General features: G+C 37.8%; 1 protein-coding gene and 1 long non-coding RNA gene across 2 annotated transcripts; both read right to left on the bottom strand.

Moving 5' to 3' along the window:
* Positions 1 to 21,432: 21,432 nt before the first annotated feature.
* Positions 21,433 to 31,429, bottom strand: LOC127562432 (zinc finger protein 850-like). Its single transcript, XM_051998147.1, has one exon. It carries the CDS (start codon positions 31,338 to 31,340, stop codon positions 29,214 to 29,216), a length of 2,127 nt encoding a protein of 708 aa, XP_051854107.1. The 5' UTR covers positions 31,341 to 31,429; the 3' UTR covers positions 21,433 to 29,213.
* Positions 31,430 to 36,176: 4,747 nt separating this feature from the next.
* LOC127562434 (uncharacterized) lies at positions 36,177 to 46,243 on the bottom strand. Its single transcript, XR_007953676.1, has 3 exons — positions 43,807 to 46,243; positions 42,306 to 42,357; positions 36,177 to 42,053 (listed from the first exon to the last, which is right to left on the bottom strand). It is a non-coding gene; the product is annotated as an uncharacterized LOC127562434 (long non-coding RNA).
* Positions 46,244 to 72,089: the final 25,846 nt, after the last annotated feature.

Below are 72,089 nucleotides of genomic sequence, written 5' to 3'. Positions count from 1 at the left end.
TATCTAGGATATACTGTAACCTATTCAACATGTAAAGGACTGCTTGCCATCTGGGGGAGGGGGTGGAGGGAGGGAGGGGAAAAATTGGAACAGAAGTGAGTGCAAGGGAAAAGGCTATAAAAAATTACCCTGGCAAGGATTCTGTCAATAAAAAGTTATTTTTTTTAAAAAAAGAAAGTAATCAGGAAAGGGATATCATAAGGGACTTAATAAGATTTATCTGTTTACATTCCTATATGGGGATGATGATGCTTTCTCATTAATATGGCAGTTAGTATTGAATAGAGAAATGCAAATTAAGCCAACTCTGAGGTAGTACCTCACACCTCTCAGATCAGCTAAGATTACTGGAAAAGATAATAATAAATATTGTAGAAGATGTGAGAAAATTGGGACACTAATACATTGTTGATGGAGTTGTGAACTGATTCAACCATTCTGGAGAACAATTTAGAACTGTGCCCAAAGGACTATGAAAATGTGCACAATCTTTTTACCTAGTAGTGCCATTACTGAGTCTGTATCCCAAGGAAATCATAAAGGAGGAAAAAGGATCCACATGTGCAAAAAATGTTTGTAGCAGCTGTTTTTGTGGTAGCAAAGAAGTGGAAAATGAGTAGATATCTATCGATTGGGGAATGGCTGAACAAGTTGTGGTACATGAAGGTAATGGAATATTACTGTTCTATAGAAAATGATAAACAAGATGATTTTAAAAAGAACTGAAAGATTTACAGGAACTGATACTGAACAAAACAAAGTCAGGAATACAGCGAATACAAGAAGAGCAAGAATGTGTGATGATCAACTATGAATGACTCAAAGTTTTAAAAACAATTATAAAAACATTGTACAAGTAACTGGGGGAAATATATATATATATATATATATATAATAAAGAAGACAGGGTAGCTATAAAGTGGCAATGTAATACTTTAGAGCAGTGTTCTTTTTGACACCTGCTGTGATACACAGAATCCTGAAAATTAGGCACAGTGAAAAAGAGGAATCTGTGGAGCTGGTATAATAGCAATGGCAGAAAGAACCTACAGGGCAACAATTAGAATGGATATCTTAGAGACTTTGATTACATACAGGGAAAAGAGAAAGACTAGATGAATAGAGAGGCTAAGTATCAGAGAATGAGAATCTAGGTAAAACATTATTGGAAAATGAGGAGGAGGAGAGAAATCCTTAGTGGGAAGGGGAAGAAATAAAAAAAACAAACAAACTAATGAATAGGACTAGTTGAAGGGCAAAAGAGGAAGACGAATTTATAAGAGAACTAAAAGGAAAAAGGGAGATATGGAAGGTAAAATGCAGAATGAGATGAAAGCAAGAGATGAGTAAATATATAGAGAAATGGAGATAAAACATTTATGGCATCTTCTAAATGGAACAGAGGAATAAACATATTTTCTTTGCAACACATGGAACTTGTACAAAAATTAATCAGTGGGGTATAGAAATGTTACACACAAATATAAAAAAGGCAGAAATAATCAATAAATCCTTTATTCCCTAATGAAATAAGAATAAAAATTGCTTCAGGGACCATTCAAAATAGATACAAACTAAATGGAGATTTAAGAGTGACATATTAAATTATTACTGACTCAGAGAACAAATCTCAGAAATGATAACTTTGTAAAAAAAAAAAAAAAAGAGAGAGAGAGAGAGAGAGAGAGATAATGATTAAGCAATATTCCAAAATTTCTGGGGTTCAACTAAAGAAGTCCTCAGGGGAAAACAGAGATTTACATCATATATTAAGAATATAGAAAAAGAGAAGATTAATAAACTAACTGAATATACAGTCTAAAAATTAGAAAAATAAATGAGGTAAATCCTAAAATAAGTAAAAATGACAAAATATTAAAATTAGAAGGAAACCAGATTAATTGGAAACAAAAAATAAAAATGACAAATAAAATTCAAACTGATTTCTTTGAAAGGATTAATAAAGTTGAGAAAACCCTTAAATTTTCCTGATTAAAAGGAAGGGGGGGAAAATCTAGTCAATAAAATAGAAAATGATAAAGGTAAAATCACAACAAAACTAGAAAAATAAAAAGGATAGTTGGATCATATTATATACAGTTTTATGTTTAAAAAACTGAGAAAAGTAAGCTAAGAGAGGAATACTTCCAAAAGTATGAAATATTAAAATTATCAGGAGACAGGAAAATTCTATGAAATTCATAAAGAATAGTTAGTTAGCATTCATACTTCACTCCTAATTCTCCCAAATAAGAAAGTATCCCACTAGAATCTTTTTAGAAAACAAACATAGACTTATGAAACCAAGGGAAGTCCAAACACAGAAAGTAAACTACAAGCCAATGAATGAACATTGTCCCCTCCCTGAAATTTATACAAAGTCTTATCAAAATGACTATAGGGAATTATCCAATAATCATTCATTCTGATCAAATGGGATTTGTACCAGAGATGCAAGGACAGTCCAATGTTAGGACAACAATGAACATAACTAATCACATTCTAAACTAAAACATCCAAGACCACATAGTCATTTCAACAGATAAAGAATGTGCATTGGATAAAGTGCACCATTCTTTTATGGCAAAAATTTAATTAGTAGTATAGGCCTAATGGGACCACTTTCAAGAGTATAAAAGCATCTATCTAAAATCAAAAGTATCACACAAAAATGGGATTTCATTAGAAGTTTTTCCAATAAATGCAGGAGGGAAGCAAGGATGGTTACTCTCCCTAGTCTTGTAGAAATGCCGGCAATTAATCTGGAATTATGCCCAAAAAGTTATCAAACTGTGCATACCCTTTGATCCAGCAGTGCTACTACTGGGCTTATACCCCAAAGAGATACTAAAGAAGGGAAAGGGACCTGTATGTGCCAAAATGTCTGTGGCAGCCCTGTTTGTAGTGGCTAGAAGCTGGAAAATGAATGGATGCCCATCAATTGGAGAATGGCTGGGTAAATTGTGGTATATGAATATTATAGAATATTATGGGGATGAATACAGAGAGGCTTTAAAAAAGGGAAAAAAAAGTTTAAAACAAATCAAATGGAAAAGGAACAAGGTAAAACTTAAGTATCACCAGACTATCAGAGTGCCATTAAAACAGCAGCCTAGACACAGAACTTCAAGAAATCTTTAAACTCCCCATATTACTTATAAAGAGAGGATAAAACAGAAATAAAGCACAGAAGTTTTGATAGGACAGACCAGGAATTTTGCCTCAGAAATGTGCTTCCAGATGTTCTTATTGTAACCTTCTACAGTGAAGAGAGTTCCTTTCCCAGATGAAGTCCATAGAGACACTATCTAAGAGGTCATAAAAGACCACATCCTTGATGCCTCTCCTGTTCCAGGAGCCTTGGAAAAGTGCCAGAATGTCCCAATATGGGCACCTCCCTTGGTCTCACACCCTGCTAGCTTCTCCCAGGAGGAGCCCGAATGCTTTTATGTGAATAGAGCTCCTGATGGCCAAGAGAAAAATCTCTCTCAATTCTTTATCTACCTAGAACCACACATCACTTCCTGAAAAAGGTCTCTGTAATGAAGACTCCCAAGAACTTCATAGCCAAAATAAAATGCAGACCTTCCAGCTCTGTGAGAGGAATACTGCAAGTAGCCAAAAAGACATCCCAGTCCAGTTCAAGCACCAAGGACCCCCACTAGGATGCCACACAATTTGGCAGCAACCATCACTAAAGAGCAGAGAGCTTGGAATGGGACAATGCCAGAAGGCAAAGAACACAGTCTCACAGCCAACAGTAATTTATGAAGCAAAACTGAGTATAATGCTTTAAGGGGAAAAGCATTTCTGATGAAAGGACCATAAGTGGAGGAAACTTTCAAGTGAAGACAAACTAACTGTGTGTCCCCTCTGATTCCTACTGGGGCTCACAGAGGGAATCAAAGGAGAGGAAAGGTGGGAGTTGTTCTGTTATGATCTTAAGGTGAGACTGGAATGGGAAAAGGAACATATTAAGGTGAGTGAATATGAAGTAGGGCTAGGAAACATTATCTCATTATTGAAGAGGGTCTAGAAATAGACATTTCTACAAACAAAGAGGGAGTGGGGGTGAGTACCTCTGATACCTGAACCTCAGTCATCTACTCAGAGGAAGGAAGACTACACACAATGCAGAGCTGGTTGGAGAAATGCATTTTACTCACCAGGGAAAAGGCGGGAAAGGAGAGAAGGGAGAGGGGAGTTAGAGAATAGAGAGATTAAACGAGGGATTAATCCTAAACAAAACAAACTCAAAGAATGTACAAGAATATATAGAGTTCTTTTTTGAGTTGGCAAAGGGAATCTGAGGAATTACTTACAAATGGGGAATGGGCAAATAAGTAACACAACAAAAGTTGGGATGAGAATGGTATTTATGCAAAAATGGAGTCAGATATCCGACACATTTTCCTACCTCTGTTATTTCTGCTTGGGAAAAGAAAAGGTAACAAAACTAAAGTTTGTGAAAGTTTGATCAAGGGAGAGAAATCCCTATGCAGTGATCTGAATCTCCAGTTAATTGGTAAGAAACAAAAGGTAAATAGGTTCCAAGGGCAGACTCACAGCCTAGTATGCTGAAGGAAAAAGTTAGTCCTATTTTACACCGTTTATAACCCAAACAAGGTTAAGGACTACATCTAATTCTTATGTTTGCAGAGAAACAATCCATATGGGATTGACAGCTTCATACGCCATCCTCCATATCTATGGAAATAGTTTCAATTGTTGATGTTGGTCAGGTCTGTGGATGTATTGCACTCACCTGAAGAGGAAGTCTGAGGCTCCCAGGGCCCATTCCTTCTGGCTCCGAGATTCCTGTGTAGGTAGCAAAATAACCAAAGTGACTTCATTTTGTCAAGTTCCTGCATCTGGTCCCTGCTCTTTATCTCAGAGTGCTACAGCCCCTACCCTTTATAATCTCATAAATGTAGCAAAAGCCAAAGCTCTTGCTATCAGAGATCATACCTAACCATAGAAAAAATTAATTCTATGCCTTTCTCATTTATTTTTAACTTTGTTTTTTTAAATTTATTTTTTAATACACATTGCTTTATAAATCATGTCGGGAGAAAAAAATAGCAAAAGGGAAAAACCATGGGGGAGGGGGAACAGCAAAATCAAGTGAACATAGCATGTGTTGGTTTACATTCAGTCTCCTTAGTTCTTTTTCTGATTGCAGATGGCATTTTCTGTCCAAAGTCTATTGGGATTGCTTTAGATCATTGAAATACAGAGAACCGAGTTACAAATGTATTCCTGGTTCTGCTTGTTTTGCTCAGCATCAGTTCATGTAAATCTTTCCAGTTTTTCTAAAATCAGCTTGTTCAGCAATTTTTATAGAACAAAAATATTCCATTACTTTCCTATACCAAAACTTATTCAGCCATTCCCCAATCGATGGGCATCTACTCATTTTCCAATTCTTTGCTACCACAAATGTTTTTGCACATGTGGGTCCTTTTCCCTCCTTTATGATTTCCTTGGGATACACACCCAGTGATGACACTGCTGGGTCAAAAGATATGTAGTTTGATAGCCTTTTGGGCTTAGAGATTATACAAAACCATATCCTTGCTCTGTCGCCTATTATTATGCTCAGGATACCTGTTGTATCAGAAGCCTTGGGAAAGGGCCAAAAGTTTTCATGCCCCTTTTGCCCTCTCACTGCACTAGACTTTCCCATGACTAGTATGCTTTTACATGAATAAAGCTCCTGCTGGCTAACAGAAAAATTTTCTGAATACATTCGGTGGACTCTGAGCCACATTACTCCCACTGCAATTGTGATAGTTGACCCTCTACAAGCAGACCAGACCTTAAGGTAAAATACGCTTAAAAATAGATATTAAGGCCATATGATAAAGAGCTGTAACAATAAGAATTTTAAAAGATTGGATCAGAATTACTCTACATTATAGACTTGTAGGATATGTTCAGGGAAGACTATTACTTCTACCTGTCTTTCATCTGTGACTTAAAAAGTAGTTGCAGGTGCAGTGGTCACACTGGTAAAAACCCTTTGGCCAACAGTAAGGATGACCAAAGGGACTCAAACCCATCAGTGAGTTAGGAGAAAATCAGAGATGTGTGAATACTCATGGACAGCACAAAATCCAGCAAACCTGAAAGATGAACAGGTCTCTTGCTGCAAGAGAATTCTGCAGTTCTCTGATCCAAAGAGCATCCCCGAGTGAAAGCGAGTCTGGCAAATGGAGCCACAGCTGGATAATGACTTTCCTGGAGTGGCCATGTTGTAAAGCTGGCTTAGGTTTGGCAATGAAAACCAGCCTCGTCAGCAAGCTTCTGTGCCTGCCAAAAGGACTGACCAACAGGCTCCTGACTCTGTGACACTTTGCCAGCAATATCAGGGCTTACACTCTCACAAGCACAAACCCTGATGACATTTGGGAAGATCTAGAGACCCTCACTTTCAATTTGCCAAGAGAGGACAAGCTTATACATTCTGGGTGACTTTAATGCTAAATGAGGCTCAGACTAATAGCAGGGAGTCCTTAGGAGGGAACAATGACTCCTACTACTGGCCTTGGGCATCTCATGTCCTCAGCACCAATGCTGACTTCTGTTTCCTTAAATCCAATAAAGCTTCATAACATGCAACCCCACAGACTTTGTGATTATAAGGGGAAGAGACAGACAGCATGGGAGTGAGTAAAGCGAAGGCAATGTGGGTGCAGAGTGCTGGACTGAACCCAGACTTAGCCTCTCCAAGCTCAATGTTCTTATCCAACCAAAGCAGCAATCATAAGGCAAGATGACCTGGTTGTTTGGTTTAATGGCCAGCCTGTTTGTAGTGGCTAGAAACTGGAAAATGAATGGATGCCCATCAATTGGAGAATGGCTGGGTAAATTGTGGTATATGAATGTTATGGAATATTATTGTTCTGTAAGAAATGACCAGCAGGATGAATACAGAGAGGACTGGCGAGACTTACATGAACTGATGCTAAGTGAAATGAGCAGAACCAGGAGATCATTATACACTTCGACAACGATATTGTATGAGGACATATTTTGATGGAAGTGGATTTCTTTGACAAAGAGACCTGAGTTTCAATTGATAAATGACGGACAAAAGCAGCTACACCCAAAGAAAGAACACTGGGAAACGAATGTAAACTATCTGCATTTTTGTTTTTCTTCCCGGATTATTTATACCTTCTGAATCCAATTCTCCCTACGCAACAAGAGAACTGTTCGGTTCTGCAAACATATATTGTATCTAGGATATACTGCAACATATCCAACATATAAAGGACTGCTTGCCATCTAGGGGAGGGGGTGGAGGGAGGGAGGGGGAAAAAAATCGGAACAGAAACGAGTGTCAATATAATGTAATTATTAAATAAAAAATTAAAAAAAAAAATAAAAGGTTTAATGGCCAGAATGAGCTTGGAGAGAGCTAACAGCTCGGACACAAACAGTTTCTCGACCACTAGGAGCAGTGTCTCTTAACTTTGTGTATCTTGTGTTTCTTCTGAGCTAATTCAATCCTGCTTTGCTCATGGAGCACAGCCCCTTCTCTGATGATGCTGGGCAGTCCTGTGCCAGGGTCTCTTGTGTCAAACAATCAATTCTAAAGTTCTTAATAGAGACCCTGAGAGTGTCTTTGTATTGCTTTTTCTGACCACCTTGGGAGCTCTTACCTTGTGTGAGTTCTTCACAAAATAATCTTTTTGGTAACATATATTTGCTATTCAAACACTGTGGCCAGCCCATCGGAGTTGTGCTCTTTGCAGTTGGAATGCATGGCTATTTAATTTTAAAAAGGAGCCCAATGTCTGGCATCTTATCCTATCAGATAATTTTCAGAATCTTCCTATGACAATTTAGCAGGAATGTCTTCCAATGTTATTAAAAAGCACTTCTCTGAGCAAGAACAGTTTGTTGCTGATTTGGAGGAAAAGTTGAGTCAACACATAATTACCACGAGTGGAACAGAAAACAAGTGGGTACTTTCCAAGATTTGGTGTACAGCACTGCATTTATTCTTCTGGGCCAAAAGTTCTTGCAAACATCAAGACTTTTTTGATGCAAATGATGAAAAATTCAGAAGCTGCTTAAAAAAAAAAAAAAAAAAAGCAAACTCCAAAGGTTTACCAGAATGATAGTTCATCTATCTCTAAGGTAGCAGCATTTAGCCCCATCAAAAGTAAGGCACAAGCAAAATTGGGAGAGATGCAGGAGTCTTGGCTCAGTATGAAAATAGATGCAATTCAGTTAGGTGCAATCCAAAGCACTCTTATGATGCCCTGAAAGTAAGTTATAGGCCAAAGACATATGGTATGCTGATAGAGCCACTACCCTGATTACTGATGAGAACAGGCTAAACACTTACTATTTTCAACAGACCATCACCAATCAGAGATACTGGTCTTTCCTGAAAACATTTTAAGTATGTCTACAGGGTGAATGAATCTCAGGTTAAAAAAAAAAAAAAAGAATGAAAAGATGGCCCATGAAAAGAGAGAGAGTTCGGTTCTGCGCTCATATATTGTATCTGGGATATACTGTAACCTATTCAACATGTAAAGGATTGCTTGCCATCTGGGGGAGGGGGTGGAGGGAGGGAGGGGAAAAATCGGAAGAGAAGTGAATGCAAGGGATAATGTTGTAAAAAAATTACCCTGGCATGGGTTCTATCAATAAAAAGTTATTAAAAAAAAAAAAAGAAAAGAGAGAGAGAAATAAAGGGTGAAATTCTAAAATAAATGAACAGGACTAGTTGGAGGGGAGGACAGGAAGGCAAATCTGTATGAGTAACTGAGAGGATAAAGGAGAGGGAAGTATGAGATGAAAGCAGGTGAGATAAGCAAATTTCTGGAGAAACTAGAGTTAAAGAAAGGCATCTTCTTAATGGGACAACAAAGTAATATGTATATTTGTTTGCAACACATGGAACTTATACCAAAAATCACTAGGGCAAAGAGGTACTTCAAATAAATGTACAAAAGAAGAAATAATCAATACTTTTTTGTTTCATAGTAAAGTAAGAATGGAAATTGGTTCAGGGACCACAAACAAATGGAAATGTAACAACAACATACTAAAAGACAATTGAGTCAAAGAAAAAATCACAGAATAGTTGATATTGTGAAAGAAAATGATAATCATGAAACAACAGCCCAAATTCCCGGACTTCACCTACAGCCTCAGGGAGATATTTCCTTCCAGTCTCAGCTGATGTCTTGCTTTCTGGAACAAAAGCACTCGAATTTTTGTCTGTCCTTGAACCTGAGAGAGCCTCCCTCTGAGATGACCCCCCAACTCGGGACAGGCCCGGCTTTGAGCTCCCTTTGCACCCAGGGAAGTTTTGGACAGAGCAGAGCGTTGCAGAGAAGCGAAAGAAGACTTGAGGCCCTGAGGCTGATGGACACAGAAGCATCGGGAGGGCAAAGGCCAAGGCCTGGGGAGGCCTTCTGCTCCCTCCAGGGGGAAGGGTCTTCTTGGGCAGTGGGGTCACTCACGACATTACTCAATTTCCTGCCCATTTTTGTAAATTAATGGTCCATGACTATGGCACCGTCACTTCACAGCCGATCCTCCACGCCGGTGGAAATGGCCTCACTGCCTGATATCACCCGCGCTCCCCGGGGGTACCGGCTATTCCCTTTGGCTCCTGGCCCAGGCCAGACCAGGTTCCTCAGAAGACTCAGCTGCGGGGTGAGAAGGACCTCAGAGCGGGAGAGGTCTTTCCCGTCTCTTCCCCGGCGGGAGGCTGGCCAAGCTACGTACAGAGATGGGGCCCACGGAACTGCAAAGGCCCCAGCTCAGTTCTCCGGGGAGAGTCAGCAGGGACCATCAGGCGAGGAGACGGCCGCAGTCAGAACCAGACGATTCCCGCCTTATTCCTCCTCCTCTGCCTGAATCTAACCGAGAGGTGGGGCCAGGGAGACAGGACCCCCTGATAGGAGCGCTGGAAGCAGGACTCCTGGATTCCTATTGGCCAAGTGTGAAGTCTGGGATAGTGTGACCCAATGGTAACTGGGGAGGGAGAGCCCGGCGGCGTGGGTAGTGTTTGGAAGTCTAGAAAAGGTTTGGGGTGGGGAGTTCATTTGTGGGCAGATCGACAGGACACGAACCTTGGAGCCAGCCTAAGGGCAAGGGCGGCCGGCAGGAGCCAGGAAATGTGCGGGGCTCTGTCTGAGACCTACCTGAGCACGCACAGTTCTGGCTTCCAGAAGGCGGAGAGATCTCAGCCTCAGGGAAGGCAGAACGATCTCGGCTCCAAACCTTCCAGCTTCCGGTCTCGGTTCAGAGACTTCCTGCTTCCGGACCGCTGGGAGGGGGTGGATGTCTCCCTGTCCAACCGCTGAAGCCCCTAGGTTGCTTGAGCCCTTTCCTTCAGTCACCCAGGCAGGGACTTAAGGACTGTCACAGCTTCTTCTCCCTAAAGTCTGCCCCCTCCACACAATGGTCTCTTCCGACCTAAACTCCGCCCATTCCTCTAAACTCCGCCCCGTGCTCGCGCTCCACCTGGGCCACCCCCCCCCGGGCTGGTCATCGCTCCTCCCCCAGCGCCTCCAGCCCCTCCTTTCCTGCAAGACTCAGCCCTTTCTCCTTCCGAGCAGAAAGAGCATCGTGATAAAACTGCGGCGCCAGAGTAACGGAAAGTGGGGAATCCTGTTCTCTGAGGAACTGGCTCTCGGAAAATTGCGGTGCCGTCTCCTGTTCGGAGCTTCGACCCTCTACAAGCAGGCCAGACCTTAAGGCCAAATGCTCTCAACATTGGGCATCAGCGCCGCGTGATAAGGAACTCTAACAGAGATTGAAGGAGATTGGATCAGAATTGTTGGGGATTTGGGGCTGTCCACCTGTCTCTCATCTGTGACTCCGCGAGGCCGGAGCAGACAGTGGCCACAGCCCAGTAAGCCCTTGTGGGGGACAGGCTAAATCAGGTTCAGGGTAAGCCAAGGATCTCAAACTCGTTGGTGAGTTAGGAGACGTCTCCCCCAAGAAGTGAAGACTTACTCCGGTGGGATGGGTGGATGAGGACAGTCTGCTCCAGGAGCCATAAATGCGCTGCAGCCGGTGCTGTGGAGTGCTTAGAACTTGGTTAGCTATCAAAGATGTCAAGCCATGGCCAGGTGTCCTAATTGTGTCCTGCCATTGGACTGACAGCTATGGAAGAGGTGGGGAGGGGACAACTTTGTGCAACCTGGCCCATAGAAATCCAGCTTGTGCCTGGGTCAGAAGAATCACCCAGACCATGTGACCATTTCTCAAAGTCCTGTGGCAGCAGATAAGTGATGATGCAGTAAGTGTAGATGGAATCGGAACCGGAAACACCACTTTATACATGCGCAGCCCAGGCGAGCAGCCATGGGATTCAGCTCGCTGAGTCTGTAGAGTTGCCTTTTGTTCCTTGAATTTTTTTTAATTTTTAAAGCTTTTAATTTTCAAAACATATACACAGATAGTTTTCAACATTCACTTTTGCAAAACCTTGTGTTCCAATTTTTTTTCCTCCCTCCGGACTCCCACCCCCCCCCCCCCTTTAGAAGGCAAGTAATCCAATATGTTAAACATGTGCAATTCTTCTATACATATTTCCACAATTATCATGCTGCACAAGAAAAGTCAGACCAAAAGAGAAAAAAATGAGAAAAAAAAACAAGCAAACAATGATAACAAAGAAGTGAAAATTCTCTGTTGTGATCCACATTCAGTCCCCATATCCCTCTCTCTGGATGTGGATGGCATTTTCTATCACAAATCTATTGGAATTGCCTTGAATCGCTACATTGTTGAAAAGAGCCAAGTCCATCACAGTTGATGTATGATTGCAAATTGATCTTGTTGCTAACACAGTAAAACTTCATGGATGCATCCTCACAGCAAACATTAGCACTGAATAGACTTTGTGGTTGTAAAGGGAAGAGACAGGCAGCATGAGACAATGGATGCAGAATACTGTTCAGATCATAAACTAATCCTCTCCAATTCATTATTTGCCTTCAACAAAAGCAGCAGCACCAAAGCAAGATGAGTATCAGAAGACTTAATACCTTGATAATTTTTAAAATTTAATTTAATTTTATAATAACTTTTTATTGACAGAACCCATTCCAGGGTAATTTTTTTTTTTTTACAACATTATCCCTTGCATTTGCTTCTGTTCCGATTTTTCCTCTCCCTCCCTCCACCCCCTCCCCTAGATAGCAAGCAGTCTTATATATGTTAAATATGTTGCAGTATATCCTAGATACAATATGTGTTTGCAGAACCAAACAGTTCTCTTGTTGCACAGGGAGAATTATCTTGATAATTTTCAATGTTACTAAAAAGCGTTTCTCTGAGTAAGAACAAGTTTGTTGCTGACTTGGAGGGAAAGTTGAGCCAACACATGGATGGCAGCAGTTGAGCCAAAAAGGAGTGGGCAGCTTTCCAAGATTTGGTATACAGCACTGCATTTATTCATCTGGGCCAGCACAATTGCAAACATAAAGACTTTTTAAATAAAAATGATGGGAAAGTCAAAAACTGCTAACTGAGAAAAAAAAACAAATTCTAAGGGTTTAACAACAGGATAGTTCATTTCTAAGAAGGCAGCATTTAACTATCAAAATCAAGGCACAAGCAAAGGTTAGAAAGATGCAGGATCCTTGGTTCAGTGTAAAGGTAGATGTGATTCAGTTTTATCTTGATAGTAATAATCCATGATGATCACCTACTGAAGACTTGGTTCCTCTTAGTGACTCAGTGATCCAAGGCAATTTCAATAAACTTTGGATGGAAAAATGCCATCTGCATCCAGAGAAAGGATTATGGAGACTGAATGTAAATCAACACATGCTATGTTCCCTTATCCCCCCCCCCTTTTTCCCATTTTTTTTCCCTCTCATGCTTTTTCCATTTTATTCTGTTTTTTTTTCTCTCCCAACATGATTCATAAAGAAATAGACAGTAATAATCCAAAGTGCTTTTATGATGCCCAAAATAATACTTATGGGCCAAAGATGTGTGGTATGCTAATTGAACTACCTTGATTACTGATGAGAACAGGATTTTGGAGAGATGGGCTGAACAGTTCTAGAGAATTCTCAACAGACTATCACCAATCAGAGGAACTAGTCTTTCCTGAACACACTTTATGCCTGTAGTGTGTATGAATCTCAGAATGAGAATCTAGGTGAAACAGAAAGAGAAGCTGGACCATGAAGAGAGGGAGAGAGATCCTTGTTGGAAAGGGGAGGAAAAATGGATGAATTTTTTTTTAAAGTAATGATCAGGTCTAGTTGAATGGCAAGAGGGAAAGGAAAATCTATATAAGTAACTGAGAAGACAAAGGAGAAGGAAATGTCAAATGAAAAATGAAATAAGTATCAGATGAAAAGTGAGGTAAGCACAATTCTGTAGAAGTGACTCAAAAGACATGGTATCTTCTAAATAATATGTATATTTGTTTGCAACACATGGAGCTTGTACAAAAGGTAATCATGAGGGCACGGAGATTCTACAAATTAATGTAAAAAGGTAGAAATGATCAATACATCCTCTTGTTTCATAATAAAATAAGAATGGAAATTGGTTCAGGGACTACAAATAAATGAAGACAACAATGGTATACTAAAAGATAACTAAATAAAAAAAAACAAATCATAGAAATGAGAACTTTGTAAAAGAAAATGATTATTAAATAACATACCAAAATTTCTGGGGTCCTCAGGGAGACAACAAATCCTTGCAATCATACATTCAGAATATAGAAAAAGACAAGATAAATAAATTGGATATGTACTTTAAAAAATTAGAAAAGTAATATAGCTAAAATAAGCACAAAAGAAAAGATATAGACAACTAAAAATTAGATGAATTGGAAACAAAAAATCAAACCCAAAATGAGTTCTTTGAAATGACTATTAAAGTTGATAAAATGCTTAGCTAATCTAATTAAAGGAGAGCAGAAAATCAAATCTATAAAATAGCCAAGGAGAAAGGTAAAAACAGTAAAAACAGAAGAAATAAAAATATTAATCATAATGTGAAAATTATGTGTTAAAGAAAGTGGGAACACATAAGAAAAACAGGAAATATTCTATCAGAAGGCCAAATAGAGATCCTGAATAGCTTAATCTCAGAAAAGGAAACTAATTTAGATATATAAGAATCAAAGGGGAAAAAAAAAACTCTCCAGTTTCTAATAGATTTATAAGATAATTTTATCAAATTTGGAAAGAACTGTTAGCATCCATTCTTATCAAATGATTCCTGAAGATAGGAAAATAGCCTGCCAAGACAGATAGAGACCTAATTCCTAAGCTAGGGAAAGTCAAAATAAATGTGAGAACTAATTAATTTGGACAAGTACTTTATTCCATTCAGTATTAATTTGATAGAATCATATCAAAGTTTTATATAAATACATATATATATTGCCCCAGAGCTGTGAGCTACAGATTCTAAGTTAAGCTGCTAAGCTAAGCTGCAGTTTTAAATTCCCTGGTTTAATTATAGGAAATTAACTAAAGACTCTTCACCCTTATTTTTTTTTGTCTCATGATGGTGACCAAGCCCGGCATGGAAGAGAGCACAACTACATGGAAATCCCACAAAACATTTTTGTACATCTGGACCAATCCTAGTCCAAAAGGAGCAGGTCACAATCTTATGACCATTTAGGTCATTGATAATAGCTTGTATCATTTTCTTCTGCCCAAATTAGGGAGAAATCTGTCATCTTGTGTGGAGATATTTACTTCGCCCAACTTGTGACCTTGTTGACTTATTATTTTACTTATTCTAGTTTATACATTACATGTCAATCAATGGAATTATTCTGTATTTGGAATGATTGGATACTTAACCCTATAAAACTCCATAAAAGTAGGGTCCTGGAAGGAAGAGGCATCTCAGATTGTGAGGAAGATCTGAAGTATACTTCATTGGAAGGGACCATAGATTCTTTACTAAAGTGCCATTGGCTCAGAACTCTGCCCAATTTCTTTTAATGTAGGTAGGATAATTTTAATCTACACACAAAAAAAGTAAACTCCAAGCTAGAATCATGAATGTATTTTGCTCCAAATCCTTTCAAAATGATTATATGTGCAACATCTATAGAACAGATGGTCACTGGTATCCATCCTCTATTCCTGGTCTATGTGGTACTTAAAGTATTTGAGTACTTAAAGGACAATGTACCTGACTGGCTATAAACTGTGCTGCCATATTTAGGCTGCTGCTAGCAAGAACCTGGACAATTCTTTGAGTGGATTAAACCAGAAAAAATTTATAAGGAAAAGTGATCCACATGAAGTACATATAACCAGTGCCAATCTGCTTTCCAGTCTTTCTACATCTCATTCCTTTCCTCCTTTTCCCTCTGACCCCAGGATACTGGTCTCCTTGACCAAGACCCTCCATTTCCTGATTCTGCTTTTCCCACCTCATCTCAGCTTACTGGTTTCTGTTAAGTCTCAGCTGATGTCTCACCTTTTGGAATTAAAACACCTGGGCTTTTGGGGAAGAGAGGGGAAAAAAGAAATAATAATTCATGATTATTTTGTTGTCAATTTGGAAAAATAGCAAGCTGTGTATAGATTCATAGTTTCTTGTACAGTCATCTTTCTATTGTAATTAGAAAAATACTTGCTTTATTCCATAAAGTAAAAATAAAATAGAAAAAAAATTGTAAAAATGAAGTGAAACTAAATATGAAAAAAAAAAACAAAAATAAAAACAAAAACAACAAACTTAAGATCTTGGCAACTGATCCCATCATTTCTTGGCAAACGAAGGAAGAAATGGAAACGATGTCAGATTTCATGTCCTTGGGCCAAAAGATCATTACATATGGTAAGTGCCACCATGAAACGAAAAAGATGCTTGCTCCTTTGAAGCTATGCCAACTCTGGATAGCAGACCAAAAATCAGAGACATCACCTGATAGTTCAGATAATTAAGACTTTGGCTTTTCCAGTCATATGCCTATGAAAGTTCCAGAACAAAGAAAGCTGTCATAGAATCAGCATTTAAATTGTGGTGCTGAAAAAGACTTCTGAGAGTCCTTTGGACAGCAAAAAGATGAAATCAGTCAATACCTAAAGAAATTAATTCAGGCTTTTCTCTGAAGGGTCAGATGCTGAAGCTGAAATACTTTAGCCATGTAATGAAAAGAGAGAATTCATTAGAAAAGGCCTTGATACTGAGAAAGATAGAAGGAAAAAAGAGAAGGGGGAAGCAAAAGATGAGCTATATAGTGCCATGTACAAGCAACATCAACTTGGACAGGTTTTGAGAGTTAGTGGAGGGTAAAAGAGCCTGGCATGCTATTGCCCATGGGGGACTGAGTGACTCAACAACAACAAATGTTCTATAAGCTTACAGCCTTCTTTAAGGAGAGACTGAGGGTAGCTAGGTGGTGCCACAGTGCATAAAGCACTGGAATTGTTATCAGCTGCATGTGTTCAAATCCCATCTCAGACATTTACTAGATATGGGAACCTGGCCAAGTCACTTCATCCTGTTTGCCTCAGTTTTCTCATCTGTAAAATGAGCTAGAAAAAGAAATGACAAACCCACTCCAGTATCTTTGCCAAAAAACCCTTTCTCCCCCATCCCCATCAATGGAGTCACAGATACTGGTGAATAATTGAACAACAGATCAGGTGAGACTTGATTGGCATCAAGACAATCACACTTAATTTGATGACAATGATTTCTATGCATAGGTTATTTTATTTTAAAGCGTTTATCTTACCAAACATATGGAAAAATAGTTTTCAACATTCACTTTTACAAAAGCTTGTTCCAACTTTTTCTCCTTTCCTCCATTCCCACTTCCATAGACAACAAGCAATCCAATATAGATTAAACATGTTATGCATTGATTCTATAAGATAAGCATGAATTTATTAATAAAAAGAGCCACTGGCTTTCTCACTGAATTCAGAGTTGGAGGATGAAAGGCAGTCCCTTCTCCTCTCCTCCAGTCCCATTTTAAAGGATAGAACAAAGAACAGGAGTTGATAGGTGGGGAAACAAATGTTCAAAGTCTGAAATGTGATTTGATAACCCTTCTTTTCCTTTTGGATATGTTGATGTTTTCTACCTGAATGTTATGTTAACTGTTAACAGTTAATGTTAACAAATTTCCTCTAATTGCCCAAAGCACCTAGAGACAATATTTCCAATAGGTGTCATTCTGAAATAACATCAAATGTCCTAGATTTGAATCAGGATAATTAAAAGTATAGAAGGTAATAAGTTTCCTTGACATGAAGTGATTTGCAGGTAGTGCTGAAATAGCATTTCCTTTTGATTTAAAGCATTTTATGAGAGTACTGCACTTTTGAGTTTAGTCCAGAGTTTTTCTTCAATGGAAAATGATTGAGAGGAACACTGAACTTTTGCATTTAATTAAAAGAGCAACACTGTGGGAGCAGGTAGGTGGTACAATAGATGGAGGACTTGAGTTCAAATCTGGCCTCAGACTCTCAACACTTCCTAGCTGTGTGAACTTGGGCAAGTCACTTAACCCCAATTGTATCAGAAAAAATTATATATATATAAAGAGCAATGCTGAACTTTTAAACTCATTAGCTTCTTCACCCAGAGATTGTTTTTGTTGTAGATCCTTTGTTCTTGAAGATGGATACTATGGGTGGTGATGGTGATGCATTAATTTACAAGTGAGTTGAATTTGTGAAGCAAAATTGTGCAGTTCTTAGTTTCACTTTTCCAGTCATCTGAGCCCAGTGGCAAGATATAGGTCAAATAACTGGGGATATTCCCCCACCAAACCCCTGCCATTTCTACCTGATGTGTAAACCTATCAACAACTGTGACACATTTTAGGGTCCCAAAGTAGTGGTTTTTCCATTATCAACAAAAAAAGAACAAAATTTTAAGATGTTACAAACTAATTTGCAGTCCATTTTGATGTCTATAATTGCCAAGAAATTCAGATATTTGTTGATCAATGCACTTTCTGATCTCTCTTGGTCCCCTCTGTTTGGATAATTTACTTACACTTCTCATAAAAGAATTGTAGGACAAAAAGAGAAGTTGAGCTGGTCTCATGGTAAGGAAGAGGGCTGATAGGTGCATAGACAAAGCACTCCACTAGTGCCCTTGAGATGTTAGAAGGAAATAAGAAAGAACTTCTTCATACCAGATGGATCCCATGTGGTACACTTATGTGAGGACATAATAGACAAACATTGATGGTGTGAGATCTATATTGTTGGAAGGAGCTTCCTAACTGAAGAGATAATAGAACAGGTCACCTGAATAGTGAGCCTATGTATTTATTGATTTTCTTGGTTTTGCTTGCTTCATTCTTTCTCCATTCATTTATATATTCCCCACATGCTTCTCTGAATTCTTCATATCCAATGTTTCTTATGGCACAATAATATTTCATACATTAATACTCCACAATGTATTTAGACATTCTCCAATTGATGAACATCAATTTTGCTTCTCTTTTGATTTTACTTCATTTCTTGCTACCCCCCCCCCAAAAAAAGCATTGCAATAAACACTTTAGTGTGGATAGAATCTTTCTTGATCTGACTTTCTCAGAGTTTATACCTTGTAAAGGAGTCTCTGTGTCACAAGGTATGCGTATTTGATCACCTTTTAATAAATCACAATTTTAAATGACTTTTCAAAACAGTTGGACCAATTCATGGCTGTATGCATTATATTGCTGTGCCTCTTATTCAACAAGCCCCTAACACTTTATCCATCTTTTGTCATCTCTGTTAACTTAATGTGTGTAAGGTTAAAGAATCTTAATAAGAGTTATTTTCTACCTGAATAAATATGGCAAGAAACTACTCTACTGGTTAAATAGAAAGAGCTGCTCATTTAGAAATGACTTCCAAGTTGATTAACTTAACAGAGATCTTGTTTTTAAATTTTAAATGGAATTTCTCTCTCTTGTTGATGGATTTTGTCAGTAATATATAAAATGCTGATGATTTGTGTGGGTTTATTTAATATTCTGCAACTTTGCTAAAGCTGTGAATTGTTTCCAGTAAATTTTTGAATGATTTTCTAGGATTCTCTAAGTATATAATCATATCATTTGCAATGATAGTTTTATTTCCTCATTGCCTAGTCTAATTCCTTTAATTTTTTTTCTTTTCTTATTGCTAATGCCAACATTTCTACTACTATGTTGGATTATAGTGGTGAATGGACATCCTTGTTTTACCCCTGATCTTATTGGGAATAAGTCCAACTTTTCTCCATTAGAAATAGTGTTTTCTGTAGGTTTTATATGCATACTGCTTATTATGTCAAGGAAAGCTTTCTTCATCCCTATGCTGTCTAGTGTTTTTGATAGGAATGGGTGCTGTACTTTGTCAAAAGCTTTTTCTGCATCTATTGAGATTATTGTATGATTTCTATTGGTTTTGTTATTGATATGGTCAATTATAGTAATAGTTTTCCCAATATTGACACAGCCCTGCATTCGTGATATAAATCCTACTTGGTCATAGTGTATTATCCTGCTGATAAGTTGCTAATATTTCATTTAAAATTTTTGTCTCAATGTTCATTAGGGAGATTGGTCTATAATTTTCTTTCTTCGTTTTGGTCCTTCCTGGTTTAGGTATCAGTGCCATATTTGTTTCATAGAAGGAATTTGGCAGTACTCCTTTACCTATTTTTCCAAATTTACATAGTATTGGAATTAATTGTTCTTTAAATATTTGGCAGAATTCACTTGTGAATCCGTCTGGCCTTGGCGATTTTTCCTTAGGAAATTCATTGATGACTTGTTCAATTTCATTTTCTAAAATGGGACTATTTCTCCTGTTAACCTGAGCAGTTTATATTTTTGTAAATATCCGTCCATTTCAGTTTAATTGTCAGGCTTGCTACCATAGAGTTGGGCAAAATAGCTCCTAATTATTTTTGTAATTTCTTTTTCATTGGTGATAAGTTCCCCATTTCATTTTTGATGCTGGTGATTTATTGTTGTTGTTGTTCTTTTTTCTTTCTTTTTTTCTGATCAAATTAACTAAAGATTTGTTTATCTTGTTAGTTTTTTTTCATAAAATCAATTCTTAATTTTATTTATTTCAATAAGTTTTCTTAGTTTTTATTTTATTAATCTTTTCTTTGAGTTTCAAGATTTCTAATTTGGTATTTAATTGAGAGTTTTAAATTTGTTCTTTTTCTAACTTTTTAGTTGCATACCTAATTCATCGATCTCTTTCTCTATTTTATTTATGTAGTTATTTAATGATATAAAATTTCCTCTAAGTGCTGTTTTGGTTGCATCCCGTAAGTTTTGGTATGTTGTCTCATTATTGTTATTTTCTTGGATGAAATTATGGATTGTTTCTGTGATTTGTTGTTTGACCCACTCATTCTTTAGAATGATTATTTACTTTTCAATTGGTGTATAGTCCCTGGACCTTTATTGAATATAATTTTTATTGCACTGTGGTCTGAAAAGGAAGCATTTACTATTTCTGCCGTTTTGCATTTGATTGTGAGGTTTTTATGCCCTAATACATGGTCAGTTTTTGTGAAGAGGACAAGTACTGCTGAGAAAAAGGTGTATTCCTTTCTATCCCTATTCAATTTTCTCCAGGGGTCTATCATATCTAGTTTCCTAGGATCCTATTAACCTCCCTAGTTTCTTTCTTATTTATTTTGTGGTTAGATTTGTCTGATTTTGAGAGGGGAAGATTGAGGTACCCCACTAGAATAGTTTTGCTGTCTACTTCTTCTTGTAACTAGCTTAAAATCTTCTCAAGGAATTTGCCTGCTCTACCACTTGGTGCATACACTTCATTATTTATGATACCCTTTATCAAGATGTACTTTCCTTCCTTATCTCTTTTAATATGATCTATTTTTACTTTTGCTTTATCTGAGACCAGAATTGCCACCCCCCCCTTTTTTTTTTTACTCCAGCTAAAGAATAATAAATTGTTCTAGCCTTTTAACCTTTACTCTGTATGTGTCTCTCTGTGTCAAGTGTAAACATATTGTAGGATTCTGTTTTTTAATCCACTCTATTTGCTTTCTTTTTATGGGAGAGTTCATTCCATTCCCATTCACAATTATGATTAGCAGATCTTTATTTCCTATATTTTTCCCCCCTGTATACACTTTTGTTCTTTATACCCTATTCTTAATTGTTCCTAATTGTATTTTTTTTACCCACCCTACCCATTACCTTATCTCCTATCACCCCTTTCCCCTTCTCTTACTAATTTCTTTTAACCAACTCCTCTCACTACCTTTTTTTCCTATCAAGCTTTCCTTCCTTCTTTTACCCTTTTCCTTAGTGTTTCTGCCCTCCCTTCTCTTTTCCTCTTTCTTCTCCTACGTCTTTCTAGAGTTTAGATAAATTTCCATATTCAACTGAATGATTTAAGTTATTTCCTTTTAAAGTCAAAACTGATGAGATCAAGCTTGAGACAATGCTTATCCCTTTCACTTCTTTCCCTCAATTATATCATGTGAACTAATTGTCCCATTATTCCTCCCCTTTCTTCTTTTTTCCAGTACCCCTTAAGGTCTTTTTTTTTTTTTTTTTTATGTTATCACATCAGAGTCCATTCACAATCACACCCTCAGACTATATGATGTTTCTCTTTGACTGCCCCAGTGTCAGATACAGTTAGTAAGAGTTACAGATATTGTTTTCTTATCTAAGGATGTAAACAGTTTAATCTTTAAATATTTATATTTTCTCCTGTTTAGCTTTTTATGATTCTCTTGAATCCTGTGTTTATAGATTAAATTTCCTGCTTAGTTCTGTTTCTTTTTCCCAATAGAAATGATTGAAAGTCTTACTTCATTGAAGATCCATCTTCTTTCTTGAAAGATGATGCTGAGTCTCACTAGGTAGTTAATTCTTAATTGTAAGCCCAGGTCCTTTGCCTTCTGGAATACGGTATTCCAGACCCTTGGATTCTTTATTGTAGAAACTGCCAGATCCTGGGTAATCCTTACCTGCTGCTCATTGATATTTGAATTATTTTTGTCCGGCACCTTGCAGTATTTTTTCTTTAAGATTATAGTTTTAGAGTTTCCCAACAATGTTCCTTGGAGTTTTCCTTGTGGGATTTCTTTGCAGAGGTGATCAATGGATTCTTTTAATGAGTATTTCCTCCTCTGTTTGTAGAATTATCAGGGCAGTTTTCCTTAATGACTTCTTGTAGAATGCTATCCAGGCTCTCTTTTTTGATCATGGCTTCAGGTAGCCAGTAATTTTAAAATTGTCTCTTTTGAATCTATTTTCCAAGTTGGCTATTTTCCCGTTGAGGTATTTCACATTTTCTTCCATTTTTTCATTTGATTGATTTTTGTTGTCTCACAAAGTCAATAGCTTCCATTTGCCCTGTTCTAGTTTTTACTGTGTGATTTTCTCAGTTCTTTTGTATCTCTTTTTTCCATCTGGTTTATTCTACTTTTTAAGGAGTTTTCTTCAGACAACTTTTTTCCCCTTCCTTTTCCAAACTGTTCATTCTCTCATGCACACCTCTCATTTCTTTTTTTTCCTTCTACTTCTCTCATTTGCCTTTTGAAGGTTTTATGAGCATTTCCAAGAAGCCTCTTCAGGTTTTAGACCAATGTCTGAGACCAGATTTGAACTCGGGTCCTCCTGACTTCAGGGTTTATGCTCTATCCGCTGCACCACCCAGTTGCCCCTGCTCGTGTTTTTAAGAGGAATGGGTGCTGTAATTTTTTTCAAAAACTTTTTCTGTATCTATTTAGACAATGATTTGAGTTAGTTTTTTTTTTTTTTTTAATTTATATGGCCATTTATGCTGATAGTTTTTCTGATATTGAACCAACCCTGAATTCCTAGTATAAATCTCACCTGGCTATAGTGAATTATCCTGGTTATAAACTACTTAATCTCTTTGCAAATTAAAATTTTTGCATCAACATTCATTAGTGGAATTGGTTTATATTTTTCTTACTATTTTAAGAGTAAGCACTATGTCTGTGTCACAAAAGGAACTTGGTAAGATTCCCTTTTCTATTTTTCCAATATAATACTTGAACTAATTGCTCTTTATATGTTTGGTAGAATTCTCCCATAAATCAATATGGTCATGGAGGTTTTTTATTAGCAATTTCATTGATGGCTTATTCGATTTCTTTTTCCAAAACAGGGTTAAGTATTTTATTTCCTCTTCTGTTAACCTAGGCAATTCATATTTTTGTAAATATTCATCCATTTCTATTAGATTGTCAGATTTATTGGCATACAGTTGGGCAAAACAGTTCCTAATTGTTGCTTTACTTTTTTCTTTATTGAAGCGAAGTACACTTTTTTCATTTTTGATTCTGGTAATTCAGTTTTCTTCTTTCCTTTTTTCCTAATCAAATTAACCAAAGGATTATTTCATGTTTTTTTATTTTGTTTTTCATAAAATCAACTCTTGGTTTTATTAGTTTTCTAACTTTTAAGTTTTATTAATCTTCTTTGATGTTCAGAATCTCTAATTTGGTATTTAATTTGTATTTTTTTGCTGAGGCAATTGGGGGTAAGTGACTTGCCCAGGATCACACAGCTAGGCAGTAGTGTCTTGAGACCAGATTTGAACTCAGACCCTTCTGACTTTAGGGCTGGTGCTCTATCCACTGAGCCATCTAGCTGCCCCTAATTTGGTTTTTAAGTTTATTTTTTTCCCCTAGCTTTTTTTGTTGTATGCCCAATTCATTGATCTTTCATTTCTCTATTTTTATTCATGTAAGCATCTAATGATATAAAATTTCCTCTAAGAACTGCTTTAGTTGCATCCCATAAACTTTGGTATTGTTTCATTGTCATTCTCTTTGATGAAATTATTGTTTCTCTTTGTTGTTTGATCTACTTATTCTCTAGGATTATTTAGTTTCCAATTTTTTGCCTATTTTTCCATTGCTCTTTTTTACATATAATTTTTATTACATCATGATATGAAAAAGATACATTTATATTTCTGCCTTTTTAATTTCATCTTGAGGTTTTTATATCCTAATATATGATCATTTTCTGTGTAGATGCCATGTATCACTAAGAAAAAAGATAATGTTCCTTTCTATTCCTATTCAAGTTTCTCCAAAGGTTGATTATAACTAACTTTACTAAAATTTTATTCATTGTTTAATTTTTTTCTTGTATATTTGGTGCTTAGATTTATCTATTTCTAAGAGAGTAGATTGGAATCCCTTACTAATATGTTTTTGCTATCTATTTCTTCCTATAACTTCCTCTAAAAATCTAAAAGTGCTATACACTTGGCACATGTTTAGTACTGATATTACTTTATCATCTATGGTATCTTTCAGCAAGATGTAGTTTCCTTCTTTATCTCTTTTATTTAGATATTTTGTTTTGTCTGAGATAAGGTTTTCTACCCCTGCTTTTTTTTTTTTTTTTTAACTTCATCTGAAGCACAGCATATCTTGCTCCAGCCTCTCTCCCTTTTATTCTGTGCTCACCTCTGCTTCAAATCTGTTTCTTATAAAAAATAAATTATAGGATTTTGGTTTTTAATCCAGTCTGCTATGCCCTTCTATCTTATGAATTTATCTCTTTTACATTCACATTTATATAAACAGTTACCTATTTCCCTCCAACCTACTTTTCCTCATTTCTTTCTCCTTTCACCCTTTCCTTGCTCACCACCTTCCTCAATCTGTCTTCCTATCAGACTATTTTTCTGCCCTTCTTTCTAGCAACCTTCCCTTTTCCCCTTTCCCTCTTTTTCTATAGTGAACTAAGCATGTGTGTTATTCCCTCTTTGAGCCAAATTCAATGAAATTGTTTCAAGCAATTTTCAATCCTCTCCATTTTCCCCCTCTACAATCTCTTCATATGAGGAAATTTACATTTTACCTTCCCTTTTCTTTCCTCCCAGTACAATTCTCTTTCCACCCCTTTTTTCTTATTTCTTTTTATAATAATGACATTTTCTTATTTCTTATTATAACATCACATTAAAGTAAACTAATACTCACACCATCTATGTATGTATAACTTGTCTAATTGCCCGACTAAAGATATAATTGTCAAAATTACAAGTATCATCTTCTCATGTATAGATGTAAAGTTTAAACCATAAATAACATTTTCCCCCTGCTTAATTTTTTATCCTTCTCATGAGTCTTGTATTTGAAGACTGAATTTTCTGTTTAGTTCTGGTCCTTTCATCTGAAATAATTTTCAATTATTTTTCAATCTGAAAAAAATAAGTTCCTTTTCATTTCCCTCCTCCCCCCTTGGAAAATAATGCTAAATTTTTGCTGGACAGTTGACTCTATAGTCTCAGTTCTTTTGTCTTCTATAATATATACCATGTCCTCTGATCCCTTAATATAGAAACTGCTAAGTCCTGGGTAATTCTGAACGTGGCTCCTGAATATCCAAATTGTTCCTTTCTGGCTTCTTGCAGGATTTTCTACTTGATCTGATAATACTGGAATTTAACTACGGTATTCTTTGGAGTTTTCACTTTGAGATCTTGTTCAGGAGGTGATTGGAGACTTCTTTCAATGACTATTTTATCTTCTGGTTCTAGAATATCAGGGCACTTTTCCTTGATAATATCTTGAAAGATGTTGTCTAGACTCTTATTTTAATTGGGGCTTTCAGGAAATCCAGTAATTCTTAAATGAACTCTCTTGGATTTATTTTCCAAGTTGCTTGTTCTTCCAATGAGGTATTTTACATTTTTTTCTAGTTTTTCATTATAAGTTTTTGACTGATTTTTTATGTCTCATTGTATCATTACCTTCCATTTGTCTAATTCTAGTTTTTAATGAATTTTTTTCTGTCATTTTAAAAAAATCTCCTTTTCCATTTGACCAATTTGACTTTTAAAGGAGTTATTTTCTTAAGTATATGTTTTTTCCCACTTTAAGGATTTTTCTTTTTCTTTTTTTTTTATTATAGCTTTTTTATTTAGAAGTTATATACATGGGTAATTTTATAGCATTGATAATTGCCAAACCTTTTGTTCCACCTTTTCCCCTCCTTTCCCCCACCCCTTCCCCCAGATGGCAGGTTGACCAATACATGTTAAATATCTTAAAGTATAAATTAAATACAAAATAAGTAAACATGTCGAAAAGAATCGGACTCTGAAATAGTGTACAATTAGCCTGTGAAGGAAATCAGAACTGCAGGTGGACAAAAATAGAGGAATGGGAATTCTATGTAATGGTTCTTAGTCATCTCCAGAGTTCTTTCGCTGGGTGTAGCTGGTTCAATTCATTCCTTCTCCATTGGAACTAATTTAGTTCATCTCATTGCTGAAAATGGCCAGGTCCATCAGAATTGATCATCATATAGTATTGTTGTTGAAGTATATAATAATCTCCTGGTCCTGCTCATTTCACTCAGCATCAGTTCCTGTTAGTCTCTTCAGGCCTTTCTGAAATCAAAGGATTTTTCTTTAGCTAATTTTTGTGCTTCCTTTTCCAAGCTGTTGACAATTCTTCCCCCTCACCTCAATTCTTCATGAATCATTTCTTTCCCTTTTTTTTTTTTTTTAAATACCTCTCTTACTTGATTTCTAAAATCCTTTTTGATCTCTTTCAAGTGAACTTTTGAGCTTCAGACAATTCATATTCCCTTTTGAGGCTTCAAATGTAGACATTTTGCCACTGTTGTCATCTTCTAAGTTTGTGTTCTGATCTTTCCTGTCATCATAATTATTTATGGTCATGGCTTTTTAGGTTTTTTGCTCATGTTTTTTAAAGAGTTGAGCTTTGCTCAGAGGTCATAGGGGACACTGTCTCAAACTTCTTTTGCAGGGAGATAGGATCTATTCACTCTCTTTCCAGAGGAGCTGTGCTCCTGTGCTGGGTTGGCCTGGCCTACTTTAGTATGTTGTGCCAGGGTTTGGACATTTGCAATTTGCCTTTGGCAAGACTGGAGACCTCAAAGCTGGTCTGCTTAGCCACTGGCCCATTGAGTCAGGACTGAAGGGCATCCATTGCTGATCTGTGTGGTTGCCAAGAGCCTCCTGTTAAATTCCCTGGAGCACACCTGCACTGAGCTGTGTTCCCCTTTTACCCAAGTGAGTTAGACCTAGACTACTAGTCTACCATCTTCATTATTCTCCTAAGGCCATAGTAGTATAGAATCCCAATCCCAATCCATGTCTTCTCTCTCCAAATCTAGTGCTCTTTCTATTCCATCATATTACCTTTCAAGGAGATCAGGTAAAAAAGAAGGAATCAATATACGCAAGAAGCCATCTGCTATCCCATGTAATTTTTAATTTCTTCCTCCCCCTCCCCAATGGGTTATATAGCTAGATAAAACAAACTAAATATGTAAGGCATCAGTACCATTTCATCTTCACCCAATGTTCTCTACCTAATTAATTTTCCTTTTTAAAAAATGTCTTTATATTCAATGAAGAAAGCAATAAACAATTATATTTTTATTCTGCAAAAAATTGATAATAGTAGGTAAATATAGGCCTAATGTATGTCATCCCACTTTCCCCTTCTCCAAAGACATTTATAAATTTTACTCTGCCCTCATATACAATAGTCACTGTGTAGACAAGTCAAATTGGGAAGGAAAAGGTCTGAAAACCACTTTTTGTAGGTAGAGGTGATAATCCTGTTGTATCTTGCTTGACTTAGTCAGACCACAGTTTATGAGAGTCAGTCAACAAGAATTTGTTAAGTACCTATTTATAATCCAGGCACTGAACTGAGCCTCTGACCTAGGGACACAAAAAATGGCAGAAGACATTCCCTGCTTGGAAGGAACTCACAGACTAAAGGAAGTGATGACACAGAAATAAACATGACAAAGAACATACATGTTTCCACCTATCTGTGATGAAGAGGAGGTAATCAACAGAGGTATTGATAAGCCTGAATACATCCAGAGAAGGCCTATGAATATGATGGAGACTTTGCCAAATGAGGATCAGTTGAAAGAACTGAGGCTGCTTAACCTGAAGAAAAGAAAATTTGGGCAACACGAAATACTCTTTAAATACCTGAAAGGCTTTCATGTCTAGGATGAATCACTCTTGTTCTGCTTGGCTCCAGAGAGATTCCCTAGGACTGATGAGTGTAGATTGCAAGAGACAGATTTCAGCTGGACATGATCGTAAATGTCTTAATAATGGGCTCCCTATCAGGTCTTTAAGCAGAAATGTTTCCATAAATTTGGACTAGAGGGCCCTTGAAGCCCCTTCCAGTGACTAAGAAACAAGAGCATCGTCATTAGCATCCAAATGAATTTGGTTAGAAATCTTTCTTCCTAGAAGTGTTTGTTCTTCCTGGCAAAGGAAGATTTTTCTGACTTACAGTGAAAAAATAGAGATTTCCCATTGTGCCTTTTGAATTGCTCCTTTAGGTCCAACATGTTTATCTCTGAATGGGAAACCATTACTCTGATGAGGGTGCTGTCACTAAGTATCTAAGGCCTTCATTGATTTGTAGAGTACATGTGGCAAGCAGAGCAGGAACAACCATGGGAAGCTTTTCAGACAGAAATTACAAGACCTCTTGCTGCTCAATAGTGGCTTTTTTTTTTTTTTTTTTTAATATTGGTTTTGTTCTGTCTCAGATTCCTCAACAGAATCCGTTCCTTATCTCCAGGATTGTTGAGTCTCAAAAATTAGGAGGAAAAAACTACCTCAAGTTAATGAGAAACTTCTTGATTATCACATGCAGTGACCTGGATGTAAGCTAAATATGGATGTAGGTGGCCTGCAGAAGACTACAAAATTCCCTCATTTGTATACCCTTGATCAAAGAAATCATATTTTTTCCCTTGATCTGACTAACTTAATGACACATTTTCCTTATTCTGATGGCATTTTATTTTTGAGTTCTTCCATGTATAATTTGTCACTCAGTTCTGCAATTTATGTCTCCTCTTTTTCACAACCTGGAAGGGTCGCATGAATTATTTTCCTTATCTTACCACTCTGTTATAGTCATATACAAAATTTAACCTTTACCAGTGACCTCCATATTCTAAAGAAAAGCATGGGTTCATTCTTAAGATTTCTTTTCATTATAAATTCTCTGATGAAAGGATAGGTGATGATTTCTAGCTGAAAGCTTCCCCACATTGCACTCAAAGATAGTTTGTACCCAGAGTGAATTTTCTGCTAAGAATCTCTAGTACTCCACTTCTATATCTTTCCTCATTCAGGTCAGCTATAAAATTCCCATACCTTTAATGAATTCTCTGATGGTAAACAAGGACTGACATTAGCTTGAAAGGAATGATTTCATTCTTAAAGTTTCTCTCCAGTGTGGATTTTCTTATGTGTAGCAAGTTTGGAACTGGATCTGAAAGCCTTTCCACATTGATTACAATCATAAGGTTTCTCTCCAGTATGGATTCTCTGATGTGCAATGAAACCATCCTTCCATGTAAAAGTCTTTCCACATTGATTACATTCATAAGGTTTCTCTCCAGTGTGGTATCTCTGATGTTCAATAAAACTAACCCTCCATGTAAAAGCCTTTCCACATTGATTACATTCATAAGGTTTCTCTCCAGTGTGGATTCTCTGATGTACAGTAAGAGCTCCCTTAACTCTAAAAGCCTTTCCACATTGGTTACAATCATAAGGTTTCTCTCCAGTGTGCCTTCTCTGATGTAAAGTAAGAGCTCCCCTTTCTGTGAAAGCCTTTCCACACTGGTTACATTCATAAGGTTTCTCTCCAGTGTGGATTCTCTGATGTAGAGTAAGAGTTCCCCTTTGCCTAAAAGTCTTTCCACATTGGTTACATTCATAAGGCTTCTCTCCAGTGTGGATTCTCTGATGCTGAACAAGATTATTCTTTTGTGTAAAAGTCTTTCCACATTGATCACATTCATAAGGTTTCTCTCCAGTGTGGATCCTTTGATGCAGAGTAAGAGCTCCCTTTTCTGTAAAAGCCTTTCCACACTGGTTACATGCATAAGGTTTTTCTCCAGTGTGGATTCTCTGATGTTGAACAAGATTTTTCTTCTGTGTAAAAATCTTTCCACATTGATCACATTCATAAGGCTTCTCTCCAGTATGTGTTTGTCTATTTTTAGCCATTTTGGAGATGGATCTGAAATGATTACAGTGACAAGATTTCTCTCCAGTGTGGATTCTCTGATGTTCAATGAAACCATCCTTTAATCTAAAAGTATTTCCACATTGATTACATTCATAAGATTTCTCTCCAGTGTGGATTCTTTGATGTTGAATGAGATTTTTTTTCCGTGTAAAAGTCTTTCCACATTGATAACATTCATAAGGTTTCTCCCCAGTGTGGGTTCTCTGATGTACAGTGAGAGCTCCCCGTCCTGTAAAAGCCTTTCCACATTGGTTACACTCATATGGTTTTTCACCAGTATGGATTCTCTGATGTGCAATAAAACCATCTCTCCGTCTAAAAGTCTTTCCACATTGATTACATTCATATGGTTTTTCATCAGTGTGGATTCTCTGATGTAGAATAAGAACTCCCCTTTTTGTAAAAGCCTTTCCACATTGGTTACATGCATAAGGTTTCTCTCCAGTGTGGATTCTCTGATGTTCAATGAAACCATCCCTCAATCTAAAAGTCTTTCCACATTGTTTACATTCATAAGGTTTCTCTCCTGTGTGAATTCTCTGATGCTGAACAAGTTTATTCTTCCATGTAAAAGTCTTTCCACATTGATTACATTCATAAGGTTTCTCTCCAGTGTGGATTCTCTGATGTACAGTAAGAGCTGCCCTTCCTCTAAAAGCCTTTCCACATTGATTACATTTAAAAGGTTTCTCTCCTGTGTGCATTCTCTGATGTGCATTAAAACCATCTCTCCGTGTAAAAGTCTTTCCACAATGATTACATTCATAAGGTTTCTCTCCAGTGTGAATTCTCTGATGTACAGTAAGTGCTTCCTTTTTCCTAAAAGCCTTTCCACATTGGTTGCATTCATAAGGTTTCTCTCCAGTGTGGATTCTTTGATGTGCAATTAAACCATCCCTTCGTCTAAAAGTCTTTCCACATTGATTACATTCATAAGGTTTCTCTCCTGTGTGGATTCTTTGATGTAGAGTAAGAACTCCCCTTTGTGTAAAAGACTTTCCACACTGATTACATTCATAAGGTTTCTCTCCAGTGTGGATTCTCTGATGTAGAATAAGAGCTCTCTTTTGTATAAAAGCCTTTTCACATTGGTTACATTCATAAGGTTTCTTTCCAGTGTGTATTCTCTCATGTGTAGCACAGATTTCTCTCCAAGTAAAATCACAGGGACTATCATTCATGAATCTTTGCTTGTGAGTGTCTACCAGAGAAAGGCTTAACTCTGCAATAGTTTCCTTCATTTTAAGTCTGATCTTTCCTTCTGAAAAAAAAACAAATAATAAATCAAATACAAACACTATAGACATATGTATATTTATATCTCCTTCCCTCTATCAGCAGAATAGAAACTCAATTACTTTCTATTTCCCCAGGCAGCAAAAAATCTTAAATGGACAGAAGCAATAATTTTAAAATTTCATTAGCTCACATCCCAAGGACAGTTACATTTCTAATGAGCTTCATACAAAATTTCATTGGATGCACATGATGAACCTTTGACAACAGAGGAAGTGCCTTCATTCTCATCTTAGACCATTAGCTCAGAATGATTTAGTGACTTGATCCAAATCTTAGCAGCTGAGACTAGAACTCAAATACTGTGAATGGGCATGCTGTGTCCATAGTACTGGACAAATTATCTTTACTTTCAATCTTTCCCTTTCATTGTTTGTACTTTCAATCCTTTCATTATAGATATAGTACCATTTGGTTCACACAAAATAAACATTCCAATATTTTATGATCTCTCTTACCTGTAAGCATGATAAATTTTCCTTGTGAACACAATGTTTTTCTTTGACATTATCTGAGGTCACAATTGAATACCAACATTTTTAAAAAAAATTTACTGGATACATAAGTGATTCTGTTTTAATGCATTATTTTTTTAAAATAGCCATTATTATTTTTTCCTAAAAAATTATCTTTAGATACCTCTGCTTACTAAAACAAAATTAGAGTCCTTCTAAGAAGCACAATTTTAAAAAATGCACTAAATTTCCCATGTCTGAAAATGTGTGTCTCACATAGGAATTTTTTTACCATCCTTTTGTGTGGAAGTCAACCACATGCTTCATTACTGGTCCTCTTATATACCTTCCTCTTTTGAGATTCACAAACTCTTAATTGAGATAATGGGCCAAGGGATTTCACCTAAACATTTATCAGTGGCACCTTAAGTGATAAATAATAGTCTAATTTGGTTATAAAGATATTTATCTGGGACAACGAGTATGTGCAACTTTCAACTTTAACAGCTACCTTTCTGTAATGATTCTAAAGTATCACAATTAGGAAATCATTGCTTTGGGGGAATCCTGTCATGATTACAACAAACTCTGACTCCTTTTAGGGGAAACATATTCTATCAGTTTCTCAACTTGACATCAAATTATTTCTAAAAGTCTAGGAAGATTGGACATTCATGTGCAAATGACCACAACTATGCAAAGATGCTCAATGGCTATCTCTTCACCAGTGTAGTTCTCTCATTTCTAGGTTACCTAGTAACCACATCTCATCCACCTGGTAATCACCAGATCAAGATCTGACCTGGTTTGCATTCTTGCAGCAATGGTGGCAGGCTACTTGAAAATAATAGTCACTAGAAATCCACAGTAGAGGCCTTCATGAAATCATGGACCACCACCACCTTTCTACAAAAAACAGACCTAGAAGTTACTCTTACTGAAATGTTAAGGTTGTTTTCTAATTTGAACTTATCCTTTCTTTATCTTATTTTTTTATCTGGCAGTTTCTCAGAAGAATTGGTTGGCAACATGGGTTGGTCATTCAGAAGAATTTCAGTGACAATGTAGCCACTTTACCAGTGGTAGTAAAAACAAAGTTATATCTGAAGAAATTCTATTCTTTCAAAGGTTGTTTATATATAAATATTATTTTTAAAAAACCCACCAAGCAATATTTGGAATGGACCTTCAAGTACATTTGCCATTTAATGCAACACTTGTCATAAACCAATAGAAAGATAAATCTTTTTAATAGTAACAAGCAATTCATTTTGACTGGTTAGAGTTTAATAAAATGAATTTCTATCTCTCAGCAGGAGCTTGTCCTTCTGTTTTCCATCTCATACACATGTGAGCATTTTTATTATATTCTGTTTCAAAATCAGAATACATCTGGTGGTACAGTAGACCTTGAGTCAGGAAGTCCAGAGTTTTTATCCCAGCTGAGAAACTTGCTAGTCAAGTCACAGGATCTCTGTTTGCCTCAGTTTCTCTATCTGTAAAATGGGTTTAATAAGAGTACTTAATTTCTAGGGGTTCCCTTGAGGATAAATTAAAACAATATTTATATAGTGCAGGACATATAACAGGTACTATATAAAAGTTGACTGTTACTTTTATTTAATTTTTACTATTTCCTCTCCAATTCTGCTCTCCTTCTTAATTAATGAGGGTAGTAAATGCTCTCCTTCTTAGAACATTTACTATCCTTATAGATTAGTGATTTGGTGAGGCACTACATTTACTGCAATTTTATCCTCCAAAGTAGATTTCTATATAGCTGTGGGTATGTTGTCTGCCCTACCAATCTAATCTGTGAGCTCTAGGAGAGCAAGAAATATCTCTTCTATGTCCTGGTGCTTATCAGAGGTCCTAGCTTATAGTACACACTTGAAATGTTTGTTGACTTGAATACGTTTTAAGGAAGAACTCATTTTGGATAATTTAATACCTTTTGGCACTTTCAAGAGAATTTCCTGGTCCCAAATCCCAAACAATGAGTTTATAGATGATCACTGCAAGGGAGTTAAAGGACCATGGAGTCCAATCCCCTTATATTACAATTGGGGAAATTGAGATTGAGTGAATTGAGATTGAGCGACTAGCCCAGGAAGCCACTACTAAAAAATATCTGAAAAAGAATTCTAAGGCAGGTCTTTCTTTCCTAGCTCTAGTACTTACCTCATGACAACACCAAGAAACCTCTTGTAACCACAGCTTTCATCTCACTCACCTGCAAGGCAACTCCTTAGGCCTGCTTGGTCCAGCATCCACATTGCTTCCCTTTGCTCAAAATAAGAGATCACCTCTTCTCTGGGAACTGGAAGGCCTGAGCAGAGATTTCAATTAGAAATGAAGATGGAGAGAGATTTGTAATTTCGTTCTTTTTATGAAAAGGGTAAGGATCCAGAACTGCTCCATTTTGAGATTCAAACATTATGCTCAAACATAGGAATCTATGGTAACCCATTAGTGCTTGTAAAGTAAATAATTCCAAAAAGAATGTGCCACATCATCCTGCTATACAAAATGTTCTGAGAAAGAGATAAATCTTTTGCCACAATCCCCACCTCCCATCCTTTTACGTTCCATTCTAGAAGAAGCTTCCAACCCTACAACTGGATAAAAAAAGTGTTATTGGGTCAGAGCTGTCTGCAGCCTAGTTAATAGGGATCTTGGTTTCAGCACACCTTCTCAGTGTCTCAGAATGTCACTGGTTGTATGCCTCTTAAGTAATTAAAGTCTTACATGAACTGATACTAAGTGAAGTGAGTAGAATCAAGAGAACATTGTACAAAACAACAAGAAGACTATTCAATGATCAATTCTGATGGACATGACATTTTTCAATAGTGAGGTGATTCAGGCCAATTCCGATGGTCTTGTGATGGAGAGAGCCATCTGCACCCACAAGGAGGATCATGGGGACTGAGTGTAGATCATAACATAGTTATTTTCACTTATTTTGGTGTTGTTTGCTTGCATTTTATTTTCTTTCTCATTTTATTCCTTTTTGATTTGATTTTTCTTGTGTAGCATGATAAATGTGGAAATATGTATAGAAGAATTGTATATGTTTAACATATATTGAATTACTTGCTATCTAGGTGGAAGGGTGGGAGGAAGGAAGGAGAAAAAAATTTGGAACACAAGATTTTGCAAGGGTGAATATTGAAAACTATACATATGTTTTGAAAATAAGTTTTTTTAAAAAGTACTTGAAGTCTGTTTGCCTAAATTTCTTCAACTCTCAAATGGGGAGCATAGTATCACCTAACTTGGAAGGTTATTGAGATATCAACTGACATAATATTTATTTTATTTTTAATTTATGGACTAAAACAGCCGTTTCATACAGTACAATAAAAAAGCTGATTGTATATGAAACTATAAATCCACAATGCACAACTTAGAATATTTAACTATTCCTTTCAAATAGATAACAAAATTATCAAATCTATTTTTTCCTTCACTTTGCTTGTCCCCACCCGAGATGGATACCATTACACAGAAACAGGTATACTACTCTATTTATTATTCTCAACATATTTATATACATTATTAGTTCTTTCTCTTGTTGCAGATAGTTCATTTGTCCCATGTAATTACTTTGGATATTTATATTAGTCAGAATAACTTATTTGTTCAAAGTCATTCTTAAAACAATGTTGCTATTTATATAATGCAAAGAAAGCACTTGACACAGCACCCAGAAAATAAAACATAAAAGCTTATTCCCTTCCATTCTTTCCCTATCACCTGTGCTGAAATTTGGGGACAAGAGAAAGGAAAATTAAGGACAAGTTTCCTATATTAGGGACAATAAGGTGGTTTGAGCTACATAAGAATATTTCAAATCTAGGCTCATCCCAAAGAGGAAAGGGTGGCAAGGAAAAGCTGCCCAAGCAATTTTCAGAGATTTGGCAGAGAAAATTCATGTTCAGGTAGAGGTTCGATTAAATAATCTCTGAGATTAGTTCCATGTCTGAGATGCTTCCTCACTGATTTGATTTTTCACTTGAAGCTACCTAGAATTGGTAAAAGACAGCTTCAGGAACCACAAAGGACACCTTCAATTTCCTATCATACAATGCAAAGCCATCTTATAGAAATATCAGCTTGGAAGAGGACCCTGTCTCTTGGACACAGGAGACTAACCCTTTTCCCTTTCTGATAATTGATCAAACCTTCAATCCACGCACATTAGGGAGTAAAGATATGCTCTTTGATTGCAGATTCAGTGTCCTTACCCAGGGAGAGCAGGTTCTGGGCATTCTCCAACATGACCTCCTTGTACAACTCCTTCTGAAGAGGGTCCAGGAGTCCCCACTCCTCTTGGGTGAAGTCCACAGCCACATCCTTGAACATCAGCAACTCCTAAACCATTAAAAGTCAGAAGATGTGGAGCTGAAAGACCCTTCAGAAGTAAAGAGTCCATTAACCCTTATCAACTTACAGAAGGAAACGGAAACACAGAAAAGGCATGTACTCAAAGTTCATCCCTTTTATGAGAATCAGAAACTCTTGAAACCATAGTTATTAAGAATCTTATTGAATTTTGAGAAAAACATTTTATATGATTCGGGTGGAATAAAACTGAGAAGACTTCTCTGTGCAGAAGCAGGAAGAAAGTTTGTGATTTATGTGTGAGGTGGATGGAGCTGTGGAAGAGAAAGAAAGGGTGCTGGGAAATCTCTTCCTCAGCAAGACTGATATAAAACATATGTACTCAAGAAAATGCTCCAATGAGTCTGTAAGAAGCAGGCAAGTATAACATATTCTGAGTGGGAATTATTTCACATAATCACTTAAAAGAGAAAAAAAATTAATGATATATTTTATTTCTTGAGAAGCTGGAGTAAAGTTGTATCTCATGAAAACATGAAAAATCATCATTGCACTGAATGGTGGGAGACTGTTTCCAACCAAGAAAAGCAGAGTTGAATCAGCTCACCTCGTATATCTCTTCATTTCTCACTTGGATCTACGTCTTTGGGGATTTTCTGACTGACTTCTCCAGTCCCTGAATGCCTTCTTCCTACCCAGAACCCTTTTTAATCTGTTTTTTCCTTTGTGTATTCTTTTTTTTTTTGATCAACTTCCAGGCTAAGGGAATAGAAAACCTACAATCTGCCACGGCAAGTCTCCCCAAAGAAAACAAAAGACAAAATATACAAGGAATTCAAATATACAAAAGTGGAAGAGAACCTAGAAGAAGGGAAGGAAAGAACAAGAACATTCAAATAAAATCTGCCCCTTGCTGAAGGGAAGTGTACAGAACTCAAAGTTAGCATGCACACAGACAATCTAAGGATCAGTTCTCCCAGAAGGACACAATTCGAGGAAAATATGGACACAATCATGAAGGAAATAATCAAAGAGAACTGGCCATAATTTCTAAATAGAGAAAATGCAATTCTAATGGAAAGAATTCATAGATTACCAACAGAGTAAAAAAGCAAAAACCCATGGCTGCAACTTATAACACTAGTAATAGTCCCCTTTAATAATTCAATCTAGAACCAACAAGTTCTACAAGTCATGAAGAGAAAGATCTTTGAATACAAGGGAAATGACTGACTTTGTGGAAACACAAGACTAATTAATTCAAAGCAAGTAGATAAGGGGAAGGAGTGACAGAATGGGTTCCAGAGAGCATTGGAGCTGAGAATGTAGCCCAGGGTGACCTATCTTGCAGATGTGGGCTTAAGAATAAGGGACAAAAAAGTGAATATTCCATAGTAAAGAGGAGTCCGGGAATGAAGACAGAGAAAAAGTGGTCACATAAGAGGAAAGCCAGGAGAAAGTCATGTCCTAAAACTTTGAGAAGAGAGTATCATAGAGAAGTCATCAATAGTGTCAAAGGTGAAAGGTCAAGGAAAATGAGGATTGAAATGACCTCCATGGTCTCAGAGAGAGAAGAGCATACAGGGGAGTAGGTGAAGAGAGGGAAAAAAGACTGAAAAAATGGAGAAAGTAAGGAATCCTGACTTTGGAGGTAAGAGGGGGTTTCACTGATGAATATTTTTATAGAAGATAAGGGACCTCACCCTGAGCCTTGGGGATTTAATGCCTGAAAAATCTACTTGTCTTGGAGTTGGGGCAGTTGTTACTTGGCAGGGAGTGGGGATGGAGGGATACCAGCACTTGGAGGAGTAGGAGAACATGGAGACAGGGGTGGGATTTCTAGAAGAATGTGGAAGAAAAATAAAAGGATAACAAGAGAGGATAAATATCAGTGATGTAATATGATTTTGTTGTCCCCTAATTTTAGGGTGGCTTCTGTTCTAACTATGTCAGGAAATCCTAAATCTTTTGGTTTTGGAGTCTGCATCAGGAAACTCTCATGCCCAATCTGTCTGATTCTGAATAGACTATTTCTCAGTTCTTTGCTGACATATTGTGAAGGGAAGCTCCAAAGCCACTTCTCAGTCCATTGCTGATTGATGATCTGGTCAGAGATAATCAAATTTCGGGAGACTACCCTTCTACTAATTCAGAGAATACTCCCTAGCCCTACTCTTGGGTCACAGAATTTACACACTAATGATAGAGGCTGGATAAAACTGTTCTCTGTCCCTTAGCTCTCTGCTATTTCAATCTGAAATCTAGCCTGCTGTTCTCAGTATCAATAAACCCTTTGCCACTTAACTTGGAGGCTGGGTCTGCAAATTCCTTTATCTTACCTGCAACACCAACCTGGGGACCCCCAAACGTTGTCAGGGTGTCTTATCCTTCAACATCAGGAGGTGATTTTCTCTATTATGGAGCACTGTTCTCTGTGATATACAGTATTCTGAAAATAAGGAACAATGAAAAAGAGGAATCTGGGGGGGTTGGCTTCCAAGCAATGGCAGAAAGCACCTATAGAACAGAGCTTAGAATGGATACCTTGGAGGCTTTGACTATATGAAATGTACAGGGAAAAGAGAAAGACTAGATGAATAGTGGGGATATGAATCAGAAAATGAGAATCTAGGCAAAAATGAAAAGGAAAAAATGGAAAATGAGAAGAGAGAGAAAAATCCTAATGCATGAAATTAAAAAAAAAAAAAAACTAATGAACAGGACCAGTTGAAGGGCAAGAGAGGAAGGGGAATCTACAAGAGAACCAAAAAGAAAAAGACGGATGAAGAAATGTTGAATGCGATGAAAGCAGGACAGATGAACAAACAACTAGAGAAACTGAAGGTAAAAGACTTATGGCATTATCTAAATGGGACAACAGAGAAATATATATATTTCTTTGTAAAACGTGGAACTTCTACAAAAATCAACCATTGGGATAGAGAGATATGGGACACAAATGTGAAAAAGGCAGAAAAAAATCAATAAATCCTTTCATGTCTTAATGAAATAAGAATAGAAATTGGTTCAGGGATCACCAACAAAAGATACAAACCCAAATGGAGATTTAATAGTGACATAATAAATAATGACTGAATCAGAGGACAAATCTCAGAAATGATAACTTTGCAAAAGAAAATGAGAATGATTAAATGATATCCCAAAATTTCTGTGACTCAGCTAAAGCAGTCCTCAGGGGAAAATATAACTTCACAATCATATTATAGAAAGGGGCAGCTAAATGGCACAGTGGATTAAGCACCAGATCTGAAATCATGAGGACCTCAGTTCAAATCTGATCTCAGACGCTTAACACTTTCTAGTTATGTAACCCTAGGCAAGTAACCCCCATTGCCTCAAGAAAAAAAAAATATAGGAAAAGAGAACATTAAATATGCATTCTAAAAAATAGAAAAAAAATAAACGACCAAACCTAAATTAAGTTCAAATGACAAATTATTAAAATCAGAAGGGAAATAGATTAATTGGGAATAAAAAATAAAAAGGAGAAATAAAATTAAAACTGGCTTTTTTGAAATGACTAATAAAGTTGAGAAAACCTTTGGCTAATCTGATTAAAAGAGAGGAGAAAATCCAGGCAATAAAATACCAAATGACAAAGGTAAAAAACAATAAAACTAGAAAAAATAAAAAAGGATAAACAAATGAGAAAAGTAAGCTCAAAGAGGACTACCTCTAAAAACATGAAATATTTCAGAAGACAGGGAAATTCTTTCAAATTCATATCATATTTTATCACTAATTCCCCCCAAATAAGAAAATATCCTATCAAAATCCTTTTATAAGAAAAACATAGACCTAATGCTGAATCCAAGGAAAGTCTGAACAGAGAAAGTAAACTGTACAAGCCAATGAATGAACATTGTCCCCTCCCTCCAGTTTTAAATAAAGTCCTATCAAAATGGCTACAGTTAATTGTTCAAGAAATCATCCATTATGATCAAGTGGAATTTTTACCAGGGATGCAAGAGTAATTGAACATTTGGAAAACAATAAACATAATCACTTTCTAAACCAAAACATCAAAACCACAGTCACAGTCATTTCAATAAAGAGAATGTTTTGGTTACAGAACATCTGAAACCAAAAGTATCACATGAACTGGGGTTACATTAGAATCTTTCCCAATAAATGCAGGAGTGAAGCAAGGATTATTATTCTTTCACTCTTGTGGAAATGCTACCAATAGTAAAAAGACAAGAGAAAGGAATTAAAAAAATAACCACAGCTAAAGAGCTCAAACCATCCTTGTTTATTCATAATATGAGGAGGGAATGGGTGAGCACATTTGATGTCTGAACCTCTGTTATCTAGTAAAGGAAGGAAGAATACACACAACACAGAGCTGGTTGGAAAAATGCATTTTACTTACCAGTGAAAAGGAAGGAAAGGGGAGGGGAAATTGGTGAGAGGATAAATTAAGGGAGGGATCAGTCCTAAGCAAAACAAATTCAAAGGATATATATAAATATATATATAGATAGATAGATAGATAGATACACATATCACATGTATATATTTCTTTTCAAGGTGACAAAGATAATCTGAGGGATTACTTATAAATGGGGAATTGATGAATAAGTTAATTCTATAAAGGTAATGAATACTACTGCATTGAACTCATTTAGCATAATGACCAACTAGGACTTAGTAGGTTCTTCATAATAAATGGTAGTTTTCTTCCTTCAGCCAGTCTTCAACTCAAGTTGACTAATGATTGTCAAAGGTTGCACCCTTCCCGTTGAGCTTCTCAGCCTTGGTGAAAGTGCACCATCTCCTAGAGTTCTGTCCTTCTGCCACATGGTGAGGTCAGTTTTTTTTTTTTTTTATCTGATAGATAACAAAGCTGCCCCAGTACCAGACTTCCATAATGGGCAAAGGCTCCATGTGCCTCCCTTCAAGCAGTATTCTGAGGACCTCTGGACAAATTAAAGTGGTTTCCCGGAAACCTTAGGGGCTAAAGATCCACCCATGTGAAATCAGGGTCCTTCAGATATGACAGATTTCCAAAGATGGCACATTGCTACACCCTGCTCTGTTGACCAATTGAGCTCCTACATGGAACCAAGAGAAGCCTTGTTGACTCAAGCTAAAGGACTCTAGTATCTTTAGTGAATGCCCTTTTTATTTTAAGTAAAGTTCCTTTTACTTGTGGAATGACCTAGGAGTGTCTGCTTTTTGCTGAACATTTAAAGGGAGCATTGGCTTGAGTCAGTTCCAGCCATTATATCCTTCTGGGTCAACCCTGCTGCAGCCTGTGGCAGAGTCATACTTTCTAAGAAACTGTTTGAAGTATCATGACACTCTAATGTGACTCTTTCAACCCTTCTTTTTCTCCCTATTACCATTAGGAAGCCAGTTTGTATAGTAACTTGGGGGTCAGGAACAACAAAAGCAAGGATGCGAATCCTGGGGGCTCTTTTAGACAATAGAGATCAGTGCCTGTGCCAGGGTAGATCTTAGAAGCACCAGAACAGCAGAATGGTCCAGAGCTTTCCGTACTACAACTCTGGGGCTTGTACCTAGGGCCTTTCTCAATGCTTATTGGCTGGGCCCAAAGAATGGTTAAGGGGAGGGATTCAGGGAGGCTGAGAAGGCTTGGGTGACCCTAGGCAGAAGGACCTGAGCAGCCCCATGAGGACAGTTTCTGCTCTAATGACCACACTGCACAGGACTAGAGCTGGGAAAGCCTTCAAGGCTCTGCTCCTGCCCTGTCCAGACAAAACTGTGTGTGAAGGGTTGTCCAGGAGCTTCAGGGAAGCTTGACCACAGGAGACCAAGAGGAGAGACTTTGTGGGGAGAGGGATGCTAGGCAGGCCCAAAGAGAGCAGACCTGGTCCCCATGGAATAGAGATTCATGATGAAGTGGTGGACCTCATTGGTCAGTGGTGATGAGGAGGTCTGTAAAACAAATAGGGTGGGTATATGGTGTGAGTCTCCATGCTCAAACTACCAAGGGCCCAATGAATCATTGAAAATGCAGAAAAGGGCGGGGCAGGGCAGGGTTGTTACTACTGTGTTACCCATAATGCCTGTTTTTGTACAGAAATGACCCATATATGAGGCCCTGCCAGCTCCACAGTCCATCCTGCATGTCTAGGGAAATGGCAATAACTCCAATGTTGGTCGGGTCTAAGGAAGGACTGCACTCACCTGAGGAGTAGGTCTGAGGCTCCCAGGGCCCATTCCTCTGGCTCCAGGCTCCCTGTGGAGGTAGTAAAGCAACCATTTTGTCAAGTTCCTCCATCTGGTCCCTAGTCTTTGTCTCAGGATCCTGCTGCCTCCACCTTTTATAGCTCCATAAATGTAACAGCCAAAGCTCTTACTAACAGAGGTCAAAGCTCACCAAGGCAGGTTTTAATTCTCAGCTTCTGGAAAAACCAAGAGATAGCCTGGAGCCCCCAGGAGAAACACTCCCCTCTTTACCTCTGGATAGAAAAGCTCAACTTCCTCTCCCCATAATCTTAGTCCCAGGCTGACTTCCTTTGTGCTCATACTCTGGGGAATCACAATAAAACCATTCTAATTTTTCTCCCACTTGGGTATCCAGATTTCACCAATACCTGCTTGGGTCAGATCTTGATCCTCAGAAGACCAAAGTGGAGAGGGAGGGACAAGGATTCCAGAGGGGCAGAGGGCTTTCTGCTCTTTCCCTGGGCAGGAGGTTGGATGTCTGGAATTTACAGAGGGTGAGGTCTCCCAGGAGTTACAAAGCCATGGCCCTGCTCTCAGGGCTCTACAGAGCTGGAAGGGTCTGGCTGGGAAATGAGGAAAAAATTAGGAGACAAGCCAGAGCCTCAATAGCTCCTGAGCCAGAGCTCTCCCTCCCCCTGGTCCTCTGTCCTCCCTGTTTCTCTGTCCTCACACTGCTTCATGTAGGAGGGAGGGAAGCTAGGGTAGCCTGAGGATGGGAAGGGCTCTGGAATGGAGACCCGAGGGAATGACCAGGGGAAGCAGGAGCCTGGAAGACAAAATCCAGCCTGGGATTCAACTCTGAGGATTCTGGAAGAAGGAGAGGGGAAGCAGGCCAAGTTCTGGGAAGCAAGACAGGCCAGTATAAGCCATGGCAGGGAGGTCAGGGACAGTGGACAGCTGAATCTGGGAAAACAGGGAGCCTATGTCTTGAGATGTAACTAGGAACTCTCTGGTAGAGCTTAGGCTTGGAGTTCCTAAAGGGAAAGTGAAGACAGAGCCACATGTCTGGGACCTGATAGGGGTATCATTCCAAGAGCCAGGGGTTCAGATAAAGGGGAGCAGGAAAGAACTTTGGTAACTGTCCCAGGTGGGGGGCTGGGGATAGGAAGGCAGGATCCTTCAAGGCAACTGGGTCTGCAGGCAGGACACCTGAATCACTGACCACGAGATGGGGAACCTGGGGAGGACTGAAATCGGGACTTCTGGATTTCCATGGGGAAAGTCTGAAGTCTGGAAAAGTTTGATCCAATGGTCAATCTGGAAAGGGTGAGCCAGGAGGAGTGGGTAGAGTTTGGGAGTCAGAGCTCATTGAGTAGACAGGCTCGGGAGGGAGGCAGAGTCCTGGCAGATCTCGAGGACGCTCGCTACTGATGTCAGAAGAGAATGAGATCCAATGGCACAAGGGCAACCAGCGGAAACCAGAAAATAAAGGAGCCTTACAGCTCTGGCTCAGACCTACCTGGGACTTGCAAGCACGATTCTGGCTTCCAGAAGGCAGAGGGGTCTCGGCTCCAGGGAAGGCAGAGGGGTCTCGGCTCGCAGAAAAGGTAGAGCAATCCCGGGTCAGAGGCTTCCTGCTTTCGATCTCAGCTCAGAGACTTCCTGCTTCCGGACCGCTGGGAGGGGGTGGATGTCTCCCTGTCTAACCGCTGAAGCCCCTAGGTTGCTTGAGCCCTTTCCTTCAGTCACCCAGGGAGGGACTTAAGGACTGTCACAACTTCTTCTCCCTAAAGTCTGCCCCCTCCACACAATGGTCTCTTCCGACCTAAACTCCGCCCATTCCTCTAAACTCCGCCCCGTGCTCGCGCTCCACCTGGGCCACCCCCCACCGGGCTGGTCATCGCTCCTCCCCCAGCGCCTCCAGCCCCTCCTTTCCTGCAAGACTCAGCCCTTTCTCCTTCCGAGCAGAAAGAGCATCCTGATAAAACTGCGGCGCCAGAGTAAGGGAAAGTGGGGAATCCTGTTCTCTGAGAAACTGGCTCTCGGAAAATTGCGGTGCCGTCTCCTGTTCGGAGCTTCGACCCTCTACAAGCAGGCCAGACCTTAAGGCCAAATGCTCTCAACATTGGGCATCAGCGCCGCGTGATAAGGAACTCTAACAGAGATTGAAGGAGATTGGATCAGAATTGTTGGGGATTTGGGGCTGTAAGACTAGGACCTCCACCTGTCTCTCATCTGTGACTCCGCGAGGCCGGAGCAGACAGTGGCCACAGCCCAGTAAGCCCTTGTGGGGGACAGGCTAAATCAGGTTCAGGGTAAGCCAAAAATCTCAAACTCGTTGGTGAGTTAGGAGACGTCTCCCCCAAGAAGTGAAGACTTACTCCGGTGGGATGGGTGGATGAGGACAATCTGCTCCAGGGGCCATAAATGCGCTGCAGCCGGTGCTGTGGAGTGCTTAGAACTTGGTTAGCTATCAAAGATGTCAAGGTCATCCACTGCACCTGGAGCCATGGCCAGGTGTCTTAACTGTGTCCTGCTACTGCACTGTGACAACTCTGCGCAAACCTGGCCCACTGAAATCCAGCTTGTGCCTGGGTCAGAAGACATCATCCAGACCATGTGACCATTTCTCAAAGTCCTGTGGCAGCCGATAAGTGATCATGCAATAGGTGCAGATGTAATTGGAGCCAGAGACACCACTTTACACACACTCAGCCCAGGCAAGCAGCCGTGGGATTCAGCTCCCTGGGTATATGAAACTGCCATTTAAGGGCCACAGTGTTCCTGTCCTGGTGTGAGGAAAGGGCTAGAAATGGTGCCCTAATGTTGTCTATTTGCCCAACCTTGGCATGTTCACCAGAGCCAGTGATATTCTACTCTGCTATAAAAACGCACACGCACACACATACAGACACACACACAAATACACAAAAATTCTGCAAAAGTGATTTTACTTACCATCAGTACATGGAATGTGTGAATACTCATGGATAACACAAAATCCAGCAGACCTGAAAGATGAACAGTTCTTGTTGTAAGAGAATTCAGCAGTTCTCACATCCAAAGAGAAACCCTGAGTGAAATGAGATTGGAAAATGAAGGCTAGCTTACTGAAGTCAGAGCTGGATGCACATTTTTCTGGAGTTGCTACAGTGCAGGGGAGAACCATGAAGCTGACATAGGTTTGGCAATCAAAACTCATCGAGTCAACAAGCTTGTATGCTTACTAAAAAGAACAAATAACAGGCTCCTGACAATGTGATTGCTTCTTGCAGGGAAAGGCCACATCACCAAAATCAGTGTTTATCCTCCCACCAAACCCAGATGATATCAAAGGAAAATTTTGTGAAGACTTGGAGACCCTTACCTTCAATTTGCCAAGAGAGGACAAGTTCATATATAATTTATATATTTTTATTTTATCCAGTTATATGTAAAACAAATTTTAGTATTTTTTTGGTAAACTTTGAATCTCTCCCCACCCTCACCTCCCATTAAGAGGACATGTGTAAAGTTATGAAAAATATTGCCAAAAAAGTCATGTTGCAAAAGAAAACATAGATCTCCCCCACCAAAAAAAGAAATCCTCTAGAAAAAAAAATTAAATTATGTTTCAGTCTGTATTCAGATATATTCAGTTCTTTCTCTAGGTATGGATAGCATTTTTCATCATCAATCCCTTAAAGTAGTTGTGGATCATTACTGAGGATAGCAGTCATTCATAGCTGATCATCTCACAACATTGCTATTATTTTGTACACAGTATATATCACTTTGAGTTCATGAAGGACTTTCCAGGTTTTTCTGAGAGCATCCTACTCATCATTTCCCATAGAACAATAATATTCTATCATAATCATATACCACAATTTACTCAGGTATTCCCCAATTGATGGGCATTTCTTCAATTTCCAATTCTTTGCTCTGAGAAGAGAACTGCTTTAAACATTTATATCCTTTCCAATTGTGTGGAATAGAGAGATAAGGGGAAAAACTTTTTTTAAAATTAAACTGAAGATTTATTATAAATAATAAACAATTGGAAAAATAATTAAATATTCATATAATATTAAAATAACAAGAACAAACCCATAGCTTGTTAACACAAATAAGATATCTAAAATAAAATAATGATTAGTGGCATCATTTTACATATTTTTTGCCAGTCTCATAAATGTATAGCTTAGTAGAAGATACCTATATTCTCTCTCTCTTTTTTTAAATAACTTTTTTATTGATAGAACCCATGCCAGGGTAATTTTTTACAGCATTATCCCTTGCATTCACTTCTGGTCTGATTTTTCCCCTCTCTCTCTTCACCCCCTCCCCTAAATGGTAATCAGTCCTTTACATGTTGAATAGGTTACAGTATATCCTAGATACAATATATGTGTGCAGAACCGAACAGTTTTCTTATTGCACAGGTAGAATTGAATTCAGAAGGTATAAATAACCCGGGAAGAAAAAACAAAAATGCAAGCAGTTTATATTCATTTCCCAGTGTTCTTTCTTTGGGTGTAGCTGCTTCTGTCCATCTTTGATCAATTAAAGCTCTCTTTATCGAAGAGATCCACTTCCATCAGAATACATCCTCAAACCGTATCGTTGTTGAGGTACATAATGATCTCCAGGTTCTGCTCGTTTCACTTAGCATCAGTTCATGTAAGTCTCGCCAGTCCTCTCTGTATTTATCCTGCTGGTCATTCCTTACAGAACAATAATATTCCATAACATTCATATACCACAATTTACTCAACCATTCTCCAATTGATGGGCATCCTTTCATTTTCCAGCTTCTGGCCACTACAAACAGGGCTGCCACAAACATTTTGGCACATATAGGTCCCTTTCCTTTCTTTCATATCTCTTTGGGGTATAAGCCCAGTAGAAACACTGCTGGATCAAAGGGTATGCACAGTTTGATAACTTTTTGAGCATAGTTCCAAATTGCTCTCCAGAATGGTTGGATGTGTTCACAATTCCAGATAAGGGGAAAAACTTACAGGAATGTATGAATTCTTTTTCTGTATTTTATTTTAATTATTTCTGTGCTTCCCCTATGTCCTGTATAATATGTGCAGGTCCATATTTACTTGAGCCTTGGCCAGCTAGAAACATATTTACTTAATCTGAGCTGATGACATTTATCAGTATTTGATATTTATGGATATTTAGTCTATTAGCTTGACCACTATCTGCTTGATTAAGCCTGAAGACCTGATTTTCTGTTTCCTATAAATCAGATGATTTCAGGGAAACAGAGATCTTCTATTCCAATCTCTCTGGATAGCAACAACCAATTAGATGCCTCCCCCTCCCCTTCTCAATGCTCTCTTACTTGTGACGTCAAAAGTTGTATAATGTGATGTTGTATAAAAGCTGTGTATCTTTACTACTTCTTTAACCCTCCTACCATGAGCTTTCTGTTTCCCCCCATCTTGTGATAGAAGGGCTCATCCTCCAGAGGTTTTAATAAACAACTTTTCTGCTTTCTACTGAGTGATCTTTGAGTATTCATTTTGGGTAAGGGTCTTCTTCATCCCTCACACCTTTTTTTTTAAATCTCTTTTTTTCACTGTTCTTTTTTTTCAAGGTTGCATGGAAGCCAGGATCCCCTACCATCCATATTGAAGTAAATCCCCTCACTTAGACAACAGAAAGAAAGGAAAGACCTAGACAATTAGGAGTTCTTGTTAACTTTTAACTCTAGGAAAAACCAAGAAATTTTGTAGTAGAGTATACAAATGCTTCTTGCCTTTTTAATGGGTTCCTGAAATACTGTTAATAGTAGTAAGAATTTGAAGCTTGGTGGGATAGGATCTCTGTGTAGCCATATGATCTAATCCTCTCATTTCACAAATGAGGGAATTAAGTGTCAAGGGGCCTTGGAATTTAGGAACATAGGAACATAGGGAATAAGTAGCAGAGCCAGTATTTGAACCTTGGTGTCTGGCGCCAAATTTGGATTACAGATTTAGAATGGGAAGGAATTAGAGGCCATCTGGCCCAATCTTTATTCAAAACGTTCTTAACAAATTCCTGTTCTACCATTTCAGGGACAAGTATGATCAAAACAGGCTGGAGCCCCACTGGACTTGGGCACTTTCTCTGCCAGTCTAGAAAATAGACTTGGACTCTGAGGGGTTCAGTAAGTGGTCCAGGGTCACACAGCCATCATGAGCCAAAGTTGGGACTTCAGCCCACACTGTGCCAAGCTGTCTCTCAAACTCTAGTAAAGAAGGAAAAGAAGCTGATAAGTATTTGTTAATCACTTACTACTATGTGCCATAGTACATGGCTAAGTGTTTTGTAATTATCTCATTGGCTCTTCATTCACAACAACCCTTTGATGTAGATGCTATTTGACATCCATCTATTTGATGAGTGAGCAAACCGAAGCAAACAGATTAAGTGATTTACCCTCAGCTAGTAAGTGTCTGAGGCAAGTCTTCCATCCTCTGGGCCCACTACTCCTTTTAATCTGTTACTTACTTAGCTGCCTGATGAAGGTATTACACAGAGGAAACCTTCCTATCTGGATTGTCAGGAAACTTATTTATGTTGGTGTGAAAGGGCCTTTCTCTCAGAGGCCATCTCAGCCAACTCCTTTCTTTTACAAATGAGCACCCGGTGTCTGTGGAAATGAAATGCTTTGCCTTTCTCTCCAGGACCCATGATTGTTTCAGTCTATCCCACTGCCCCCTCTCCGCCAGCCCTCCATATATTTGGAGATCACTGTCTTTTCTTCAGACAAGCACATCCGCAGTCCTGTCAGCTGCTCCTAAGGTGCTGTGGCTTCTTTCTGGGAGCTTCTCCAGCCTGCTTAGGGTTCAGCTTAACAAGTAGTCTCTTTTCTAAAACCTGGCATTTTAAAGCATTCTTTAGCAGTCTCTGGCCCATTGTTAAGAGCAACCAGGCATACCCATATAACCCCAAATCCACTGACTCCTTGCTAGCCTCAGGATCAAACACAAAATCCATTGTTGGACATTTAAAACGCTTCCTAAGCTGACCCCTTTTTTCCTTTCTAGTCTTTCTATACTTCCGTTTTCCTCTCCTTCCCTCTGACCTTCCCTATTTCTTTATTTTCCTTTCTCCTCTCTTCCTTTGCCCTCTTCCTTCCCTTCCTTTTCTATCCAGTTCTGCCATACCTTTTGATATCTTTGGAAATATACAGATAAGCAGCACAAAGTGAAAATCTGTAAATAAGAACTAAGATTATATATTTTTTTGTTCTCCTACTTTTAAATCCTTGGTGTTTTGACATAATAAAAGAGTTTGACAATGGGATGCTTTAAGTCAGATAATATTTCCTAACATTTCTAGATCATGTAGCTAAAAGCTTGCAGACTGATTTATCTGTAGCAAAGAACAAAGGTGAGATTTCTCTCTGTGATCACATATTTTGGAAGATTCTTAGGAGAGAGGCAGGATAGGAACTGTAATTTTATCAGGAATCAGGATGAGATTTAGATGGCAAGCTGTTCTCAGGAGCCATAATCCCACGATCATAGATGTAGAAGATGCTTTAAAGGCCACCTAATCCAATTCCATCCTTTTGTAGATAAAGAAACCTAATGTCAAAGAGGTTAGATGATTTGCTGAAGATTGAAGCGAGCAGAACTGGAAAAACAATTTATTGTCCTAACTTCAATGTTGTAAAAATGATTTTGAAAGATTTGAGAATTTTGATTGTTTAAATAAACAATCAAGATACCAGGTGAGTGGTAAAGAACCATTCTGCCTTCCTTATAGCAGAGAGACAGTGGATTAATATGCAGGTCAAGAAAGGCATTTTTAGATGAGACAAGGTAGACATATGTCCTATTTGACTGGGCTCCTCTATGATAAATAGATTCTATATTTCTCTTTTTCTATTTCCATGGGTAGGAGAAAATGAGTATATGTATTTAAAAATGAGTGTTTAATAATTGGAAACTATGTTTAATAAAGTTAATATACACATTTTCAAAGGCTTCCCCTGCCCTTCTATCCCTTTAAGAAAGTCACAAGATAATAGAGTCAGGATTTGAATCTGGGTCTTTTGCTTGCTAGTGTGAAAATTCCCATTGCTAATGTAAATGGCAATTTGTCTTATAATTTAGTGTCTTAGGATTGATGGGGTATAGCTTCTAGGAGAAAGATAGCAATAATCCTGAGGTCTCCTAACCTTAGAATACCATTGTTCTAGCAATCTGTCTGTCAATGATTCTAAAGTCTTCTGGCCTTAGGATAGTCTTATAAACATTGCTAACTGTCAGATAGATAATCTGTGGTCAGTAATAACCAAGTTCCTGAGACAATAGTGAATAGACCACCCCACAAACCTACCTGTAGGTAGCAAATAAGTAACATGAAGCTCTGGTGTCTCTTTGTTCTATAAATTTATCTTCTTTCTCCTGGTTCTTTGCTCAATCCTTTTGAAACTTAGCCCACTTCATTTGGCATTACAATATAATAGTAAATGGCACATAAATGCTTTTTACTCCCTCTCCCACTTTTTTCTGTATATATCTTCTCTGTATGTCTTTCTCTCCCTCTGTGGTAGCCTAACCTCTGTTTGCCTCAGTTTTTTCATCTGTAAAAATCAAGATAATAACAGTACCCATCTCTCAGGCTAGTTGTGAGAATCAACTATGACAGTAATTGTAAAGAGCTTAGCACAGTGCTGGGCACATAGTAGTGCTAGAGGAGCGCACTTGATTTGGAATCAGAGAACATTTCCATAGGATTTTCTAAATCAAAGCTTTACAACATGGATAACTAATTGGCAGGCAGGGTCAGGGGAAAGAGCTTATATTCCACAATTCTGGCTCTAAGCCATGGTTAGGAAGTAATGCAAAGTTTGTTAGAAATGGTATCTTTTTAGATAGCAGTCTAGCCTCAAAAATCTACCGAAAACAGAAATTGTCATAACATGCCTGGGTTGAAGAGACATTTACTCGGGAAGCATTCTTTCAGTGACTTCAGTAAATCTAAATATGTTTATGGCAGTGATTTGAGAAAATGCTCATATTAGGAATTTTCATAGGTTGGCCTAGAGTCCAGCATGTCTCCTACAGTAGATAGGGGCTGTACAATGTGCACCATGATGATTATTAAACTCAGATATCCCAGCAGCAGCTCCCCTGCTGCTGCTGCGAAAAATGGACTTCCCTCCCCATCTGCTCCTTCCTCACCCTTCAGATCCTCCTGTCTGTTGCAGGCAGCTCTCGAAGGAAGGGAGACTGACAGGGAAATAACCAGCATGTAGCAGTCCTCCTCCCCAATCCTCCCTTTTCATTTTGAGTGCTACAGAATATAGGCCCGGGATGACTAGAGATGGCTGGATTGCAACATATATCTTGATTCTTTGTAACATGTATTTTTTTAAATTCATAAATCATAACTTGTTTAATCATTCCTTTATTAATGAAGCTCATACTTGGTTTCCAATTTTTTGCAATTAAAAGTATTTTTGGATATACATGCATATATATATACATACACGTAGACACATTATATATATATATGTTATAACTCTGCATAAAAGACTATAACATTTTGATGTTTGTTCACATAACTTCAAAATCTTTTCCAGAATCAATGAAGGAATTCATAGGCTAACAAACTATATTAGCCCAACTTTCTTTTAAGGTCCACTAGCATTAACTATTTCTGACCTTTGTTATTCTTGCCACTTTGTTGGGTATGATGTTAAACCTCAAAGGTGCAACACGTATCTTTGTGAGGAGATCACATTGTATCTTCTCAAAGCTGTTTCTCTTCTAAACTTCCCTTTTGAGATTTAGGGCGAGGCCTTCCTTCAAGCTTCCTAGGGTGTCAATTTCAGTCCAACATCTGTGTCGTTGTCCACTCCTCACCCTTTCACCCCCCCCCCCAACATTTCCAATCAGTTGTTAATTCTTTGCTCTCCTTACCTTAATAGTCAGGTAACCACTTCCCCGCCTTGAGCCCTCATCCTGGTCCATTGCAGTAGTGTGCTTCATGATCTTCTTGACTCAAGGCTGTCCCCCCTATTCCATTCTCTGTACCCTATGCTGCAATGAGATCCCCAAAGGGCCAACCCAACTGGGACTGCTTTCTTCAGGAAATTCCAATGGCTCCTTATAAACCAAATTTTTTTAATGCTTATCTCCTCCTTCCTAAATTTCACTTGTGGGGTAAGCTTCATTAATATGCCTCATTGTTTTTTTTTTTTTTCCCCTGAAGCAATTGGGGTTAAGTGACTTGCCCAGCATCACATAGCTAAGGAAATATTAAGTGTCTGAGGCCAGATTTGATGTCAGGTCCTCCTGATTTCAGCACTCTATCCACTGCACCATCTAGCTGCCCCAATATGCCTCATTCTTGACAGTCACACACACACACACACACATGCATGTACACACACACACATACATGCGTACATACATATATAATTTATAAATAAGTACACATATTAGAGTGGCATGCTCAAAAAACTGATAGAAGTAAATGTGATCAAAAAAGGGAGGAGACCACTTCCTTCGAGATCAACTACTCTCCTCCCTTTTCAGATGAGAAAATATTTTTTTCAGAGAATGCTAGATTTATTATTTTTAAAAATAATTATAACTTTTTATTGACAGAACCCATGACTGTGTAATTTTTTTTTACAACATTATCCCTTGTACTCACTTCTGTTCTGACTTTTTCCCTTCCTCCCTCCACCCCCTCCTCTAGATGGCAAGAAGTCCTATACATATTAAATATGTCACAGTATATCCTAGATACAATATTTGTGTGCAGAACCAAACAGTTCTCTTGTTGCACAGGAGTAATTGGATTTGGAAGGTAAAAATAACCTGGGAAGAAAAACAAAAATGCAAACAGCTTACATTCATTTCCCAGTATTCTTTCTTTGGGTGTATCTGCTTCTGTCCATCATTGATCAATTGAAACTGAATTAGATCTTCTCTTTGTCAAAGAAATCCACTTCCATCAGAATACATCCTCATACAGTATCGTTATTGAAGTATATAATGATCTCCTGGTTCTGCTCATTTCCCTTAGCATCAGTTCATGTAAGTCTCTCCAACCCTCTCTGTATTCATCCTGCTGGTCATTTCTTACAGAACAATAATATTCCATAACATTCATATACCACAATTTACCCAACCATTCTCCATGGATGGACATCCACTCATTTTTCAGTTTCTAGCCACTACAAACGGGGCTGCCACAAACATTTTGGCACATACAGGTCCCATTCCCTTCTTTAGTATCACTTTGGGGTATAAGCCCAGTAGTAGCACTGCTGGATCAAAGGGTATGCACAGTTTGATAACTCTTTAGGCAGAATTCCAGATTGCTCTCCAGAATGGTTGGATTCATTCACAACTCCACCAACAATGCATCAGTGTCCCAGTTTCCTGCATCCCCTCCAACATTCATCATTATTTTTTCCTGTCAGATGAGAAAATATAAGGAGATTTATTTACTTTGCCCAAGATCACTCTAGTAGTAGGTGGCAGAGCTAGTTTCTAGATTCAGTTTCTCTGGTCCTAAAGCCAGTATTCTTTTAATAAGCAGAATGTTGTCCAAGTGTTTCAGTCGTGTCCAACTCTTTGTGACCCATCTGGTGTTTTCTTGCCAAAAATCCTGATGGTTTGCCATTTCCTTCTCCTGCTCATTTTATATATGAGAAAACTGAAGCAGACAAAATTAAGTGATCTGTCTAAGATCACACAGCTAGTAAGTGTTAAGTAATTTGCTCAAGGTCACACAGCTAATTTATCTAAGGCCAGATTTGAACTCATGAAGATGAGCCTGCCTTGTTCCAAACCCAAGTTTGTGCTTTTCCCATTACATCTATAGTGTTTTATCCACTGCTCCACCTAACTGTCCAATTGTTCTACAACAACAGTAATAGCTAATATTTATACAGTAATTACTATGTGCTAAGCACTTTACAATTATTATCTCATTTGATCCTCACAACTGTTCTGGGAGGTAGATACTATTATTATCCCCATTTTGGAAATGAGGGAACTGAGGCAAATGGGTTAAGTGATTTGCCCAAGGTCACCCAGTTAAATCTGAGGCTAGATTTAAACTCAGATCCATGCCTAGTGCTCTATTCCCTGTGCTACCTTCTTGTTGTCACTATACACATTTCCTTCAGAAGATAATTTTTACATAAGAAAACCTTGTAGAAAGTTTAACCTATAAAGTAGAGCCCTATGTGAAATAGACATTCAATAAGCATTTAAATCAATCAAGACCATGATTTCTGCTGCAAAACTATTGTAGATAATATGTGAAGCATTTTTAATTCAATGTCGCTTCAAGGGTCAAGGAGCTGAAATTAGGCCTTGTTGCATAGTTCTCTATCATGGAAGGGATCAGATAGTAATATTATAAATAGGACTGTCCAAAGAATTGGTTTCATATGCAAAGTTGGTGGGCATAAATAGAATTGTCACCTTCAGGATTGGATACATCCCTTCTCAGAGGAATTGGGGTCATGTAAGATGACTCAAGTGGGCCTAGACTAATTGGTGTCCTAAAAAAAATTGATCCCCAAATGGGGATCTGATTATTGACATTGACTAGTGGGAGTCAAGAATCCTCAGTTCCAGTCCAAGCTTAACTATTAGATAGTAATGAGATGTTCAACAAGTTATGTCCCCTCACAGGGCATTGTTTCCCATTTATTAATGAAAGGAACTAACTTTCTAGGACTTGCTGAATTATACCATTCTAGGTTACAGTTATGAAATCATAGGATCAGACACTTAGAATAGAGAACTTAGTACTCAACAAGCTTGGTTTCCTCACCTGTAAAATGGGTATCAACTATTTGCTAGGGTGTTTGGGGCGGGGGGATCAAATGAAATAAGATATGTGAAATTTCACAAACCTTACAACACTCTATCAACACTAGCTATCCTTGATTTTCCTACCATAAAACACTTAGTTCACACCTAAAAGAATTCTGTAATTCTTCATTTTAAAGGAAAGTAGACCTCCAAATGAGACTCACTGCTATACATATCAGGTCAAAAATAGAAACCAGATTTGGAAAATACCAGAGATTTTCAACTTTTATTTTTCTCTTCCCTGATTTAGTTCAATTCTATAATTAAATAAAATTTACATGTATTGAGAAATACTGTGGTCTTCCTGACAACTTCCAAATGCGAGGATGCCTGAGTTGTATTGGAGGGTTGGGTCAGGGTGGGGTGAAGTGGGGTTGGGGAATGTACTTCCTTCCCCCATAGTGCTCTGCAATGTATAACTTCCTACATAAGCCTGTGTAATAGGATAAGGATACTTCCTTTGTGTATTTTCCTTCAGTCTGCCAATAAGCAGAAAGAGAGACTACCAGAAGGAAAGAAGTCATTTAGTGTTGATCATTGTGCCCATTAAAAGAGAAATGTAAAGTAATTAATGTTGTGAATATCCCAACAAGACTAAATAAAATATTAGCCCATCAACTGATGGTCCCAGGAGGGAAATGTTAAGAGCTGGCTTCCATTCTAATCATTCTATGCCAATAATACACTTAACACTTCAGCATCAAGAGCACTAGCCAGTTATACACCAACACACTAACAACACACTAACTACATGATGACCCACTAATAACAAAAAGCCAATATGCCCATTGTATACCAACAGCACGCTAACACTAGCATCACATTCAGCTAACTACACATCAGTAATATGTGAACACTGTAATCACCAAATCCACCAACACATCAACTACATGTCAACAACATGCTAACACTTTACTGTCTAAGGCAACGACTCACTGATTACATGCTACTTACATGATAATACTTTCCTGTCCAGTTCAGCAACATGCTGACTATGTATCAATTTCACTCCAGGTGACCGCTTCAAAGACAAAGCATGCAAATTACACACTGATATTTCAATCAAAGTCAACAAGAGGCCTACTGTGTGCCAGCAACTACATGATAAGAGCACACCATCTACATGATAACTGTCCAACATCATAGCCAAGAACATCCCAACTACACACAAACATGTTAACTACATGCCAACAACACACTAGTCAGTCTATAACCAACATAGCAACACTTCAGTACTTTATCATCACAGCCAGCAATGAGCCAACTTCACCCTGACACTTTAATGTCATGTCAACAACAAGCCAACAACACACTGACACTTTACCTCCAAAGCCAACAACTGACCAATGATGTGCCAGTGACATGATGACATTTTCTTGTCATATCACACATTGATTACGTACCAACACCACACTATGCAAATATGTTAATTACATGCTAGCACATTACCTGGATGGGCAACTAACAACATGCCTACTACATTTCAATATACTGCCACTGGAGCCAGCAGCAGTCAGTTACACACCAGCTGCATGCTAATACTTTACCGCCAATCTGGCAATGTGGTGGCTACATGCTAACGACATGGAAATTATAAGCTAATAGCACACCAGCTGCAAAATCCCATTTTTGGTAGGCCCTTTTCTAGGCATCTAAAATAAATTTCAGTTCTAAGAAGTTGTGACTGGGCAATGCAGTCAGAGTAGGGGGAGGGTGGTGATTCTGTATTTTGCAAGAAAGTAGCAGGTGTTGTCACTAAAAGACCTTTGAGAGAGGAGGAGTCATTGATTATAGGTAGGCCCAACCAGCCCCTACGTCCCTGCCTAATTCTTTGTTGGTTGTTGTTGGTGTTGTTCTATGTCTTCTGTGGGGATTCAACTCATCCATAGTAAGTACACATAGAAACTAAATCAATGTAATTTATGGTGTGTAAGGAATATAGTCATCTCATTGTCTTGTTAGAAGGCCAAAAGGAGGCCCGGAAAATCGGCTTATTTGATTTTCTTGTAGTGAGTTCATATTTTCTGGTACTGAACTACTGATCTGATCTGATACTGATCTGAGAACTTTGTGGAGTCTGTGTTGACAGGGATCTTGATATGGGGAGCACTTGAGTGGATTCTTTAAGGAGCTTAGTGATTTCCATGAAGAATTAATTTAAAAAAATGAGTTCTTGAAACTAAAATTTTTCTGTCCAAAACCATGGACAATAAGGAGTCTTGGGGGGCAAAGTGTGAGTGATAATGCTTAATTATTCCATCTTCCAGGTTCTCCTTCTGGGGGGACAGGCTAAAGGTTTGAATCAGGTGGTATAATACAGTATTTAGAAATTTATTCATAGTGAAAGGTACACTGCAATTTGGGGATGAAAAGGACAGAAAGCATTTTTGTGTAAAGGAAAAGATTGATGTCAATTATTAAATGGTGTAAGATGTTGTGACTTAAAAATGATGATTTATAGCTAAAGAGGAACAAAAGAACCTTTTAAAATATGCTAATACATACATAGAAATATCTTTCACATCAATAAGATTTGGACAAAAAGAAACCCTGTGGTATATAATTAAAAAAAAAAAGATTGCACTTCCTTTGTGAATGATGGGATTTGATGGCTCACTTGGGGGGACATTTTAATATTTTGAGTGGGGGAAGAGCTTTCATTTATTTAAAACAAGATAAATGAATGTATAGCAAGCAACATAGTTTCTAGGTATCAAGCTGATGGATTGCTACAAGCATGATGTGTATTTTGATTCATTTGTAAATAACTCTTTGAGGATAAAACTTCGACATCAAGAAGAAAACAGAAAAGAAAAAAATCACATAAACATTTGGAGACTGTGGTGTGTTATTTTTAAAGGACTAATGATTTAATAGGAAAAGTTTGGGGAATTGTGAATATGTAAGTGAAATGTGAATCTTTGAACATCAGGAGGCTCTCCTGTAATGGATGAGAATTAGGAAGAAAAAACAATAGATAGAAAAACCTGATGTGGGAGAGAACTGAAGATACTCCTTGAATCCTTCAAAGTTGCTCAGCTTCTAGTAATTAGGAGTAATCAGTTGCCATTTGGAGTCAGCTGAATGATTCTTGATTGCTCAGAAAGAGAATTGATTGCTTTGGCCAAGAGTTCAAGTGATAACTTTGACCCTTCAATGCCATATCTTCCCTTATCATTCTAACAACGAAGAAACTGATGTCCACAAAAGTCAGGTGACTCATGCTGTGGCAGAGAGTTAGTGACCAGTCTGGGAAAATCTTTCTAAGAATTAGACATTTGCTAAGGTGAAACCTTGGGGGAGTAGTAGATCCTCCCTTTTTAGAGATCTTTTAATCAGAGCAAAGATGACCATTTGTCAAATATATGAAGCTGATGGGATTATTATTCTGTCAGTGGTGGGACTAGAAGAATGTTGAGGTCATCTAACCTCTGATTCTGAGATTCAAAGACCTTGCAGAAGATGGATATTAGCTGTTTTGGACCACTGCTTTGATTAGAATAGCTAAATATCTCTTCTTAATTGAACATCGTACAACATTGCTGGTTTTGTGCACCATGTTCTGGTTCTGTGCACCATGTCCTAGTTCTGTGCAATGGACTTTTTATCAGTTCATATAAGTCTTCCCACATTTTTCTGAAACCATCACCCTCATCATTTCTTATAGCAAAACAGTATTCTATGCGATTTAAGTAGTAATAAACATGATCTCATTTCCTTTGAGGTAGTTATAACAGGTGTTTTTATTCCCAGTGTGTGGTTAGGAAATTGAAGTTGACAGCAATTAATGGACACATTGAAGAATTATATGTTTCTAACTGAAGAAATATTGGGGCAAGATTTGAATCCAATCTTTCCTAACTCTAAGACTACTAGGATATTTACTACTCTTCTATGCCTCTGCACAGTATTAGTATAACTCAATGAAAATAGTCCAAGAAACTTGACCAAATTCCCAGCCCCTCTCAGAAATTTCCATTTTTGTGACTATGCACAAGGGATCTAATCTCTATTTTGAACACATTCTCTGGAGAATCTTAATGTTTGAATCCACTGATGAATCCACTTCCTACTAAAGATGACTTCAGGCTTATAAGAGTGTTCTTGACAGATGTGGGAGAAGTATTTTTGATACTATTTTGCACATTCTAAATTTGTCATCCAGTAGGATTGGTCAATATATTTCCAGATCTACAGAAATACACACAGGAGTTGCCAGTTACATCTTGGAAATTTGCAAACTATAGGCATACTTTTTTTTCCTTAAATTTGGAGAGCTTAATTGATAAATGGTCAAAGGATATGAACAGACAATTCTCAGATGAAGAAATTGAAACTACATCTAGCCATATGAAAGATGCTCCAAGTCATTATTAATCAGAGAAATGCAAATTAAGAAAACTCTGTGATACCACTACACACATTTCAGACTGGCTAGAATGACAGGGGAAAATAATGCAGAATGTTGGAGGGAATGTAGGAAAACAGGGACACTGATACATTGTTGGTGGAATTGTGAATACATCCAGCCATTCTGGAGAGCAATTTGGAACTATGCTCAAAAAGTTATCAAACTGTGCATACCCTTTGACCCAGCAGTCTTACTACTGGACTTATATCCCAAAGAGATCTTAAAGAAGGGAAAGGGACCTGTATGAGAAAGAATGTTTGTGGCAGCCCTCTTTGTAGTGGCCAGAAACTGGAAACTGAGTAGATGCCCATCAATTGGAGAATGGCTGAATAAATTGTGATATATGAATAATATGGAATATTATTGTTAGGTAAGAAACGACCAACAGGATGATTTCAGAAAGGCCTAGAGAGACTTACACGAACTGATGCTGAGGGAAATGAGCAGGAGCAGGAGATCATTATATACTTCAACAACAATACTATATGATGATCAATTCTGATGGACCTGGCCATCTTCAGCAATGAGATGAACCAAATCAGTTCTAATGGAGCAGTAATGAACTGAACTAGCTACACCCAGTGAAAGAACTCTGGGAGATGACTAAGAACCATTACATTGAATTCCCAATCCCTATATTTTTGCCTGCCTGCATTTTTTATTTCCTTCACAGGCAGATTTCCTTCAGAATCTGATTCTTTTTGTACAGCAAAATAATGGTTCGGACATGTATACTTATTTTGCATTTAATTTGTATTCTAATATATTTAACATGTATTGGTCATCCTGCCATCTAGGGAAGGGAGTGGGGGGAAGGAGAGGAAAAATTGGAACAAAAGGTTTGGCAATTGTCAATGCTGTAAAATTACCCATGCATATAACTTGTAAATAAAAAGCTATTAAAATTAAAAAAAAATAAATTTGGAGAGCTAATTAAACATTTCCCAGCATGTCTCTGAGAATCATATCTCATCTGACTAAAATGCCCTCCAGTAACTGTAAAACCTATAGACTAGTCTTTCAGAGGAAGGTCCCTAGTCCTGCTCCTCCTATTTACATTATGATGATTGAATTATTCAATTTAATTCTTTCCTACCTTACTATCTAGGCAGTATTCTTTTTTCCTCTCTGTCTTTCTACCCCTTCCTTCTACTGGTATGGCCACATCCAGTCTTTTTAAGCTTAGGAAGGAAAGAAAAATCCCTCACCCTCATTTGTTTGCTTTCCCAATTCTCAGCTCTCTTCCACCAACCAGATGACTGCTCCCAAGTCCTGCTCATTCCCTTGAGACTGAAAGAAACCTAGAGATGGCATAAGACATGGAATCCAGGAGGGAAAGTGGAACAGCTGGTGACCATAGCCAGTCATCCTGCTGCAGTGCTAAATCTTGCTTCATAAGTTGCTATCACAAAATAATTTTAAAAAGAAAATAGTATCTTCATTAACCTATTGACAATCCTTTTCAAGCTTAGGGAGGATGGCCCTCAATAATAAACATAAAGATCTGGTTTCAAGTCAAACAAGCATTCATTAAACACTTATTAAGAACTTTCTGTAGTGCTCCAGGAACATTGCTGTTCCAGGAGGGCAGCAAGGCAATGCCACAGAATACCAGGTCTGAAATCAGGGAAACTTATCTTCCTGAATTCATATCTGGCCCCAGACATTTGCTAGCTGTGTGATTCTGGGCAAGTCACAAAATCTTGTTTATCCCCATTTCCTCACCTGTAAAATGAGCAGGAAAAGATGATGGCAAATGGGATTCCTGAAATGAGGTCACGAAAAGTTAGACCGAATGCCAATGTTTCAGGCGTAGTGCTGAGGATATGTCCCTTAAGGGGCTTATATAGTAATGGAGCAAGTAAAAAAAAAAGTTGTGTTTGGGGGGAAGGGGGTAAGACATATTGACCTTGGGGCATGGTAGCAAAATCTAGAGAATGAAGGATGGTTATTTTTGGTTGTTCTGCACCATGGAAGTTCTAGGAGCAATTCACCAATAGGAATAGGGAGAAAGTAGTTGAACCATTTCCAGCTGAATGTCCTGACCTTAATCTAGTCTTTAAGCAAAAATAATAGGTCAAATATGTGCTTTCCTTATAAGAACGCCATCATGTAAATTGTAAAGTATCATATCTCCCATTTTGTGTGAGAGCAACAGAGAAGTTGACAATTGCCAATTTATAATAAGAGCAACAGAGAAATGAATGACCCAGATTCACACAGCTGTTAAAAGGCAAGGGCGAGAATCAAACCCAATGTGGTAGATTACAAGTTCAGGGCTCTCCCAACTATACTATACTCTTTTTTTGAAGTTATTAAAACATGGTTCCTGAGAAAATATAAATGATCGAGGCTTGAGAGTTTGTAAATAATTAATTATGTAGACTCACTATTCAACCATATTAACATGAATGGAAAGAATCATAAAATCATAGATCACATTACTAGAAGTGATTTGAAGAGATTATCTGGTAAGAACATTGCCTTTATCTCTTCTACTTTTGTGGAACTTACATGTTATCATTTTAACATTTGAAATCGTATTAAAAACAAATCATACTAATTAACAGCAATAATAGTCTATTGCCTGCTATGTGCTAAGTACTTTACAAATATGATCTCATTTCATACGTGACCCTGGAAGTTCAATACTACTTTTATCCCCATTTTACAATCGAGGAAATGGAAGCAAATGGAGGTTACATGACTTGCCTAAAATCACACAGCTAGTGTCTGAGGTAGAATTTGAATTCAAATCTTCCTCACTCCAGTTCCCAAATTCCTGCACCCTCACATAATTCAGTATATTTTGAGTTTAGAAGTCATTTTAGAACAAAAATTGGACAACTCATGATTCACTGAAAAATAGAACCAGCCTCAACAGTGGTCTAGTGGCAAATAAGGCAGGAGAGAGAACAATGAAGTAGGGCTCAGAGACAATAAGTAGAGCTTCCTGTGTTGAGCAGGACCCACAATGCATAAGGACAGCCAGAGAGTAAGGATGTTAAAGCTGGACCAAAATTCACACCAGAGACATGATTAGGAAACTCGTTCTATCAAGGATTGAGGCTCCCATTGATCCTGGAAAAGGTATTAACACAAGTGTATTCCCATTGCAGGATGTCAGTCTTCTTGGGTTGTATGAAATAGGGTACATTTGATAGGGATAAAATGTAAGATAAAAAGAATAAATGAAAAAAGTAGAAAGGATAATAAACTATATCAGATAAAGAAGTTGAGAATATAGAGAATATATCACTGAATGGAGGATCTAAGGGTCAGGTTAACAGCTGACCCAGTGAACCAAAAAATAGTAAACTGCATAAAACCTGATACCAGCCAATTTTCTCTCAAAGTGTAGCTTACTTCTCAGAATAATAAAAAGAGGCTTAGCTGTGGAGTCAAAAAACTTCATTTCAAATTTCTCTCCTGCCACTTCAAGTGGGCAAGTCACTTCACTGATGAACTTCAGATTCCTTAAATGTAAAATGAGAGGGTACAATATGAGGACTTCATGAGGCCTTTCCAGCTCATTCTCTGATCTATGAACTTAACATTCTGTCTCCCATCTCTATACCTGGAATGCACTCCTTCCTCAATTCTGCTTCTTAGAATTTCTAGCTTCCTTCAAAGATTAGGTTAGATAGAGCCTTCTATAAGAAGCCTTTTCTGAAGGTCCTTGTTACTGCTGCTTTCATCCCTCCCTAATTATATTCTACTTACTTTTTGCCATATTCTATTTATTGAGTCATCCCATCAAAATTTTAATGTTGAAAAGGTTAGAGATTATATCAAAAGATAGAAGCACTCACCACTACCTGCCAACTAACATACAGCTCTTGAAGGCTTATAAACCACTTTACAGAGGCCTCATTTGATTCCTACAGCAATTCTGTGCATTATAAGCAATTTCTTATAATGAAACTGAGACTGGTAGAGGATAAATGAGTTCCTCAGGATTACTAAACTAATAAGTATCGATGTGGAATTGGAACTCATATTTTTGATTCCAAGTCCAGCATTCCATGCCCTTTGTCACAGCAGGAGAGTTCCTGCCCTCAAGGAGATTATACATGAATGGATTAAAATGTAGCCCATTCCCAATATTTCATGTAGGAAAGAAAGACCCAGAGAGAACTGAGAAAAGTGCCCAAATTAACATGACATCTCAACAAAGGTGGGAGTAAAGCCTAAGTTTTCTTGCTCAAAAAAGCCCATACTCTGGGTATATGCTGTATTTTCCCTGTGGAATATATATTCCTTTTAAAAATAGTTGTTCATTTATTAGTAAGCTTTTTAAAAAACATTTTGAGTACCAAACTTTCCCCCTCCTCTCTTCCTTCCCCTATCCATGGAAAAGGCAAGCAAAATGATACCCATTACACAGGAATATAAATTCCTTGAAAGAAGGGATTTTTTTTCCCTTTGTTTTGATCTTTTTATCCTCAGACTTCAACACTGTGCCTGGCATAAAGTAAGTGCTTAGCTAGTTGAATAGATTTATTAGAGCAAGTCAGAGCTGTCTGGTGTGATTTGAGGGGTACCTAGGAGAACAGACACTATAAATAAGGATGGTATTTACAGACAAAGCCATGTTCAAAAAGAAAAACAAAACATATTCTGGTAGTGATTACTTAACAGTTTCATGTATTTTTTGGTAGCTGAATGTCTACAGACTTAAAATGTAACCTATTAAATTTTTGTTATTTCTCTAAATGTCTTAGCTGTACAAGCAAACATATAACCCTGGAAACTTAATCCATACTTCTTTAGTTTTCTTTTTTCTTTTCCTGGATAAAAGCAGGAGCCACTAAATATTTTTCTGGAGATAACTTATGAATTCTTCCTAATTTCCCCACCTACTAGATAACACTATGTGAGAGCAACAATTTGCTAAAAAGGGACACAAAATAGGGACGCTGAAAGTAAAGGGAGGAGTGCTCCCCACATTCAAAGCCAAACTCTGTTCCAGTTTTTTACTCGGAGGCTGCCCTTGCTAGTAATTCAGTGGTAACTTGTAAAAGATGGCAAGCATCTGGCATATCTTGTATGAGCTTCATCTCAAAAGCATAAGCTTATAGCATCCACTTTCCTATCATTGCCATAGATATTATTGAAATGAGAACAATTTCACTGGTTTGGTGCCTAGTGGAGCAGTGTTTTCAATGTCTTCATGGGATTTTCAGGCTGACTGCTTATTGGCCTGTAACCATCTACATTTTTCTTTTGCTTTCTTCTTCTGTATAATGTTGCTCTCTTTTTTCTCCTAATGTTCACAACCCACAATCTTTTGATTAGCTTAATTATGACTCCCTATCCTGGTTCTATAACAATAGCTAGTTTTTCTGTAGCTCTTTAAGATTTGCATAGTACTTTACAGATGTTAACTCATTTGATTCTCACAAGCAAATCTAGCAGGTAGGTATTATTTCAAATGTTTTATTTCCCCCATTACATGTAAAAACACATTTTCACATTTATATTTAAAATTTTTTTGATTCCAAATGCTTGATCTCTTTCTCTTTTTATCCTTCCCACCTCTTGAGAAGGCAGACAATTTGATACATAGAACACATTTGCAGTCATGCAAAATATAATTCTATATTAACCATAGTGTGAAAAAAATACAAATTAAATAAAAGCAAGAAAAATAAAGTAAAACAAAATGTATGCTTCCATCCCCATATAGACGACATCAGTTCTTTGTCTAGAGGTGGAAAGCATTTTTTATGATGAGTCCTTCAAAATTGTCTCAAATAATTGTATTGCTGAGAATAGCTAACTCATTCACAATTCATTGTAGAATCTTGCTGTTGCTCAAAAGTATTCTCCTGTTTCTGCTAACTTCATTTTTCATCAGTTTATATAATGCTTCCCAGGTTTTTCAAAAATTACTCTGCTTGCCATTTCTTACTGTACAACAGTATTCCATCACAATTATATAGAAGTAGTAGCAGCAGCAGCAGCAGCAATAGTGGTAACAGTGATATCATCATCAGCAGTACCAGCAGCAGCAACAGCAATGGCAGTAATAGTAATACAACTTAGTAGTGTGTAAATTGCCCTAGGGCAAGTACTAATTCATTGGCTTTAATGGTAAAATGGTAGTGTGTAAGTGGCATATGATTAGCTTGTTGCCAATGTGTTCTTTGCATATTGTTGTCACTGATGGAAGTCTTATGTCATATCTTTGGTGTGTGGTTGGCTTTGATGGAGAAGTGTTAGGGAGTACTTGGAGTACTACTTAGGGAGTAATTGCTGTAGTTGGGTGGCATTGATGGAGAAGGGTTAGCATCTTCTTCAAATATAGAACTTCCCCTCCTGCTTTCCTTCTTCTTGGTCAGATTGAATATATCACATCAGGTTTTTCTTCTCACATCTCCAAAGCTAAGGATATGACATTCACTTAGAAAAATTTTTTTGGATTGCTAAGACAAATGACACACATACATTCTGAGAGAGTACTAGAACATATGTTGATTATTTATCTCTATGTTGATGACAGCTGCTATGCTCTCAGAGTAGTGGGGAGATGAGGAATCACAAAAGTATGGAAAAAATCCCTCCAGCACAATATCCTTGGGGTACTGTGTCCCTTAGCTTAGCTCCTTGAGAAAGCCGTGGGCCACAACTAAGCTGTGTATTGTTTTTAAGCTGGAGATTTTTATGTAGGAGGTCATTGCTGTCAGCATGTCAGAAAGATCCTTCTGGCCAGAGGCATGCTAATGTAATTGATAGATATGGAGAATTTAGATATGGAGAGGAGTGAAATACCAGTAGGCTTTGAGCATGGATTAATCAGGACATTGATGGGCTAACTGGGTAGCTGTTAACTGATTAAAGCAAGCCTTTTTTTTTTTTTTAATTTCACATCTCACAAAAAAACCCAAAACAAAACAAAAACAAAAACAAACAAAAAAAAAAACCCAGTTGTTCTCACTCAGAGATCTTGGCTGAGATGATCCATGACTTATCCAGAATCATATTCAAGCTGAAATGCAACCTCTAAGGAACACTGTCTTAGAGTCTCCCCATGACATTTAAGAATAAATCTGGAACAAAGAGAATACAGTTCAGTTGAAATCCATTTTGTAAGAGCCTTTCCCAATATTTATTTCAAATGTAAGGTGTAAATTCTCTGCCAGCCAAGTACGTAAGTGACTGCCACACCTAACACTGAGAAGAGCTAAGCAACACACATGCTTTGTAGAGTGAAAAAAGACCTACATACAACTTTTTAAATGATCTAAATGAATAAATTCTGCTACTTTGGTCACTGAGTTTATTCAGTCCAGGGTGTCAGATCGATAGATTGATTCATGAAATAATTTTCTATGTAACATTGAACTGAATTGATGTGATTTGAGTGTCAATGTGAAATAGCTATTGACACCCAAATCCTATCAATTCAGTTCAATTTAAATATTATAAATCTATAACATCATTCATTATATTCTAATTTTTCTGGTTTGTAATTTTAGGGAAACCACTGTATATGTGATGTTGCTAATGAAAAAAAATTTCTAGAGGGTTATGCAATGACACTCTTACTATAATGAATGAAGCTATTCAAAAGTGGGCTTACGATGCTTAACAATTCAAATGTTTAGTTGGATATGTTTTGTTTCAAAACAAATGATGATAATTTCTTGCTTGGGAAAATATAAAAGACCTTGTAAACTCTCCTAATGCTTTGGACACTTAACAGGTACCTTTTTTGGGAAAAGATCATAAAATCTCATCAGCCCTGGGAAAGAAGTTGCTCATAATAGGTTGTCTAATTCTGACTAACTAAGACCTCTAAGCATTGGAGGGGAGGGAGTAATGGTTAGACATTCATTTACAATATGGAAATGATTCTAATCTGATAGATTGACTAGTGATGATGAAAATTATGAAATGGAATCTGGAAGATATGTATGGAAGTTATACCTTTCAGCCACCTTAGTCTCAAAAGACCCTAGTTTTGATTGATTGATTTTTATAATAGCTTTTTATTTTTCCAAATACATAGAAATATAATTTTCAATAGTCACCATTACAAAACTTTTTTCTCCTTCCCTTCTCCTCATCCCTCCTCTCCTATACAGCAAACTAGCCTGGATTTAAAATAGGACTTTTCCTTAACCAAGTTGGTATGATCAACTGGAAGTTGACAGGGTCATATAGTTGTACTAATCTTAAAAAGATACTATTTGTTGGAATACACAGGAGAGTTATTGAAATACATGGGAGCCACCTGACAGTGGCTGCTGGAGGTCCAACCCAGAATGGCTCTTCTCTTGTGAGAGGATGATACAAGGAGACTGAGAGGCAGTTGTTGTCTCTGACCGAGAAACCATTGCGCTGTCTGATCTCTTTCCTCTTCCCTTGCCTCCAATTTATCTCATTCCCAGTCCGTAACACCTATGTCAGCAAAGGCTGCCTTTCAATTCCTTTAGATGTTATGAGTAACATCTGTGGAGGCTATGGAGGCTCTCAGAAAATTGACCTGTCCCTTAACACTATTGGAAGAAGTTTTCCTTGAGTATGTTTTCTAAATAAGGAAAATCATCAGACCATATAGGTATGATCTAAATAGCAGCACTTATGAATATGCATATGAAAGTGATGAATAGATTTCAGGGATCAGATCTGGGAGAAAATGTGCCCAAAGAACTATGGACAGAAATTCACAATATTGGACAAGAGGCAGCAGTAACAAGAACAAACATTCCAAAGAAAAAGAATAGCGAGACAGCAAAATGGTTGTCTGATGACAAATAACTGAGGAAAGAAGAAAAGGGAAAGGGAAATGAGAAAGAGAAAGATATAACCAGGTGAATGTAGAATTGCAGAGAATTGCAAGGAGACATAAGGTTTGCTTAAATAAGAAATGCAAAGAAATAGAAGAAAACAATAGAATGGGAAAGACAAGAGATCTCTTCAAGAAAATTAGAGATATCATATCATATGACAGTAAAACTATGCTTAATATTCTTCAAGCTAGGCTTCATCAATATATGAATCAAGAATTACCAAAAGAGCTGGCTGATTTTCAAAGAGGCAGAACAACAGAGAACAAATGAATTACAGAAAAAAAAAGGGAGTTCTAATGGAAAAAATCTACTTTTGCTTCACTGAATAAAGACTTTGACTGTGGATCACCATAAAATGTGCTGAGCACTCAGATGGGAGTAACGGATCATCTTACCTATTTTCCGTGAAATCTGTAGGGGAGGCAACAGTTAGAATTGAAAATGGAACAGCTGATTGGTGTCAGACTGGAAAAGGAGTACCAGAAAGTTGTACGTGGTCCCCTTATTTATGTAACTTGAATGCAAAGTACTTCATGTGAAATACCAGACTGGAAGAATCAAAAGCTGGAGAATTATCAACAAACCCAGTCTCAGATACATAGGTGCTACTACTTTGATGGAAGAGAGTGAAGAGGAATTAGGAAGGTTCTAGATAAGGGTGAAAACAGCAGAGATTTGAAAGCTGGCTTCTTGCCTGGGGTATAAGAAGAAATATAAGGAAATTATTAAAGACTATTTATAAGGCACCGATTAAGAGTAAGCTATTTACTTATGATATATGAAAAAGTTAATATTAGTTATATCTGGTTATTATTAATGGTAGTTTTCTTAAACCTGTTTTCATTAATAGGGCAGTTTGAAAGAAAGATTGTGGCTGGCTTGTGTATGATGGAGTGATTCTAAGGAAAAAATAGGTAGGAAAAATTTAAAAGGAGAAATTACCCCATAAAAATGGAACATGGAAGGAAGAAAAAATAATACATAAGAGAAGAGTGGGTAGAAAGCTGGTAATGCTATCCTTCCTCTTATCTGGGCTGAAAAGTAGATAACATCTACATCTGAAGAGATCTAGAAGTCTTCTGAACTTGAAGCACCTACATAGTACAGGACTCTATAGGGGACTGGCCCTGGCCTTGTGATGACCATGTTAGCACCCTGGATACCTTAGAATCAGCTGAAGTCAGGATAAGCAAAAGTCCTTGGTCATTATTATTGGTCTTTAGAGGTAGGATTGAATTGGATGGAAGCAGAATCTCCGCGACTTTCCTTCTTCCTCATTTACCACCAAAGTGACCCTGGCAAGTCTTACTCTACTCCCAGTCCCTCCTACAATTTTTTGTATATACCAGCACAGGATAGTGGGAAAGGCCATTTTCCAATTATATGTTTATAGAGTATTATCCAACTGGTAATTAGCCTTAAGTGCTCAATGTCCATAAACTCAAGAATTTCAGCCCTCTACAACTCCCATTTTCTTTTGTTTTAGAACTCAGATGATCATGCCCTCCCTGACTTCTCAAGAAAGGAGGTGAAAACACCAAAAAGGAGGTGATCACACCCCCCTGACTTCTCAGGAAGGGAGATGAAAAGCACCAAAGGGAAGTGGAGATTGCAAGCGGGTTTCTGAGCTTAAGGGTCTTATTAGAAACAGGTATGCACAAACTATTCAGCATGGGAGATATTACACAAGCACATAGCAATAACGCACAGGCTATTAGTGATGACTTTCCCTACAACCTCAATGTGGTGTAACAAACATGAATTGTACATGCAAGTAGTGATATAACAAACAATATGAATCAATATGGTGTTGTAAAAGATTTCCATAAGTCCTAGAAAGAGGGTATATAAATAACAGTCACACATACACCTTCTTCAGCAGCCAAGAGATAGTCCAAAACTAATCTATTGTGTATTGCTTCATGTGTCAGGGAATCCAATGATCCCCACACGTTTTTGAAATCCTGCAACAGTCTTTTTATGTGTTAGGGAATCCAATGATTCCAGAGATTTTGAACTCCTGCAACAGTCTTATTATTTCTCAGAAAATCCAATGATTCCTGAGGGCTTTCAAGTCCTACAACAGTCTTATCATGCCTCAGAGAATCCAATGATTCCTGAGGGTTTTGAAGTCCAACAATTTTTGATGTCCATGAGCAAACACCATAATTGCCAGGCTCTTTCAGTGGTGGGCACCTGATGTTTCTTAAATCTTCTCCTTCGTTTCAAGCATCTGCTCTGTCTCTCTCCAATGGACAAGGTGAATATGGCTCATTGGCACCTATCTGATTCCTTCTCCATCTGTGGAGATACAAGCAAACCCTCTCCCCAAAGCAGTTAACCTATCTGGTCCCTTCCATTTACCACTTTCTGGGTCTCTCCACATCACCTAGCGATTATCTAAAGACAGTGGAGCTGCTCGCACTCAACACTGCCCTTCTGGTGGGTTATAAAACCTATCTGCCGGAGCCAGTGCATCTTTGTCAAAAATCAAGAAGTTAATAGTATAAAGAACTAGATTTAGAAGTTCTCTAGGGTTACCCGTGACTACCACTTTCTTTTGTTTTTGGAGGAGCATCTTAAAATCTCTGTTTCTCCTCTCTACTATTGCCTGTTCTTGAGGATTAAAGGGTATGCCAGTGGTGTGTAAAATCTTATACTGTGTACAAAAATGTGCAAAATGTTTAGAAGTATATGCAGGTCCATTGTCTGTTTTTATTGCTTGTGGCACATCCAGAATTGCAAATGCTTGTATAAGGAATTCAGTGACCACTTGGGCTGTCTCTTTTGCTGTTGGTATTGCAAAAGTGAATCCTGAAAAAGTGTCTACCACAACATGGGTAAAAGACAGACGACCAAAAGATTTATAATGGGTCACATCCATTTGCCAAGTTTCATTGGTTCTTGAACCATGAGGGTTTTTCCTGGGAGTCAGTGTAGGAGCATGAAAAGAAAAGCAAGCTGTACAGGCTTTTACTATGCTCCTTGCTTCCTCTCTTGTTATTCCAAATAGTAAATGTAAAGCTTGAGCAGCTTGATGATACTTAAAAAGAGATTCCTGGGCTTCTTGAAATAAAGGCGTATTGGCCAACATAGTTAGAAGGCTATCTGCCTTTGAATTACCATAAAAATAGGACATGCAAAATATAAATCTTATCTGGATGCTTTCTCATTTGCTCTTGAAGTTCCTTAAAGAGCTGATATATATTAGAGTCTACAAATTTTATTTGGGTTGTGGCAATTCTTTGTACCACACCTACTGAATAGGCTGAATCAGATATTATATTTATATCTCCTGGATAATAAGCAAGAGCTAGAATGATTGCATACAATTCATTCTACTGAATGAACTGAAGAGGAGTTCTGACTGTTCTCTTCTCTTTATAGTTAAGTTACGAGAGTATACAGCACAAATATTATGTTTTTATGCATTTGTAAAGATAGTTGGTCCTTTAACAGTCTGGTTATCTTTAATGGAGCCCCATGTATAAAATTTGGAGCCATGGCTAATAAAATTTGCCGTTCTGGGATGGTCTCACAACACACATGAATTTGTGCATTAATATAAAAGGTGTATATCTTGTCAGGTCTTATCCCAGATAATTGTACTGCTCGCTTAATGGCCTTTAATAAAATTCTAGTCACAAGCACTGGATAAGGAGTAAGGCTTTGTTCTGGTTGTGCTGGGAGATTCACCCACTCTATCACACTGTTTCCTTGATGAAGGACTGCTGTGGGTGCCTCTTGTGTA

This window comes from Antechinus flavipes, chromosome 4 (genome assembly GCF_016432865.1).
Source record: "Antechinus flavipes isolate AdamAnt ecotype Samford, QLD, Australia chromosome 4, AdamAnt_v2, whole genome shotgun sequence".
Taxonomy (NCBI): domain Eukaryota; kingdom Metazoa; phylum Chordata; class Mammalia; order Dasyuromorphia; family Dasyuridae; genus Antechinus; species Antechinus flavipes.
This window is presented reverse-complemented; position numbering and strand designations above follow the sequence as displayed.

Excerpts from the sequence above, each read along its gene's own strand:
- LOC127562432 (XM_051998147.1), bottom strand. The coding sequence starts at position 31,340 with ATGTCTATAGTGTTTGTATTTGATTTATTATTTGTTTTTTTTTCAGAA.